The sequence below is a fragment of the Helianthus annuus genome, chromosome 12 (genome assembly GCF_002127325.2).
Source record: "Helianthus annuus cultivar XRQ/B chromosome 12, HanXRQr2.0-SUNRISE, whole genome shotgun sequence".
NCBI lineage: Eukaryota > Viridiplantae > Streptophyta > Magnoliopsida > Asterales > Asteraceae > Helianthus > Helianthus annuus.
In genome coordinates, this window is record NC_035444.2 from 161,608,021 (window position 1) to 161,680,109 (window position 72,089).

The following is a 72,089-nucleotide window of genomic DNA, read 5'->3' on the forward strand; positions in this document are numbered from 1 at the left end:
TATTTTACAGAGTTATATGTTTGTTTACTACTTGTTATTATACAACCACATCTTCCTAACCCACTTTTTCTTGATCAACTGGTATTTCAATAGCGATGCTCCCTTTCGTCGTATTTCCAGGAAATTTGTTCCCCCATTTCCCGGATTCTATTCCCTGTACCTATCAGTTCTTCACCAAACTGACGAAGTTCGGCCAAGTTTTCGTTGCTCATTGGCGGGTTGGGAAGTGGTTCTGGATCAAACTGTGGAAGGAAGGTATAAGGACTATTGATCATGTTTTGAAATTGCCAGTCATTCGTTCACCATTCTTCCATTTCGCCTAAAGGTCGCGTGTGGATTAGAGGGTCCGGAATTGCTGGTTCCAGATTTACTGGAAGTTGGAGTTCAGCCGGATAAGGAAAAGATTGTTGTTGATAGGGCTAATGACATCACAGTTTGCTAGTAGACGGTCTATTTCGTCTTGAAATGTGATTTCTTCAGGTTGTTTAGAGCTCTCTCCTATTTCTATTCCCTTTTGCTTATAATTTTCTCGGATTTCTATCTCAGATGGTTTAGAACTCTCTCCGGTCTCGATTCCTTTTCCTTTGTCTATAGGGTTTTCTACTTTGGGGAGTTTCCTAGTGGCTGGCTTCCTCCTGCGTACTTTCCTCCATCCTACATATCTTCTTCTCTTTTTAGGTTTTGCTTTTTCCAGAGGTGGAGCTTGGAATTCCAGAGGTTCCTCTATGTCAGCAATATAACCAGTAAAGTCGTGGGAGACTTTAATTGGCACTGGGTAGAGGTTGAGATTCTGAAATGCTTCAGATAGCTCACTCATGTTGTGTAGCATATATGCAAAATGCACAAAAATGCTAAGTTAAAACTTTGGAACAAAGTTTTACAAATAAACATTGAAGTTTTATTGCATATTAATTTGTACAAAAGACAACAGAAAAGAGAATACACTAGGATTTATTTATTTAGTTATGGAGTAGTGATTTTCTACTGGATCAGGCTTATTGGTAGTTTAGAGGTTTGCATTCTCTGCTACGGTAGCTAGCATATAAAGATTTGCCCATTTTTCATCTAATTCGTCTTCCCAAGGTGGACTATTGCCTAATTCCTGGATTTCCAGATTAAACCTCACTTTCTTGACTTGGGGTTTCTGGCTTTTCCTAATAATCGAATTCCTTTTCTCTGGAGTAAGAGGATTCTCATATTGTGCTTTTCGGACAAAAATTCCTTCTTCCAGATTTGCTGGGTTTTTGGAGGAAGAGGTTCCTTTTTCTTTGGGTGCAGTATCTAATTTGTAGTAGATGGCAGTAAGCCTTTGTTTACCCATACTGTAACTAACAATAATTAATTAAAATACATAATCACAGAATGGCAATTTAAGTATTCCTCAAATAATTTAATAGACTTAAATCAGTAGTAAGCTTATATCAGTGGCTCTGATACCACCTTTTTCCTGTCACGGCCCTCGGCCCCGGTTTGACCCGGTCCAGAGCCGCGAGGCAGTAAATCCCGTGGTATTTAATTTAGGCGACAGCGGAAGTCTTTTTAATAAAGGATCTTTTGATATTAAAACTGCCCGTTTACATGAATTAGGGATAAAACCCTATAATTTACAATAATGTGATTTCTCTAGGAAATCTTTATTTTTCAAAACATGTTTCTTTTATTGATTTACATTGAGCCACTTTTCTAAGCTTGTAGTGCTCTACGGCACTTTTCTTTGCTCACAACAGATCACTTGAAACATGTTTGAAAAAGGTTTTGTCAGCGAGGAAATACTGAGTGAATCATTCAATTTACTAAAAACAATCCATTTGTTATAATTTACAATATTAAGGGTGATTACAATGTTTCTGATATCAACCAACTACCCACAGTATTTGTCACTCGACTACCCATTGGCTATCTCGTTGTCCAAATGGTGTCTGTGACTGTGGTCAGATCACCCCTTGGCTAACTCGTTGTCCAATGGTGACGGGAAATAAGTAATGTATACAAAACCCCACATACCGGCTGTAATTTGGTGATTACATAGACTTAATCCCTGTAATTATAACTTTGAAAATAATTTGGAGTTTTGTATAACAATTTGATAAAAAGAGAATGACTCACATTGCAGTTTTAACGAGCAGAGTATAAGCCTACCGATTAGCCTTTGATTTAACCTAATTTAAATAACAATGCACATACAAACGGGTTAGTAACTAATACAGCAGTTACGACAATTCACGAGATTAAACCCTCACAACGATTAATAAGGTGCAATACTTAACAATTCAACGGATTCACAACGAATGACAGAGTATAGTCCGAATTCGAACAGCACTCCAACATTCAAGTCGAAATCACGACGAATAACAAAGTATAAACTCAATTTGAGCAGCACTCAAACAATCGTTGGATAGTTATAATCGATCGAACGTTGAATCGTAATAGCGATCGAGTTATTACCCTGATTGTGGCAGTAATTAGTGATCCTTGTGTGTTTTGATGATAAACAGAGTATAACTCCGTGCGTAATTCGACTTTTTACGTCGTTTCAAAGACAGAATTCAAGTCCCAATGTCGGCTATTTATACAAATTTTTGGACCTTGCTTACGGACCGTAAGCCTTGTCCCTTACGGTCCGTAAGGGAAGCAGTCTATTTATAGGGTAGCTGGGTTCGGGACTAGGCTTGCTGACTTGACAGAATTTTATTTTAAAATTTTGACAACGAGTTATTGTGATAATCGTTGGCTAGGTTTTACCCCCCCCCCCCCCCTGAGTTTTAGGGGCCCTGATCCTGATTCCGTTTGTTCTGGAAATTTTAGGGTTTATGCCAAATTACTTGGGTGTCTCAATTAGAGTTTCCTTAATAGACAATTACCATCCTAAGTATTGATTTTAGTGAGAGTTGTTATAGTATCTTACTTATAGGCCTAAGCACAATATCTCTAATTCGAAAGAACTTTCAATCGACTTTGGAATAGTCGACGTTTCTCTACCCGAAACAATCCAATGTTTTATTGAGCCTCTCTTTTATGTATCTCAATTTATATGTGATTTTATACTTGAACATTCGTTCATTTCCAAATGTCGTTTTAATCATTTTGCACGTTATCGCAATCGCGAACGATAATAATTCCTCTCGAACAAACTAAATTTACAATGCTTTCCTTATTCATGTTATGCTATGTGAAACCCATGATTATACTATGTGAGACGTCGTAATCTTTTATGTTATACAACTCGAGTTGAACCTTTTATGCTATATGACATTTTATGCCATGTGAATCAAGTGAACCTTTTATGCTATGTGACCCTTTATGCTATGTGATCAATTTCATTTTCTTAAACAAACATTATGACCAAGTCTCACCTATTCCCTTTTTTGAATCTTAGATGTCTTCTCGTCACTCCAACGCGTCTAAGAAGTCAAAGTCTCGCTCCACAAAGAAGATGATGGCTTTCATGGCCGATCAATTTACGCGTGTCGTCCCAAAGGTCATTTCCGAGATTCGAGCCTCCGAAACTCCTCACTCTTCCGTCGACTCTAAGGTTGAAATATGCAAGCCCGTCTCGTTCAACTTTAAGCACTTTTCGTCGTGCAATCCCAAGCCATTCACTGGCAATGATGGGGTGACCGCCATGCTCGAGTGGTTTGATAGCATAGAGGTCACGTTCATCAACAGTGATTACCCCGATGAGCTCAAAACGCGTAGTGCGACTGGGGTATTCCAAGCCCGAGCTCTTGAGTGGTGGACGAACGAAAGAAACATCTGTTCGAACGAGCTAGCGTATGCACTGACATGGGAGGAAGTCAAAGCCTTGATGATGGACGAGTTTTGTCCTCCGCATGAGCAACGAAAGTTAGAAGAAGAATTTTGGACTTTAAAACAGATTGGCGATGATAACCTAGCTTACAGCACCCGTTTCAAACAACTCAGCTTCATTGTCCCTCACCTTGTTATGACCCCTGAACGCAAGAAAAGCAAATATATCAATGGGTTACCCCCTAGCATGCGTGATACGATCGAGGCAGCCAAACTCGATAGCATCGAAGCCATTTACCGTTTGGCCGCGTCCTTGAACAACAACCGTATACGTGATAAGCAAGCCGCAAACCCTGTGTCTTCCAAGCCAGCCCACCAAATCACCCAACAATCGAATAACAATAGGGGGAAGAAGCGAAAGCAATCCAACCCCGTTTGCAACGCGATTGTGCCGCCTGTTAACCCGAACCCTGTTGCTCCTGTTGATGCCCCCAAGTCGTACACTGGGATTCACCCCAAGTGTGCCACTTGCAATTACCATCATCCCGCCAATGCTAGGTGTCGCCGTTGTGGCAGCTGCCATCGTTATGGGCACGATACCACCTTTTGCCGTATCTATCAGCAAACGCCTCCAGCTCCACCAGCTCCTCAAGCTCAACAAGCTCTGCCTGCCCCTCAGAACGCAAGACCACCTAGGGCATGTTTCAAATGTGGGGATGTTAATCATCTTCGTCCCCAATGCCCTCAATGGATCCAAGAGCAGCAGCAGCCTCCTCGTGGACGCGCCTTCAACTTAAACGCAGATCAAGCGCGCAACGACAATGACGCCGTTAATGGTACGTTTCTTGTTAACCATCTTTATGCTTCGATACTATTTGATACTGGTGCGGACAAAAGCTTTGTGTCCTTAGAATTCGAATCATTGTTAAATTGTGCACGCTCTAAGCTACCTAAGTCGTTTTCCGTTGAAGTCGCCAATGGCAAGTCTATCTTAGTCGATTCCATTTTACTCGATTGTCGTCTTACTCTTAACGAGCATGCTTTCTCTATCGATCTTATACCCATGCAACTGGGTAGTTTCGACATCATCATAGGCATGGATTGGCTCCAAAAGAACCATGCCGAACTCGCTTGTCACGAGAAGTTCGTTCGCTTACCTCTTCCATCCGGTGACGTTTTACACGTTTATGACCTTCAAAGGGACTGAAGTTGATGTCTTGCACACAAGCGAACAAGTACTTACGCAAACAGTACTTTGCCTTTTTAGCCCACGTTGTGGAAGAAAAAGGCAAGGGAAAGAGTTTAAGTGATGTTCCAGTGGTGCGCGACTTCCCTGAAGTCTTTCCTGAAGATCTACCCGGTCCTCCTCCTCCTCGATCTGTTGATTTTCATATTGACCTCGTACCTGGTGCGACTCCTGTTGCCAAAGCTCCTTATCGTCTTGCACCTTCTGAGATGCAAGAATTGTCTACGCAACTTCAAGAACTCCTCGATAAGGGCTTCATTCGTCCAAGTACCTCTCCTTGGGGTGCTCCTGTGCTTTTCGTTAAAAAGAAAGATGGTTCCTTCCGCATGTGCATAGATTATCGTGAGCTCAACAAACTCACCGTTAAAAATCGTTACCCTCTTCCGCGTATCGACGACCTCTTTGACCAACTTCAAGGTGCCACCTATTTTTCCAAAATCGATCTTCTTTCTGGTTATCACCAACTTCGAGTTCTCGAAGAGGATGTCCCCAAAACCGCCTTTCGTACTCGCTATGGACATTACGAGTTCGTGGTTATGCCTTTTGGTTTGACCAACGCACCCGCCGTGTTCATGGATCTCATGAATCCTGTTTGTAAGCCTTACTTGGATCGCTTCGTGATCGTCTTCATTGATGATATTCTCATTTATTCTAAATCTCGAGCCGATCATGAACGTCATCTTCGCCTTATACTTGAACTCTTGCGTGTTGAACGTTTATACGCTAAGTTCTCTAAATGCGAGTTTTGGATCAAAGAAGTTCAGTTCCTTGGACACGTTGTTAGTGAAAAAGGAATCCATGTCGACCCTTCAAAAATCGAAGCCGTGAAGAATTGGACCGCGCCTAAATCTCCTTCTGAAATCCGTTTCTTCTTAGGATTGGCGGGTTATTACCGCCGGTTCATCTCGAACTTTTTAAAGATCGTCGTTCCTCTCACTTCGTTGACTCAAAAAAGAGAAACCTTTTGATTGGTGAATCAATTTGTGCTTGAACGTTATTCTTGGAAACTATGTGCTAAACTTGTAATTAAACTAAACTTATGCATTGAACGTGTTTTGAATGAGGACGATACTTGGTTATGACATCTATACGCTTAATTATACTTTGATTATGATCGTCGTACTTGATTTCACCTTATACTATGCTTTTATGACCAAACAAGTCCCTAAACTCTCAAACTTGCACCTAAGAGGATCAAACAGAAACTACAGGGACCAAAGTGCAACAAAATGAAACTTATCAAAAGTGAGGCGCCGCGTGACGCCAAGGCCCTAGGCGTCACGCTAGGCCCCTGTTTCGGCAGACCTTGTGTTTTCTTTAGCTGTTTGCATGAAATCCCAAGATTTAAACTCCCCCAATCACCTTTAATCCGCCTCTAATCTCCTCCAATCACCTTATAACTCTTCCATTATAAATACCCACCTTCTCCAACCCTTTTGACACTTTCACAACTCCTAAATCTTCACTAAACTACTCTCTAATCAGCTGAGAATCTGAGTTTTGGACAGATTCGTGAAGCTCTACTAAAGTGAGTATAACTTGGTCATTTCTCAACCAAATCACTTGGTTCTTCTTCCTATTGCTTTGTTATGTCCTTGGGTTTGAATCCTTGGTTTTTCCTTGGAAGAATCATGCTTGGATTTGCCCTAAAATGGACTAAAACTTTCTATTTTGTTTATTATTATTCAAAAACTTGTTATTTCTTATCAAACTTGGGTCTAACTCATCTCAAACCTATGTCCTAATGCTTACAACACTTTAGTGGTTGGTTAGGCTTAAAAACAAGGTTGAGACACTTAAAAATCAGAGGATTAAACCTCATAAACTTTCTGTTTTGTTTAGGGTTTTAAACCCACAAGTCATGTCAAGCTTAGACCTTGATGAATGAGTGATTATGGAACAACTTGGGTTGTCCAATATACAATCCTCACATGATTTGATGATTTCTCTTAGCTCAGTTCATTTACATACTTGTATAGACCTTAGTTTGTGACCCTCCTTGGTTGTCTTTACATCAAGTGAAGTGGTGAACATCAAATGGGTGCCTAAATGGAAGCTTAGTCTTCCTACCCCATACATGACATCCTTGTAACTAGAGGTGCCTAAATGGAGATTTAATCTTCTACCTCCTACTTGAAATATCGGACCTAAATAATATGTAATATTTAACCTAAGTATAAGCACATACTCATTCAAACCTTTGATGTTAAACTTATGTTTACATGTTAAAGAAGTAAAATATCATCCAAGACCTAAACCTTAATATGATTCTAATGGGTATACTACCCATGAAAAACATTAAATAACCATATTGGTTACCTAGTGTCATATGATGGTTATAAGGTTTAAAAGGTGATTATATATATATATATATATATATATATATATATATATATATATATTCTTTATGCTAAGTTATTCCATATTCTTAATCCTCCGTAAACGTCAAACTCACACACCTACGTTTCCTCGTGTAGAAGGACTAGGTGCTCCAAGCTAAATCATCCACCAAACTTACTCTCGGATCTTCCAAGTCAAGACTTGTAAACCGTGAGTATATTCGATCCCTTTTTCCCCTTTACACTTTGGGATGCAACATGTATGTCTATTCAAAACAACTTTTATGCTTAAACAAAACATACTCTATCTATGAACGAAACATGAAACTATTGTGAATATTTGCTATGCTTGTATGCTCTATGAACGATTTGGAACGTTATATGCTCATTAACTTTGCTAGCCCACCTTAACAATTATAGCGCTATAGGATTGACGCCCCGCCCGTTATTCTTGTGGGTATTGTTAAGTTAAACTTTACCACCCCGCTAAACTTTTGGGATTAGGCTTGTTATGCGTTGTATTCTTGGGTTTGATCATATGGTACGCCAAAAATTGCATTGCTAGTAATGTACACATTATGTAACATGTTGGATATGAGTTTATTCTATTATGCTATGTAGTCAAACTTGTATACTCGCCTTTGCTTTTGCATTGAACTCTATTTTAATACATGTTGCAGGTTAATTGATGAAGTGATGTTACACGATGAAACAAGATTTAGGGTGGACTAGATACACACCTAGATTAATCTATCTTTTGTTGTTATGTTACAATTTGAAACAATGTTGTTATTTTTGTTTGAATCTTGTATGACAATTAGTCTTGAAATGAAATTCGAATTTAATTAAATATTGTCACATAGTGTTATGAAGCCTCTAGCAATCTATACACACTTCGTCTCATCCCGATGTTTCCGCCATCGGTTGGGGTGTGACACAAGTCGGGTTTCACCATGAAAAGAACCGAGAACCGACCCGACCCTATTTTATATGAAAAATTGGAACCGATCTAAATACCTAGATACTTGGGTTCTGGTCGGGTTGGGTATAATTTCAGGTCGGTTCTCGGTTATTTTCGGTCCGGACCTAAACTTGCCCACCCCTACTTAGGAGGGGGGAATTTTTAATAACCTATAAAATATGTTTAACTTTAGGGTTGTTTAAAATTCAAAGGGTAAATTACTTTTTTAGTCCCTGTGTTTTATGGGTTTTAACTACTTGAGTCCAAAAGCAAAAAGTTAACGCCCTGAGTCCCTATAGCCACTTTTCTTAACCATTTGAGTCCTCTTTAATACAACACCTACAGGCAAACCTCCACCACCACCATCCGCACCATCATCACCAACCACCACACCACTACAAACCACCACCGCCACACCACACCACACCACTACCACCACCGACCGGTGCTTCTGTGTCGCCTGATCTAACGGCGTTTTCACGTCCTTAATATCTCCGAACGGGATGAACGCTGATTGCAGTATCATTTTGTTTACTTCTTCTGCCAATCCACCTGGTTAATTGGCAACAGATTTGATTATAATGTGCAGTTATTGATACAAATTGTGGTGAAATTTGTATGATACTACGTGTATGCAAGTGAATTTGTATGAAATTGAAATTTGGGGGTTAGGGTTTCTTACCGACGTAGAGTGTGTTCTTCCTTCTGCACCTGTAATTCGCACAACTCACATACTCAAACAATCCACCTCTCAGAATCTTATACCCACCCTCGCCGTCCTTCAACCTTAATAACTCCATATCCGATCTCACATTCACCATCATACCACACAAAAAAACCACCAACCCACTACAAAACCGCCACCAAAACCAGTTATCCATATCGTAATCTGCGTATTTGGACACCCATCTAGCCTACAAGTAGGAGTTGAAGAGGTTGTAGACAAAGGTGATAAGTGCGACGGTGGGACCCCAGCCCTTGCAGTGGTGCTTGTCGTCTGGGGTGGTGATGTAGCGACGGTAGATGTAAGTGGGTGGTTCGATTAGGAGGTAGGAGATGACGGAGTAGTGGAAGAAGGCTTCATCGAAACCATCTTGTTGGAAGTGAAGAAAAGGGGATAGTTTTCTAATATATAAATAGATATTCTCAAATAGAAAGAGATATTAGGTAGGGGTAATTTGGTCATTTAACAAAAGTTAACAGAATAAGTCTAACAATGTTAGAAAATTGGACTCAAATGGTTAAAAAAAGTGGTTATAGAGACTTAGAGCGTTAAACTTTTTGCTTTTGGACTTAAGTAGTTAAAACTTATAAAAAACAGGACTCAAAAAATAATTTACCCAAATTCAAATGAAACAAAAAGGTTTACTTTATTGAATTTATAGGGCTAAATATATAAATTCTCATTGTTAATATTAAAATTGGTCAAACAACCCACGTACATATCCCTATACGCCAAATCGCAAACAACTGTTGCAACGTATACGCCGGAGAACTCCATGGAAGTATTTATAGGGCTAAATATATAAATTCTCATTGTTAATATTAAAATTGGTCAAACAACCCACGTACATATCCCTATACGCCAGTTTGTGGAAGGTGCCTTTCTGATATTTGATATTTGCACTATCTCAGACCCCTGAAGAAGCCTTGAATCAATTCATTTCCCTCTAAAAAGTCTAGATGCGGAATTTTAAATCGGCAAAAAAAAGCGGTTGAAACATAAAAACTTTAACAATACGCATATGAAAACCTAAGCACACGCAAGCCTTACTTGTACAAATTTACACACTTATCCCTATCACTACAACCCTCACTTCTTAGACTTCTTCTTCGCCGGCGACTTAATACTCTTAACCTTTTTCGCCGGTACAGCTACTTTTTTTGCTTTAACCGGCGTCTTCGCCTTCCCCTTTGCCTTCACTTGACCACCGGATTTAGCTTTAACCACCTTTTTCGCCGGTGCAGCTACTTTTTTTGCTTTAACCGGCGTCTTCACCTTCACTTGAGCACCAGATTTAGCTTTAACCGCCAGAGGTTTCTTCTGATCGGCCGGTTTCTGAAGCTTGAAGGAGTTTTTAACTTTGGTAAGTTTACCGGCAGCAACAAGTTTCTTCAACTGAAGGAGCAAGAGCTTTTTGAAATTCGCGGGTAAATCTTTTTGGTTATCCTCGATGTGTTTGGCGATTGCGTACTGGCTAGAACCGGTCTTCTCCTTCAACGCCACAATCGCTTCCTTCACCATCTGGAATTTCAAATTATAATTATATGAAAAAACAATAACAATAACCGAAACCAAAACCAAAACGCACGGTTAAAACATGAAATTATTTACCTCAGCATAAGGAGGATGAGATCTTGGTTTCTTTGCAGTGGGAGCCTTTTTAGTAATTGCTGCTTTTGCTGACGCCATTGATGATTGATTGCTTTGTGAGAGATAATTCGAATGATGGGAAATGGGGATATTAATAAATACCCTGAGGATGGGGGGTTGTGATTGGTGGACGGGTATTCACAAGGATTCACTTTTGTTCATTGGATTAAAATAAATCAACGGTTGTGATGAGAGATGGGGTTGGCACACGGATCGTCAGTTGAGGTGAATGATGGAAACCAAAAGGGAGATGAGATGTGTTTTATGTTGGATTTCAATGACTTAATTATCAGGTTATTAACTCGTAATTGTTCGGTTTAAAATTCTGAACAAGTGTAAATTGATCTTTGCTTTAATTTACATTTGGATTTTTTTTTATTCTTTAGAAAATCTCGAAATGCCTTGTGTTTTTATCAGCAACACCATGTTTCCACCTATATGTTTGTAACTTGTGTTTTTTAAAACCTAATTCAAAGTAACTAGGGGGAAATCTGCACGATGAGGCGGTGACGCCAATTTACAACGGGGTACTCGTTTCTATTAGTTTATCAATCATGTCGTAATATATTGTATAATATACTTCTTTAGTTTTCTTATTCGTATTATATTTTACAAAAGTTTATTATATTTATTGTGTTATTTTAAGAGTAAATTACAAAAGCCGTCCCGCACGTTGCGGCGGAGTCGACAAGACGGGGTGGGAACATAAATTTTATATAAGTTGTATATATAGATAAAAGATTTAACCGGTTAAGAGATAATAGACAACCATAATCAACCCAATCATAAAAATTTTCAAAGCGATACTCATTTTCTATTAGTTTACAAATCCTCCCGTAATATATTGTATAAGTTCTTCTGTTATTAGAAAGTACTTGGCATCGGTGTTGTTCGTTAACTATTAAGCGGACGCAATCGAACTGAATTAACTGATAATTAGGATTAGCCAACACTATGTGTTGAGGCCAACGCAAGTAGAAGTTTGTTTCCGAACATAAGAGCGAGATAGTGGTGTGCATGTGTTGGTTAGGGTCTGTCTAAATCTATAACGGTAACCATAACCTAAGTATCAGTTATCCTTATTTTTAGAACCAAAACCACCCGGTTAACAGCGATTCGGTTAATCGGTTATGAAACCATGAAGTGAGTATTCTGTTCTTAAAATTTTAAAACCAAGGTTTTTGGGTTAATAAACAAAAAATGTAGACTAAAAGGTCCACAAATGTTAAGCCAATTAATATAAAAATTAATAAATGTAATCGGACACGTGAAAAGATTTAACTTGTGCTTTTCTTTTATAATCAACCAATACTAAGTATAACTGATTCGGCCAGCGATGTGAAGGTTTCAAGATTTTAACACAACTACCCAAGAATAAATAAATGTCCAGACCTATATCTATAATTGTGGGGGGGGGGGGTTTCACGATTTCAACACAACCACACAAGAAAAGAGAATATCACTCAAGTTCTGAAGTAAGGTTGAGATTTTCTGAGTGACCTCATTAGTAATTTTTACTTTGAGATAAAGAAGGTTAAAATATTATATTAACCCTTCTATACAAAGTATGTATTTATAATGCATATAACCATAAGCAATTTGATTCAAGTATGGAAGCAAAACATACCCAAATACACAGATCACCAAATTTCCCAAATGAAAACCAAACCATATTGCATTTTTTGAAATTCAGTTCAATGGCTTATTTAAATAGATGGCAACTTGGACACATATACTTGAATGGGTCAGCTGGGTTGTGTTGTATCTCAAATGGGTCAAATAAAAAAAAATAAGCAAAAAGGGGGGCATGTTGTATTTGAATGGAGAACCTCTTATATTGACTTTATTAAAAGATTTACATCATTACAGCAATAATATGGTTTGTCAAACTCATCGACTGACAATATATCTTCTCATGAGACTAACTTATCCTTAAATACAAAACCTTCATTAGCTCAGATAAATTTTTAAGCAAAGAAAAGGAGCAACAACCCCTAACCACTTTACTCCTCAGTGTAGTAACATCAAACTCATCGACTGACAACTAATACTGTAATAAGCAAACAAACAAAAAAAAAAAGCAAATGTCTGAAACCAAATCACATGCAAACATACCGGAACAAAAAAAACTAACATGCGGATTCTCATAAAGCGCAAACGTAACGCCAATAGAAAGAAGGCACAGCCCAACGATAAAACCAGACCCTACACTGCAGCTAAAACAAACAACTATAAAAACAGAGCTTAAATTAAGTAACTAAAAAAAGCGTAACTTGTCTCTGCCACAGTTATGTTGTGGCAATTTAATAATTTGCACATAAAAAAAACCACCAATGTTGCCCTCTTGTAACATTCCGCAAGACCAACAAAAAACCCAAAAGGAAACTAAACCTACAAAATCAATAACGTATTTGAAACATGTTTAGCCCAACTTAAAACGGTTCGGGCCAAGTTAGACGTAAGGACATACCTTGGATTCACCCGTTTGTTTTAGCTTGTCTGCATGCTTTGTAACACTTTGCAAGAAAAGCATGTGCTTCATCGTGTGTTCTAGCAAAGCATCGATGCTACACTGTTCATATCGAAAAAAACATAAGAAAAGCTTACTTTTTACATGGTACCTCAAGAGTTGAATAAAACAATATAAGAAGTATCCAAACGTATTTTACCTTGGCACTGTTCGGAACGATTTCTCTTAATTCTTTTACACGATCTTGAATCATCTGGCGATCTTTTGGTCTAGGTCTAGGGTTTTCTCCCGGTTTAAGTCTCTTATGATTATAAATGTGTTTAAAAAAAGAGGATACTCATTTGAATGTGACCTAAAGTTTGAAACATTATATTATAGCTGGAGTTAAATAAAAATCAGAAATAAAATAAGAAAATCAGAAATACTCCAATCCAAATAAAAATTAAAAAATCGATTGACAAACGCATTTCATCAAACAGGCTGCTTGGATGAATATCGATGCTTTAAAGCTCCGGCGTGACACTCCTTGAAGCTTCATGTGGTGAGCATAACATGAAGTTGATGCTTTTTTTTAATATTTCATAAAACACCGTCGAAGAGGTCGAGATGCCCAATTCACTCTACTTGATTTTACATACTTTTTATCAGTATGTTAAGAGAATAGATACATTGAACTTACAGGCCACCAACAGAATCATCGTAAGTCATGTGACTACATAAAAGCGCAATCTGTAACATAACCAGTTTTTTTTAAAAAAAAAATCATTTTTAGCACTCCTTTCTCTCCTTTATACTGTTGTGTAGAAACTATTTCACCCAAAGTGTCCAAAGTATTTGAGAACCAAACAGAACATAAATAAGAAAAAAATAGATTTCCAACTTATATTACAGTCATAAATTCAACCTGCAGTATCCTATAACCCAATATGTTTACACCGAAATTTGACCATTAAATAAATAAAAAAAGGTTATGATATTCCCTTTATTCACATTTATATTCTACAAATTATTTGAGATTATTAAGAGGCTTTATTTTGTTAGAGGATTCGAATTCGACCCATTTACTTATAGATGGGTTAGACCAGTTTGTGTTTCATCTCAAATGGGTCAAAACAAACTAAAAGTGGGAATAAGGTAAAAAAAAAGTTAAAAGTCACCCACGTTTAACGCATAAAATTTACTTATAGTTTATTCAAATATGTTATTGTTATAATATAGAGACGACCCAACCCCTTTCAATCTTTTATCCAACCAACCCAACCCGTTTTGACATGCACAAAAACTGACCTGCTTGAGTGCTGCCCATTTGACCTGCCCATGTATAAAGTATAAATTCTTGGAAATAATCTGTCATGGTTGACTAACCGATTTTTTTTTGTGATTTCCTTATTAACCAGCTTGCCAATTTTAATCCTTTTTCATATAATACAAAAAAGTAATTTTTTTTTTTTTTGCATCAAAGCGCTATTATACTAATTGAAATGTAATGGGTCAAAAGTAGTTTGTGAATTCCATAATAACCAGCTTGCAAATGACCAATTTACCCTTGTCCATTTTCATTACTTTTGTTTGATATCTTATTGAGGAACCAAGACCATAAAATGACCAGAATTAGCCATGTTCTAGTCTTCATGTTAACACTTAGATAAAAAAAATCTTAATGTTGGGGCGAAATGGTAAAAACCCAATAAACAACACCGGTTACCTTTGTTGCATGTAGTATGTATCATGCTCTGATGATCCTTAAGCTAGCATTGGCACCCCAGTCAAGCAGGCTCATTTTAGGTGTCTTCTTTCTTGAACCAAATTGCACAAACCTAAATTTGCCAAAATCAATAGAGTTATAATTAATGTGATAAGGTGGGTGGGTTAGCTAGTGGTTCAAAACGGGCTAGGGTTGAAACAAGCCGTGGTTGGGTTGACCCGGAGACAATTTGTATTCATTATCATTCAAATAAGTAAAAGAGTTGAACTTGTTACCTATGTTTTTATTAATATTTTGAGTACAAAGCAGGTTTACTTTAAAAAAAGAAAAAAGAATATATTAAGAATGTTCTATAGGAGGCAAATTCAACCCATTTACTTATGAATAAGTCGACCTAAACAAGTTAAAAGTTGCCCAACATACATTATGATAGGTACAAAACGGGTTTTGATCCAATGATTCAATTTAATTGTAATAATACAGATTAATAAAAACTCTGAAATAGGAGAGAGTGTTTGCAGCACAGACCGACTCCACCCAGCCCATTTTTAACCAGCACTAAAAATGACCCATTACAGCTGAACCCCATTTTGACCAATTACCCAAACAGCTATCAGCCTATCAAGAAACTGAATGGGACAATTTGGGTGCCTTTTTATATCAAGTAATCCATACGAAGTCAAACATCCGTTCTTGTATTCAAAATAAATACATCAGGTATTAAAAAAGTTGGAAAGAAAAATATATTTTCAGACCATTGCGACCAGTATTGATATTGATCTGTACACAATAAATGACATGGTTTGCCCCCGTTTAACCTGTTACTACTTACTACTTACCAAACCCGACTAACCCACACGTTTTGTCACCTTTTAACTAACCTTTATCAGTCATCGAATTCATCATTTTCATGTATCCTTTTTTATCTTTGCCTGACTTTCTTTTTCACCAGCTTTAGTCATCAACTCTGAACTAATTCCAGGAAGCATTGAGAAAACCTACATGATACACGGAAAATTAAAACATGTAACATAGATAGACCTAAACACTAACTAAAGAAAAAGCAAAGGTGCATGAAAATGCTTTGAGTATGTTTTGAAACTGCTTATACCTAGCGATACTAACAACTGATCTATGAAATTGTATGTGCTTTAATCCAGAGTCAACCAGAAGCTAAACGATATCAAATTAAATATCAATGGTAACCGACCTTCAAGCCTAAATCAAAGTGATTCGAAATTCAACATCATATATAGCAATTAAAAGCCCTAACTACAAAATCGCCATCAATAAACCTAAACTAAAGTCACACAATCGTCAATTAATCCAAAACAGTTGAATAGGAAGAGTAATCGAAATCCAAAGTGGAGTGAGATGAAAACTTTACACAACATTTAGCAAACAATACCATGAAATCTGTTGAAAATTAGAAGTGAAATCGTTTGTTTGGAATCAACAAATCGAATGATTTCAAACTTACAGTCGTGGATTCGGTCTCCCGATTACATCTTCTTTGATTTTGTGCAATGTGTAAACCCTGTTCATACCCATAAATCGCCTGGCAGAGGATAAGAAGGCCGGTGAGTTGGGGATGGGGTGAAAACCCTACCCAATTCCATGATGGATTCGGTGTTAAATAATTGTATGTATGAAACGTATGGGGTAATTGATTTCAGTTGGCGTAATTCATTGAATTCCTTATGGCTGTAGAGATTCAATCATAAAGGTAGAAACGATTCAGGGAATTCAATTGCTGGTATGATGGTGGCTGTCGATTCAGGTGAAGAAATGAAGAAACTGATGATGGTGGCTGTCGATTGTATGGAGAGGAGGATAAAATGGGAAGAAAAATCTAAAAATATAGGTTTTATTTAAGCCTTTTAGTCTGTCCTTTAGTCTGTCATTAGGGCTGTTCAAATCGCTCGTCGCTCGTCGCTCGCTCGACGCTCGTTCGGAAATTACTCGGAAAATGCTCGTTCGATTTGACGCTCGGTTGTAAACGAGCCGCTCTGCTCGGTTCGGTTTGTAAATGAGCCAAGCATGAGCAAAGGTTCGCTCGGCTCGGTTCGGCTCGAATTATTATCTATATCTATATATATATATAACTATATAAAGCATCTCCTATGTCTAAAAAACGTCTTTTTTTTTAAATGGCATACCAAAAGCTAGAACAAATTCCTATATTTTTACACTTTTCTTCCTTTTCTACCCTTGTAACCCTTACAGAAGCCTAATTTTCTTTACCATTTTCTTCGGTTACTACCATTACACAACGCAAGTTCAAAGACACTGAAGGGGTTGTGGAAATTTATGAGCGGTTAATGTCATTATTCAACTCTCTTGAGATTCTTCGTGTTCCTTTCTTTAGGCAACAAGCGTCTTAATATCTCCAACCCTAAAGCACACAACCACACCATCCTCCGATGTTACCTACAAATCCTTCTTAACCTTTCCACCTCCTGCTTCACAATCCTCACAATCGATCTCTGCGAGAGAGAAGAAGTGAAAACCGACAAGGAGAAAAGGAGACACCGGCGATGATTCCGGTCACGGATGCGGGGGTTGTTCTGGTCGAGAGCCTAGGTTTTTCAATCTCTACATCCAATCTTGCTTTAGGTATCTCATTTTTAACATAAACAGTCTTTCTTCTAATTTATGATTTTGACATTTTGAAACAGACTTCAAGTAGCATGATCTCACAAATCATTTTTCACTTCAACTTGTTCACCAAGCCACAGATTTCTCACCTAGGGTTCGCACAAATCCCCAAATTGTGTCCAATTTTCAACGATTTCGTTTCTCTAGCACTACAATTGAATCTGAAATGGTAAGTTTTATGATACGATTACGACACTATCTTGTAATTTGATTGTAATTCATATATATTCATCTTCTAATGGTGATCGAAGAATTAGTAATTTTTCTTATTATTCGTTTCGTATACATTACGATCTAAGAATTACTAATTTTTCTTATTATTCGTTTATTACTTTGATAGTTATTTGATATAAAAGTTAGATTATTTTGGGATTCAAAGTGGCGATGGCAGTTACCCGATGGTTACAGCTCCGACCAATGATGGGATGCGGTAGCTTAATCGGCTCATGGTTCCTGATTGAAGGTAATGATTGCTTTTTAAGTTTCGACAATAATAGTTGAAAGGAACCGGTCATCTAAATTGAATTCTGTTGTTGAAGTTTTTTTTATCATTGGATTCTGTAGGAGAAACCAAGATTCTCAACAAAGTGGAAGATGGTAAGACGAGGGTGATTTACTGATTTCGACAAGACCCTAAATTTAATTACAATTATCTTCTTTATTATAGAGGTTATTTTGGTTATTCATGCTTTGTCGTTATGCAGACACTCACTGATGCACTATGCAAAGAGATCGGACCCCATGAACTTAATCTTCAATCAAAGGTTCTTGAAATGTCCTACAACTGCGATGGTAACGCGGTTGGTAATTGGTCAATATGTTGTGCTCCAGATCAAAACAAACAATTTCAGCAATCTTTCAATGCTGTGATCATGACTGTGAGTACATCCATTGGGTAATCTTTTACTATCCATGGCAGAAATTTGGTTAATCTCTTGCATTCTTGAATCTTGATGAAGATATGTTCCCCAATTAGGCCCCACTTGGCAATGTAAAAGAAATGAAGATTACAAAGATCGGAAGTCCATTTCCGCTTAATTTCATACCAGAGGTATGTTTTTTTACCGAAGCATTAGTTAAGTTATAGTTCCGTCAAATTTGATAGTCAGTAAATTCTACCAAGAGAAAAAACCTTTTAACATCAGTATCCAATTAAAAATTAAAACTTTTTAGTGTCAATTTTTTGCTTTTGGTTTTTGTAGTGTAGGTGAGTTATATGCCAATATCAGTAATAATCTCGACTTTCAAGAAAGAAAACGTGAAGCAGCTCCTCGAGGGTTTTGGAGTTCTTGTTCCAGACAAGGAGCAGAAAAATGGTTTGAGGACACTAGGTGAGGTTAGAACATGATTTTTTTATATTATATATATTGATAGAATTGCATATTTACAAGTCTAAAATTTAAATTAACAACTAAAAATACAAATGTATATTAACCAACTGGGTTGGAAACCGCCTATTAGACAAGTTGAATAAAAAAACCACATGGTTAGTAATGAAGATCTACGAAGTGTAAAACAATATTTTGATACAAGATATGATTAATGATTTTTTAAATTAAGAAATAAAATACGAATGGGTGAACTAAGCGGGAAAAAGAATCTTGGACTCATAGAATTGTGACATGTGGCCCAACCAATTACTTATTTAGCTGGTATAAATTTGTTTATACGATAAAACTTATTTATAACAACATTTTTTAAAACTGAACCTCATGCTTATTTTCTTTTTTATTTCTAAATTTTAGCATAAATTCAAGTTTTAAGTTTTCATATAAAACATAATTCTTTTACAATTATAAAAATAAACCGGTCAACCGATGAACTCGCTAAGTCGACCCGAACACAGCGCTATAGCTAAATATGTTCGCAGGTTCGACCCGAAACTGTTTAGACTAAACGCAAACCTACGAAGTTTATATCAAGTTTGTGTCGTGTTTTCATGTTGAATATGAAGTTCACACTAACAGTATGTGTTGAACTAGAATTGGACTAATCTTGTTCCAGTTATTACTCTCTGCATAAACATGTGGAGTATATGGCTAGAGAAATACAACGGGGAGCCAATTCGGTCGAAGGAGAACACTTTGGCAGGTAGCCGAAACATTGCCTAGCGTCGTACTACAAAAGATGAAGGCTCCACCTAAACCAGACGATGTGCCCCTGATTCGTCCAGAACAACTTGTCGAAGCTGATGGATTCCTGTTCGGGTTTCCTTCTCGTTTTGGTGTTATGGCAGCCCAATGTAAAGCTTTCTTTGATGCAACTAACAGTTTGTGGGAAACTCAAGCACTTGCTGGAAAACCGGCTGGGATCTTCTGGAGCACAGGTTTTCATGGTGGAGGCCAGGAACTGACAACGTAAATTCATGTCGATTTTTGATAAGTTGATTGTGTTTGATTTGACCCGTTGAGATAAAACATAATCCAAATCACAATGACCAGTTGAGATAAAACATTACCGAAATCATATCGACCCCTTGATATAAAACATTACCCCAAATCGTATTGACCCGATGATATAAAACGTTACCAAAATCACATTGACCCATCAAGATAACACATAACCAGGATCATATTGACCCGTTGAAACTAAACATAACCAAGATCATATTGACTTGTCGAAGTTAAACATAAACAAGATCATCTTGACCCGCTGAGATTAAACATAACCAGATCATATTGACCCGTTGAGATAGAAATATAACCCAAATCATATTGACCCGTTGAGATAAAATCATAAACCAAATTATGAGCATGGGTTAGTGGTGGCTGGTGACTTGGACTGAGGGTGTGTATTTGCATGCAGATTAACAGCAATAACGCAACTAGCACATCATGGGACGCTATTTGTACCTCTTGGGTACACATTTGGGAGCGGAATGTTTGAAATAGATGACATAAATCTTATGACATAAATCTTACGGTGCTGGAACGTATGCGGGTGATGCAACTCGAAAGCCGACTGAAATAGAGCTCCAACAAGTATTTTATCAAGGGAAGTATGTTTCTGAAATTACCAAAAAGCTTTCCAAAAACTAAAACTCAGTTCGAGTTATTAAATCCACGTTGTACCTATTTTATTATCATCATTATAATTAAGAAACTGGTTAAGCCATTTGTGTGTGCATATACATACATGTATTACAGTGAGTCAATGAACAGGGTATGATTGTCCCTTTTAAGAAGTGGTAAAATGAGCGGGTCGACCAGTTTGAGGAGCGGCTCCCTGCAATTTTTTTGCTCGGGTGACCCACAAATGAGTACGAAACTATATTATTAAAGTACGAGTAGTAATATTCAGGCGAAAATTAACTAATGGATTAAATGAACAGCCAATACCATTTTTTTAAGTACTCAATCCATGAAACAAAGATAAATGCATAAAACACCAAAAGAAGCGCCTAGAAGTTGGGTAATCTTGTCTTGTCAAATCTCTATAAGTTACTGGAGATTCCATATGATCTTCGAAAGCCATCATCATATATTTATGATATACCTTCTAATTATTTTTTGTTTCTCTTTCTATGCGTTACAACTGCGAAACATGAGTGCTTTTATTTATATATACACACACAACGTATGTATGATTTTTAATGTCTTTAGGTTTGAATTATGTTCTCGGCTCATATTATCGACTCCGCTGCAACGCGCGGGTTCCCGACTAGTGTTAATTAGTATATATATACACATACATCTATAAACATGTATATGCACATATATATACACACAAATATAAATTATACATATATATATATACACACATTTACACATATATATACTTAAATATAAATTAAATTTATAGTTTTATATGTACTAATCCATTAGATTTTGGTCAACTATATACAAATTTTCAATTATATCTATACGTACTAGACCAACCACGCCAATAAAAAATTAAAATCAAAACAACGTAATTGTTCGTGCAATATGATCATCAACTCGCCTCAATGTTTTATGTCGTTACCCTAAGTCGATCGTCTCCTGCTCTCAACGTAATTGTTCGTGCAATATGATCATCGACTCGTCAGCCACAACATTGTTATTCATAAGAAAAATATTATGCCATGAAATGTGCATGTTTTTAAAGACATAAAAACTTGAGACCCAACATTGTTACTATATCTCTCAGCAAATTTAAATTGGGCGACACGGTTGCCAAATCGCTCGAACTTTGCTCGACGCTCGCTCGGAATTTTTGCTGCTCGAAAAATGCTCGCTTGATTTGATGCTCGGTTTTAAATGAGCCGCTCCGCTCGGTTCGGTTTGTAAACGAGCCAAGCACGAGCAAAGGTCCGCTCGGTTCGGCTCGGCTCGTGAAGAGCCCTATCTGTCATCTTAAAAATTAGGGGTTAAATTACTTTTGTGTCCATTGGAAATCTCTATATATATATAAATGAGATGTGATTTGGGCTATGTGACATTGAATTTGGGACAATTTTGCTGATGTGGCAACAGTGTTTTGTGAGTTTAGGAGGGAAACCATTCTCAAATTCACAATTCACAAACTTTAATCCACGCGGGATCCGAAAACAATTGGGTCGGACTTTGGGTCACGTAACGATCCAAACGGATCCTTTATATCCTTTTTACTCATTCTTCTTTCTCACGCTTTGACCTTCTCCACAAACCCTAGAAACCAAAGTTGTTCATGTGCCATCTTCTTCTTCCCCTGAATCGATCCCTCACCACCTCACCTCCTGCTTACCTTAATCTTTCGTTGTCATCTATACAATCCGATACCACCATCTGCTAATTACCTTTTTTTTACTTTACATGTTACCTTCTGATCATATTTATTTCAAATCAAGAATTAGGTTTGCTCTTATTTCAATTCTTTATGATTCATACACGCTAATCATCTTTAAGTTTCCAATCCAGGTATTTTTCATTTACTCCATCTCATTGCTTTACTTTTAATCAGGGTTCTTAATTTAATCAATGTTTTCATTTGAATTAGGCCGCTTATTTCAAAATTTCTAATGTTTATGAGTTTCGATTGAGGTCTTATTGAATTGTTGAATTTCTCTTGTTACGTATATTATGGATTTAGTTGTGTAATCGATTCAAGTTCATTTTGTGTTGTTATTGTGAATCTGCCAGTTCATTTTGTGGTGTTATTGTTAATCTGGTTTGCTGATATTGTTGCTTTCACTATTTTTATTTTTTATGATTTGTTAGGTTTTCTATGAATGATCTTAACTCTGTTTTTTGGCCATTTAGACCGTTCAGATTTTACATTATAATCTACTATGTTTTAGGCTGTAAGTTTTAGGTCAAATTTTGCAAGTGTGCCTTGGCGTATTATCTTTTATGTTTATCTACAAAATGTACATAAGGTGACCCAAGTTTCATTATTATACCCTGTGAAAGTTGTGACTGAACCCACATTTGAGGAACAAGTTTAATCCATCTCCAACAATAGGTAATGATGATTATAAGTTAGACCCAAAATCCCAAATTTGCTTCTTTCGTTCTTCACTGATTCATCAGTGATAATTGTAGGTATGTTGTTTCGTTCATTCCTTCTATGTTGTTTATTGTTAATCGAATCAAACGTTGTTAATCGTATACCAAATCATGTTGATATTGTTCACGTATAATAGATTTGTTATTTGTTTTTTTATGTTATAATTGTAATCGTATTTTGTTGATTGTTTTCTGACTTTTAATCTTATATATGTTAATTATATCTGTTGAAGGAATCCGTACCTCTGGCCACCCAATCGACGGTTGCACAATCGAGTAATCGACACCGCCATAGAGATCCAAAAACCCAAGTTTTTCGTTGACCAAAGTGGCTGAAAGATCGGAAGAACAGCCATAAAAAATGAAGAAGGTAAACTCTTGGTTGTCAGTGATTACATGTTAGTCAGGTTTGTCATTTTGATATTTGTTTGGGAAGTCTTTAAAAAAAAAAAAACCTTTTGTCACATATTGAAGTTGTGATTTATATGTTATTGAATGAATGAATATTCCCTAACAGTGGAAACAATAAAATTAGGATTTACAGGTTAGACACACATCAATGATGCAACAGATTGCTATGGAATATGGATGTCAGTTGTGTTGATCCAGCAGATCACTATGGAAGTAAACATTGTGTTTATTCAGTAAGCCATGCTCTTCAGGTAAAAAAATCAGGTATATACATGAAGCGTGATTTGTTGGCTATTGAAATATTTCAAACTGTCTACATACATTTGTTAAAGACTCTACTAAACAAGTAATGGGGCTAAGGAGTATATTCCATTTAAAGTTTTGGGATTAGCACTGATACAAGTGAGTTTAAGTAATTGCGTATTATATTTAATTATTTATTAATTTTTTATATATAAAGAAATTGCCTTTCAGGTTATGCTTTTTGGTTTAGGCTTTTGAATTAGATTTTAAGGATTGTCAATGTTGGTTATGTCATTTATAGTTGTGTCCCCTTGCCTTTGCAGGTATCGTGCGTTTTGCTTATTGTTAGGATTGTCAATGACTTTGTTTACGAGGTTAGTTTGATTGTTTTTATTTAGATTTATATTGTTTTAGATAGTCTGGCGTGTACACTATCTCTACAAAATGATTGAAGAATGAAGAGTCCATAATCTCAAAGATGTGGCTAAGACATGGAAATTTTGGAGTTCTGACCCACTGCTTTAATGTCGCTTACATACTATATTGACCGAACATGGTTTTAACGATGAAAAGCGTTACATGTGGGACGACACTCTCATTTGACGATCAAGAGCTATATATGGTGTTAATTGTTCAAATATTAGATCGAGTTATTCTATAAATTGGTTCAAATGGAGAAGAAGAAGCATCCAGTCGGAGCAGAGCACTATGTGCTATATGAAGAGGTAGGGCAAGGTGTTCGTACATCAGTATATCGCGCCATGTGTACTCTAATCAATGAGATCATTGCGAATAAGATTATTGATTTTTAACACGACAATAGTGATCTGGTAAATTCTATTCGTTCATAGTCTTATACCGTGCTTTGATAATTCCTGGATTGATTTGATTTAGTTTTTGTAGATTTCTTATTATATTTGGTTCATTGATTTTAAAATTGTTTTACTTAATAATACCTCTTAAGAATACTTGGATAAGATTGGGATTTATAGGTTAGGTTTATAAGTTTATTTTTTATAGGTCTATATATTTATATTGATTTTGAAAAATACTTTTATGTATAGGGGCTGAGCCTGAACATAAACTTATCAGGCAGTGTGTTGATATGTGCTAACGTGTGTAACGGCGTTAGCGCGTTATCTTATGTGTTATTGAATACTCGCTCTAAAGGGAAATATATTGCTTTTATGTTTTATGTTTGGCCCCAAATATTGATCCTTCCAAATATTATAGAAAATATAGTGCTTTACTCCAGGTTAAATCTTTCCTTTTATGCAGAACTATCTGGTTGCAATCATGGCAGGGGTTTTGGTGCTATCTACCAGCTTTCATTCTATAGTTTCTTATGGAATCAAAGTCCGTTCTATTAAAGTGATATGGTAGTTACAAGATCAACCCATGTGGGTGAGGATTTTTTGTTGTTTGTGGGAAGCAAACGCTATAGACAACTTGGACCAAAGAGGCCAGGATTTCCACTCAAAAGTTGCAGCTACCACCACAGTTTAAAAACTAAAGCCTTCAAGAATTGTCCCAAAGGCCGTGTTTGAACGCTTCACTGTTAAGTGATTGTAAGATAGTCAATGTGACTGAAACGACACACAAAACACCAATGAAGCATAAGGTGTTTTACCCATCTTTTTTTCTCCATTGTTGCGTATGTTCTTCCTTTTTACAGCCTTTGTTCGTTCAACAGATAATATGGGTTGACAATTTTGCTTTTGCCTCTGACATTTTGGCTCTTTTGTGGCTGGTGAAGGTTAGCTTTCTTAATTGTTGTTATTTGGAAATTGCCTAATGTTTATCTCTATGGTTATTGTTGCTCTTATTTTGGGACTTTTTTCTAAGTTTGTAACGATGGTTTTTGCGATTTCGGATAAGCTCCAGGTAAACATAAATATAATTAAATAATTCATTTTGTTAACCTTTTGAAGTGTTCACACATATCAGATATACATGTTCCAAAAAGTTTGCAAATATATGAACTCATAGAGCACTTTGAGATGAACTAATTATTTGACTTCTAAAAGGTAGACTAGGGGTTTGTCAAATTGGTTTTGGTTATTTCAAAATTAGGTATTTTTATGTATAAGAATCGGGTCGAGTGACTGATTGTAATAGGTTCGAATGAAACATGGATTATGTTCGAAGTGGCTTGGGTTGAAAGAGTTGGGTAGGGTCAAGTAACAGGTCATAACTGGTTTGGGTCAAATTAGTTTCTGCCCGAAATGGATTTGGGTTGAATTTGAAGTGTGAGGTAGCTAATCATAATGGGTTCGAGTTGAAATGGTTTGTTTTAGAAAAAGTATATATATATATAGCGAAACTGCAAGCATGATAGTCTCAAACTTATTTAGTTCATACTTGAATGTGATAAAGTTGAATTAAGGGCCTGCTACAAATTTATTATTCTTAAAATTTTACTGTTATTTTGTTTGTGCTTTGATAGGTAGAGGACCCACTTTTTATTTGATGTTGTTTTTAATTAGTTTACCTTCAATTCATGCAATTTGCCATTAATACCAATTGGAGATATGTGTCATTTTAGGTCTACTTATTTAAGATATATTACCATGTATGTGATCTTCATAACTACTGTATGCTAATATTGTTTTCTTGGTTGTAGCATGCAATGGAATGGGTCAAGAAAAAAAAACTCTAATGCAATTTTTTCTCATGTAAGTATTACATTGTTGGAACCTATATCATTTGGTTTGTACAGTAGTCATACAAAATTTCCATTGTTGTGTAAGTGAACACAACTAACCTATAATTCATCATTGTTAAAATAATCTAATTTCGTGACTATAAATCATTTGTTATCTAGTCTGTTGTGTAAATGCAGACATGGTGCCGATATAACACCCCCCCCCCCCAATTACTTGCTACATCCCCCTTTGAGAGAAAGATGGTGGGTCCCACATCCAAGTTTGTGAGAAGGGGATATAATAAGAAGCAAATAAGGGGTGTATTTAGTATCACCCTCTTTGTATATGAATTTGGTGGGTGAAGTATGGTGTGTAATATGTTTGTTATATATCTACTTTATGTTTGATACGTTTTATTTTATTTTAATATTTTGTTAAACAAATTTAAGAAATATGGATTTGACTTTATATTTTCTTTCACTGTTTATCATAAGTTTCTAAGTTATAAAAATCATTAAAAGTTAGTAATAAATGTCTCTTTTTAAGATTGATTAATATGTTTCATAATTTCGACAAACAAGAAATAACAAACGCATTTACATATTCGTATATTTTAAATAAATTTTTATATTTGTTGTTTACAAACGCATTTAATATATTTTTTAGTGTTTATCATAACAATAAACAAGTTGTCATACCATATTTTTAATAATTAATAATTCTTTTTATTGTTGAGTTTTTGTTTTATATAATTTTGGGTCGATTATTCGAAAATCAATCACCTAAGAAAGTATAAACTTTTAGGAAAAAACTATTAGTTGATTTTCTTTGTTCATTTAGAAAGTGTATACCTTATTGCTTATGGAACTAAAAAAATATACGAGTAAGGTTTAACAATACTTCTCACATGTGAACTAATTCTATGAACTCTGCATACAGGATCAAGTTCCTTCATTTCAATCAGATTTGTGCATGAAAAATCATATATAGACGAGCAGATACGGAAAACATAAGCTTTGGAAAGCAGTGGGTCTTCAGAAGTTAAAAGAGTTGGTAAGAAGTAAAACTCCGGTCATGAGGTTTTTGTTGTTTCATGTTTAGGTGAATATGTAGGTCTTTAGTTGGGTTTTTAGTCATACCTACTAATTGTGTTAGAGGTTCGACATATTCATTTGTTAACTATATATTTTGTTAGAGGCCAGAATGAAGGAGGTTATTGGTTGAAAATATGTTGATGGAGCTTTAAGGAGAGATAATCAAGCGAGTGGAAGTTAGCGATAACATTGGCCGCTCCGGCGAAATGTCATGGTTTGTGGATGTGTGTGTAAACGGTTGAGAGGTTAGTAGAGAGACCGTTAAGCTTTTGACGGCGGCAAAATTGCGTTATTTTTTGTCCAGTTTTTGTTGATTTATATTGATCTCTTTGTTTTTTATTTGAAGTTTCAGATCCAAATTTGTTAGTTGGATTTTTACGAAAGGGTTCGAGTTCGTTTAACAAGGTTGGGGCTGCTAAATTTACTGAAGAAACTGGTGCCTTTGGAATTATTTATGAGGCTATCTTTGGTAGTGACTTGGTTTTATTATTGATTTCTGGTTCAACTCGGGTTTGTTGGTTTGGCATGTTTTGACCAATGTATAGTCTCTTTAAGTATATGATCATTGAGCTGATGTGATTTTGTAGTTAATGCAAGCGGATAACTACGAGAAAATCTTTTCACACATGAAGCCAAACAACATACTTGGGTTATCCCATGGGTTCTTTCTTGGTCATCTGCAATAAGTTCTTGATTTCCCCAAGAACACAAGTGTGGTTGTTGTGCGTCCCAAAGGAATGGGTCCATCTGTTAGGAGGCTTTATGTTCAAGGAAAAGAAATAAATGGAGCTGGAATCAATGCAAGTTTTGTTGTTCAACCGGTTGCTTTTCTTCTTTATTCTGTACATATCTTGTGAGATATTTAGATGAAGAAAAATTGTACGTGTGTGCAGGATGTTGATGGAAGAGCCACCGAGGTGAGCCTTTTAACTGTATTTTCACTGCCAATAAGTAATCTATGTAAGATGTCACTTTGTTTGTATTTATACACTTTGTGATAATGTACATTAAATTTTCCGACCCGCGAAGTTCGCGGGTGATAACCTAGTGTATTATATAGTTAATAGTGGGTAGCTCGCGCGTTGCGACGGAGTCGATAATACGGGTTGGAACATAATTCATACCTTAAAATGATTAAAAACATATATAAGTTGTGTGTGTGTATATATATATATATATATATATAGTAGACGGCTAGTGCGTTGCGGTGGGAACCACAACACTTCACTTGGTGATTTTAAGAGTGTGCACTCAGTTATACACTTCCCACTCGTAAAGCCTTCAACAGATCATCTTCCTTTTTCTGCGACCTACATCCGATTGAAACAAGGGTCGCATTCGCTTTTCGGTTATTGCTCGTATCTCGGACCAAGGTAACAAGTTTGATTATTTGTTCAATTCATTAGAAGCGAACTTTGAACAACTGTAATTGGAAACCCATATGAAATCTATGGGTAAAAAAGATACATTAGTAAAATATAGTCGGTAACACTCCCCTCTTTTTCTAGCGCCTGGTGTTGTTTAATGGTGCTCTATTGGAAGTGGTCGTTCTTCTAGGATTATCGTAATGGCTTTCCGCATAGGGCCTGTTTTGTGTAATTAGCGTCTTGCTGGACTGATTCGATGTAGCTGTTGTAGTATATGAAAGTTTCTCTAGGCTGTTAAAAAATATATATATAAAACATGACGAGTCAGTACTCAGTACTCTTCATCTGCGTTTTATGCTGACACAAAGATTCAAGGCTAATTATTATTTCTACTATTTTTCTTCTTCATTTCGTTCTTGCATTTTAGTCTTTTATGGTTTCAACACTAAACTACACTCCAGAAGACCTTAGATCATTTTGTTTCCGCAGGTTTTTTTTTTTTTTTTTTTTGACGTACATCGCATGCAAGGTTCACAATGAGCAATTAAGTATCCTACAAGTATTTCGGTTTTCTGTTTTATAGCATGACCACTACAAAAATAATACATTAAATATAGTGGAAAACAGTTCTTGCAAAACTATTAAATACAATGTGCAAAAACGATGATAAGATAGATAGCTAAACTTAAAGTTCAATTACCATTAAAAACAATGTGCAAAACGGTGATAAGATAGAGATATAAACATAATGTTCAGCCAATGACGGCCAGCCCAGCTGGTCGGAGGTGGGAGGGTTTACCACGCTTGCGTGGGTTCCCGCCCGGATGGTTCCGAGTTCAATCCACAGGGTATGCAAAACATGCGAAATGATTGAGAGAAACGAAGGGCATAACATCCTGACAGATGCTTTGTCATATGTGCTGTGTCCTACGCCAATAGCAATATCAGGTTGTCCCAAAATAATTTTACAAGTAACCAAATGAATCAGTTTGAGATCAAAAAATGGACCCAAAGTAAACACATAATATCAGCTACATACATTTTGTGTGTAACCTGGCATGTAAAACTCCTCAAATACTGTTGATTTTTGCACATATAAGCAGAAAGTCAGCCATGAAAATAACATTAGAACAAGTAAATCCTGTGAACATAGGTCACTGATAATATTTCGTCAATGTCGATTTTAAGGCTCCCACTTAGAGTATCAACAAGCTGAAAATCCGAGATTCATCAGCAGTAAACTAATGTGATAATCGGTTTCAAATTTCAATGTGAATAAGTGTGAATTAACCATTCTATGGGCTTCAGAGATGTTTCTGTCTCATGCATTAGGAAGCCACATCATAGTGTGAGTTTGTAACACCCCGAAAACGGGTTTGGTAATCAAACCCCGTTAATACTAAAAGACGGGTAAAATACCGTTAGTGGTAAAAATTAACCCGGTAAATATTAAGACTCTAATAAATAAACCTAATATTAATTAAAAAAAGGGGGCAAATACTTTGAGAAAACAAAGTATATAAAAAGGCCAAATTAACGGGACTTAAAACATAACGGGTTATAACTTCCCGAACCCGTTAAAGTAACTAGGAGTAACTAACCTAGTTAGTAGCATGTGATTAAGTAACTAATGGTGAGATATAGCTTTATTTGATCAAAATAAAGCATGAGGGACTAAAATGGACAAGTGGGAAACTTGTTTTATTAAAAACAAAAAAAAAATACACACACACATTGTGTGCGTGTTTTGATCGACCAGGAGGGTGCTCCAAGGAGCAAAACCCTAGTTCACACCAAATGACCAAATTGAAGCTCGAATCAAGACTTAAATCAATGCATGAACACAAATTCGTAATCACCTAAGTGTGGGGATCGAAAGGTATGTTGAATTTTTCTATTTGATGATACTTCAAAATTATGATTAACATTCAAGAATGAAATTCTGGCATGAATAATGGGTGTTGTAGTACAATTGATATGAGCACAAGTCTAGGAACGAGCCCTAGATGTAAACTCGTTAATTTAGCACCATAAATTAGTGTTTCGGTTAACTAGTTTTGTAAGTGCTAAATGGGTTTTGTGGGAGATGATGAACACTAGATTCATGATCATCAATTTGGTGTAATTCGATTTCCATGAAGTAAATCTAGGTATTGATATGCATGCTAGACATAAGAACTATTGAATGATGTTAAAACTTGGGCAAATAACTAGTTATGAAAATTGATTGTTGATTTTATAGAATATGCTCACAAGGTGTTCGTTGAAATGCCTAAGTGAATATTTATATGATGAAATTACGAATGAAACGCGTAATTGCCTGGTTTGACTAATTACATGAAATATGGGTTAAGATGGGTTCTAATTTTAATGTTGATTTAACTAAATTGCGCCCATTGTATGATTAAAGGTAGTTGACTTTTAGAAGTCAAACTAACCAATGACAAAGTCGAATAGTAGATTCGACATAGAAAATACGTAAGGTGGAATAGTCGTGAATTGAAATGACTAATCTAACCACCTTGTGAATGATGATAGTTTGTCGCCTAACGAGCTAGGTGGAGGCTTGAGAAAGAAGCGGTCAAACGAATCAAGCACGAGAAGAAAAAGCGTATTCGGATGCGAGGTAAGTATAGCTTACACTAGTCTTAGATTGTGTAATATTCTCTTAGCGTATAAATAACGAATGAGATAACTAAACAATTGAAATACGATGTTCCGTCGTGTAGGCGTACGGAACTAGATAATCAAAGATGAAAGAAACCATAATAATGGTAAAAAAGGAAGTAAATCGATAATTCGGTCATATTATGACGAAAGTGGTAATAAACGGTTTATAAGTAAAATGATCGTACGGTGTTAAACGGAGCGGGTCATGTAGATGAGATGATAATAAATATCATCTCGCAAAGATAAACGGTCAATTCGGCCAAACGGGTCAAAAGGTGTAGACATCACCTTTTGACAATATTGACTAATGATCTTTTGTCGAGTTATATGCTTACAGGAATAGAAATCCAATGGATACTCGCATCGCTCTTATTTAGCGATTATAAAGCAAGGTATTAAAACCGGGTTAATAAATTGATCCGAGCCAGGTATGTATAATAGATCAACTCATCATTTAGAACTTGAAGTTCTATGAGAGTTAGGCAAAGTAAAAGGGACATTCGGTTATCTTAAAAGGTAAACCGAAGGATTTAGATTATAGACAGAGTGTTTTGAAAACAAGATTTGGTAAAAAAATGAGATTTTGGGCATGCATGACTTACGCAAGCCCTTCGTTGTAAAAGAAGGGTTAAAAACGACCAAAACGCCCTCGTAAGCGAAATTAAGCAAACAACCCTTAGAAGTCGCTTGAAAACGAGTTTTATAATCAAGTTAATACTTAGAATAAGTATAAAAGTGAAAGATGTAAATTCTTGGTCAAAAGACTCTATATGAGTCTTTGTCGTAAAATAATAATCCGAGGGGTAAAACTCGGATTATATAGATCGCCACATTTAATCCATCACAAATATAGTTGTGATGGAAGATCATTGATAAATAATGTGGAAATAAGATGCTAGGAATAATCGAGTGTGAATTATGCGTAAAAGTGCTTAAATGCCCTTAACGGGTCAATTAAACATCTAAGTAAAAACGGGTTTAAGAATGTATATAAACCCGTGATTTGAATCTAATATGATAACAACATGGAAATGATGAGAATTTAGAATCAAACAACATGTTTGTTTGATAAAATCACGAACGGGTCAAAGTTTGGTAAAAAAGGTATTAAGCCGAAAACTTAAAAGACTTAGATTTTGTTAATCCGGATGTTGGATTTTAACCCCATATGATGGAGAATCAAATTACAAACACGTAGGAAGAAACGGTAGGCCAAACGGAAAAGCGGATTAAAAGTTATAAAGGTTTCCGTTTTAGAAAACGGCAAACTTGGAAAATCCCGCAGAGGCCACCGTAAGTTACGGTAGCTACTGTAACTTACGGTAGCCTATATATCTTTACGCCATGAACTCCCTGTTTTACGGTGGAAGAATCAACATTCAGGGGCTACCGTAAATTACGGTAGCCACCGTAATTTACGGTGGACCCTGAACAAAAATGTATTTTAATTAAGTTTTGTTTCTCGGACTAGTTTTAGATACGTTTTAAACCTCGTATGACTAAAGCATTTCATGTTTATGAAATATAGGTACATTTTGGATGCTGGAAGACGATCAAGCTCATCGAAGAACCGAACACGATAAAGATACATGCTTCCGCACATTGCCTCGTCGTAAATTTTAAACGACAAATTCGACCACTTATGTTGAATAACTTATGATTTGTAAAAGTTTTAATAAACTCGTATTTTTATAGTATGTGTAGTCTTAATTACACATCTAATTGTTGGTATTTACATATAAAACCGTTAAATAGTAACTAGGGTGTTACAGAGTTGGATAAACTTGATGCAAATTCTGGAGAATCAATTTAATATATAACGTATTGATACACATCTAAATCAACACCTCCAAGGGAAAGATAGTGAGTTCTAGTTATTTATCTTTAAAGAAAACACAAAATGGCATGTTGATGTTGTCAAAGATCTTTCAATAACAACCACCGAGCCCGAGCTTAAGAAATCCGCTCCTAAATGTTACCTTAAAAATAACCACAAATCAGAATCAGATGTTTTAAAAGACATGATTTTGTTTGAAGAAAAAAAGAAGTAAAGAACCTACAAGAGATGAATGCCACGTGACATAAAAGAATCCTCTTGTCCAAGTGCTTGACCTTCAAATATTACAACTTCAAGCATCTATAACAACCAAGCGCTTAGATATATGCACTTTTTATATAAAATAAACATGGGAATATAGTGTTTCAACTACCTCTTCATGTTCAATTGTATGGCCAAAAGGCATGATAATTGGCTGCCCGTAAACCGTGTAGGCCTCATTCCTGGATGTGTGTAGTATCGGTTGGCTTTAACTGATGCAGCAACAGCTAGAGACATTTTTAAACCATAAATGTCATACACAACCAAACCAAACATCCAAGCGAATAAAGCCAAGAAATTTCTAACTCGCTTACAAAACAGTAAATAAATCCAGAACAAAAGTAGAAAACATAACAAATTGATCCCAATCAGGTCATAAATATGATAACAATAGAACATACATATCAAAAGGCAAAACAAAATGGCTCCACTCCAGAATCATCAAACCTGTTAAACAATCCAATTAACATACATATCAAATTTCAACTTTCATTTAAGCACTGATAACTATTATTATCTTTATTTGCACGAATCTATCACGAAGTGCATCAGCCTGAAACAAATCAAAGCATAATAATTAAATTTAAAAATGAAGATGTACACAACTAAGAAGATCAGACAGCCCAATTGAGAGTGTCTTTGAAGGCACGATTATAATCCTGCACGAATGATTTCGAACATTAGGGGTTTTGATTCTCGAACCCTAAACGACTGACGATGATCCTAAAATTCCCCAAATGATGTCGAACCCTAACATGATAAAATTCCCCAAGTAATGGGTTGACCATTGGTTTCAACTGGATTCAACCAGGCCTCAATTGAAAGGGGCATATTAAACTTACAATAAAAGAATAGAATCTTGTCTTTATTGTGTATTTTGAATTGAAGAAGCAAAACAACCACCATCATCACCTCCCTTGCAGACCACCGAGACCTGGTCGTTCACCTGCTTAACCTTGCCTCCTGCAACAAACAAAACAACCTAGATCGAGTTTATAGTATCTGGGGAGCATGAAAGGAAAATGAAAACTCAAGAGGCTGGAACACAACTTAACAGGGGTGGGATGGAATCGGCACTTGACTGACGTTTTGAGAAGAGAAAAATAATGAGGAAGATCTTTGGAATTCCTTATTGAATGTGGCAATATAATTAGAGGAGGTTTGATTATGAGGACGTCTGTTCTGTTGGTTTTTTTATTTTTTTTGTGGGGGCAGGTAAGGAAATGATTAGGGGCAAAAAAGGATGAAAAGTGTAAAAATATAGTAATTTGTTCTATCTTTTGGTATGCCATCTTAAAAATATGATAGTAAATTACATTTGTAGACGTAGGAGATGCTTTATATAGATATATAGATATAGATTATATTTTACAAAAGTTTATTATATTTATTGTATTATTTTAAGAGTAAATTACAAAAGCCGTCCTTTATGTTGATACTATATTGCAAAGAGTAAATTACGATTTTGGCCCCTGTGGTTATATCACTTTTACCTTTTTAGCCCAAAAAAGATTTTTTTAACATCTGAGCCCCTAACGTCTTTTTTTCTAACCCTTTTGGCCCCTAACGTTTTTTTTTTCTAACCCTTTTGGCCCATAACATTTAATGGATGGGGTTAGTGTTAGGGGCCAAAAGGGTTAGAAAAAAAGACGTTGGGGGCTCAGATGTTAAAAAAATCTTTTTTGGGCTAAAAAGGTTAAAGTGATATAACCATGGGGGCCAAAATCGTAATTTACTATATTGCAAACTATGTCCTTTACCTTCAAAAGTACAAAAAAACATACTCGATGTTTGCAAACATTTGCACGTTACGTCCTTTAGCCTTAACTCAGTTAGTTTTCTTTGTTAAATTGGACCAACACATGAGGGTATTTTGATCATTTTACCCAAAATACTAAATTAAATAAAACTCACCCACCCCACTTACCATTTCTCTCTCTAAAGACTATGGGGTTGTTGATTTACCTCTCTAATGAGGGTTTTAATGGTTCAGACCTCTTACTGGTTCAGTATTTAATGATTCAGACCTCTTACTTCCCTTGCTCCAAAGGGATGAGACAAGGGGATCCGTTGTCCCCGTTTCTTTTTCTGGTTGTCATGGAGGCGCTCTCCGTTTTAATGGAGAAAGCGGTAGGGAAAGGAGTTTTTAAGGGGATCTCCCTTCCTAACGGTGGGCCTTGCGTCTCTCATCTCTTTTACGCTGATGATGCGATTATCATGGGCGAGTGGTCGGTTGATAATGCGATTAACGTAATTCAGGCCTTGAGATGCTTCCATATTTGTTCAGGTTTAAAGATGAACATCAAAAGTCTAACATATTTGGTATAGGGGTGGACCGGAGTGATGTGGACCTCGTGGCTAATTCTCTTGGGTGTTTAGCTGATGACTTTTCATTCAAATATTTAGGAATTACTGTGGGAGCGAACATGAACAGGATTTGTAACTGGAGGCCGGTGTACGAAGTTTTAGAGTTAAGGTTATCCCTCTGGAAGGCGTCAGTGCTTTCTTTAGGGGGAGAGTTACGTTAATTAAGGCGGTTCTGGAAAGTCTCCCGAACTATTTCTTCTCACTTTATAAGACGCCGGTGCGAGTGATAAAGGATTTAGAGAAGTTAATTAGAAGGTTTTTGTGGGGAGGTTCCAGCGAAGGTGCTAAGTTACATTGGGTTGCATGGGATCGTGTTGCTTTGCCGGTTTGGGCCGGGGAGCTCAACCTTTGCAGTCTTGGGAATATTAATAAAGGTCTTCTAAGTGGGGGTAGAGATTCAAAAATGAGAGTAGCAGTTTTTGGGTTAAAGTGATCAACGCGATTCATCGTCATAGCTTGTGCTGGGATGTTTTGCCTATTAGGTCTTCTCTCAGTGGGGTTTGGAGTAATATAGTTAAGGTTTGCTCGAATCAAGTTGGGGACAATTTATCTCTTAGAAGTTTTATGCGTGGTGTTTTAGGCAGTGGGAGTGTAACACCCCGGAAATGTAAAACTTTATATTAAAATTTATAAAGTTTAGATAAACAAGAATTTATTTAACTAGGAAATTATAACCTAGTTAACTAGAAGTCTAGAAATAACCCGAAATAAGGTTAGAATTACCAAACTATATGTTAAACATTAGTAGAGGGGCTTATGTTGTCAAAAGTTTAAAATTGTAATATCCATTTTAATTAAAAACAAACCCAAACACTCCATTTGGGATGTCTGGTCGATCAGGAGCAAGAGAAGGGCGACCCCCATTCTCCAAAACCCTAGCATTCCTCAAATTCACAAAATTGAAGCCCTCAATCTACTCTAAATCAAGTTCTAAACACGAATTGTGATCACCTCGTTGCAGGGATCGAAAGGCAAGGAGTCCGGGTCGTCAAGGGGACAAGCCGGAGGGAATACGCGTGAGAAAGGTGTGCTCTAAAGGTACGGAATTTACCGTTTCGTTACATTAAGTTTATTAGTTAATCTTATGTCGTCACTTTGAAACATGGTAAACAAGATAGACCAATATGTCACGGAAGTGACTAAGTGTCTTAAACAAGCAAACGGGTCAAAACAAGTGATAAAGATGGATTTTGAAATATCCCGAAGGGTGCTTTAATTTCAGCACCCGAACGGGTCAAAACGCGTCGTGTATTAAACCTTGAAGCTAGATACCATTACTTGATGTATGGTTATAAACATTGCGTAATCCGTGTAGCAGACACGCTGAATTAGTTGAGAAACTCAACCCCTAACACAGGAGTTAAAGTTCTCAATTTTAAGCATGTCAAGTAGTATAAAAAGGGAAGCTCGATACTTGAAAACAAGAAATGAATTATGGCGTAAACAATCCCTTGAGAGGAAGCGAATGTCATAGTTGGTAAAGATATAGACATGAGTAATTAGCCTTGGTTATGTGATAAACGTGTTCGAAATTAAATTATAGCGATGTAGGAATTGAATGGCAAAAGTAACAAAACAAGAAAGCATGTACAGCAGCTACCGTAAGTTACGGTGGATACCGTAACTTACGGTAGCAAACAAATTGTTACGGTGGGATCTTACTGCCTTACGGCAGACCATAAATTCCCAGGGGTCACCGTAACTTACGGTGGCTACCGTAAGTTACGGTAGCACCCAGTTGCAAAAGCTGAATTTTATTATTTTTGGTTACATGAAATTGTTTTTAAACACAGTTTCGATTATGTTATTGTCCAAAGACTTTAATACTAACATTTGTCTATAATTTCAGTTTCTAGGCATTACAAGTAAGAGGATGATGATCAAGCAAAAAGCAATTGAACCGAACACACAAAAACCAGCGCTTCCGCACTTGATCTGTTTTGTTTTAAGGATATGTAAACACTTTTAGTTGTGTCATGGATATTGTTTAGTAGGATTATACGTGAATGCTATGTTTAGGTATGGTCTTTAAATCTCGAAAGTTTTTGTAAACTCTAAATTTTGGTACCAAATGCAAGGTTTTATATCATTAATCTAGTATTTTAAGCTGGGTCTTATAGGGAGGGAGATTATGTTGTGGTTGGATCCTTGGTTGCTTTCGAACCCTTTGAAAGACGAGATGCCTAGCTTGTTCCGGTTGGAAGCTCATAAGCTTTGTAAGGTTAAGGATCGGCTGGTGTGTGACAACCGTCAAAAATCCAGGTATCCATACAATTAATTAATATTGATTAGTGCTTAATAACTGTGCTGAATTACAACTGATGACTTAAACTGCTTTCTGATTACTGTATCATACTTACATGTGCATCACATTTCATACTGCCACATCATTTTACATACAAACTTTAGTGACATAAACGATGCACAAAGCACAGCTAGCATAGTTAGCGGATAACTCAGAAAAATGCTGACGATGTCAGTACATAGACAAACGGTATTTTGAGACCCCGTATGGGCCAGAGACAAGGTACTACACTAGTATGGTGTGTAGGGAAGTAAGGATAACAAAACTGCTTCACTAGGTGATAGTTTAAGTGCCGGGAAGAGCCTAAAACCCACTTAAAGTGCTGAATTCAGCATATTTCAGCAAAATTCAGCAATTTAACAAACTAGTAACATGCAATTATATGGCAAAATGGTCCTGAATGTTTTCCTAAGTGTCGGGAATTAAAAGTGTCACAAAAGGGTACTTAAAGATCACTAAACGGAATAGAAGCACCAAAATTATACTAGAAGCATTGTTTTATTAATTCTGAGCTAGTTATGATCCTCGAACACCTTAACACGCTATATAACAAATCATACACTTAAACACTAACCAATACATTTGAAATCTAACTTAATCATCCAACTTACCATTCAAACCCAACTAATACCCCCCCCCCCTTCACATTTACGGTCACCAAGGGAGTGGCCCCACCCCAAATCTTCTCTTGATCCCCTTAATCTTCCCTAGATATGATCAAGATCTTGTAATGTACTCAGGGAACACTTAAACCAATGGGTAATACTCAAAATTGAGATTATAAGAGAACATGGAGGATCATAAGCATCCACACTTCTCAACACCACAACTCTCCTCCTCTCTCCCTCCCTCTCGGCCGTGAACCCCCACCACCACCATCGTCACTTCTGTTGGACCCAGTATGGCCTTAACAACTTCTTTTTACGTAATATGGCAAGTGATTTCAGTATATGTGAAAAAGATGTGCGAAAATGGAAATCAGACTTTCAAGAAACAGGACCTACAGAATTATCAAGTTTATATCACTTTGAAACAAATTAGTTTAACAAGGTGATTGTAAGATTATTATCTAATACAAATGAATCTTGATTTCTGTGGGTGAGAAGAGCAGTTAGAGTTTGAGTGTTTGTATGTGAATGCTAAGCTTCAAACTCAAGTATCTTCTGCCTCTCGAGCCTTCTATTTATAGACAGCTATGGACATGAATAAACAATTGTTTATTCATGCAATAAGTCCTGCATAAAGTAGCAATTTGACATATTCATTGAATCCATCGTTCAAGTTGTATTTGTAATCATGAAAACCAATAATGTCATGCTTCGGTCATGGGTGGCAGGATAGAGTTGTGATTTTAGACAAGTGGGTCTGTCATCAGAATTTCTGATAAGCCACTTGATCAGAAATTCTGGTGAACAAATCATCAGAAAGTTTGATGATCAGAATTTGTCAGAAACTGATGATATTTCATTAGAAATATCATCAGATCCATCAGAAACGACCTTCTCTGATAATCCAAATCAACTCTTTATCAACTTGAGATTCTTTGTAGTAGATACTTTGCTTTTCTGTTGTCCCAACTATTTTTCTTCATCTTGCTGTGTTCTTCAGGACTGTTATCTTCTTCAGAGATCCAGTTGATTGAGATTTTCTTCAATACTTACAAATAAAGTTTCCTAACAGTTTCCCCCTAAGTATTGTAAGAAAATGAACTATCTCATGAATATAAAATTTCCAAACAGTGGAAACTTAATACTTGCAAAATTTAAACCAGTTACTAAAGTTTTTGAAAAACAAATTACATAAAAGATAAAAATAAACAATTTTTAATTCAGCTTCACTCACTTATGCATATCTCCTTTCTTTATCTTCTTTTTGTAGGAGATGTATTTGTTGCAGCTGTCATACATGTCTTTGTACCATTCCCTTGCTTGAATCCATTCTTCAATTATTTGCTCAATTTCTTTCCTGCTTCCTTCCAAGTTCTTTTCTATCTTCTAAAGATGTTCCTGTCTTCTGTTCATGGTTCTTAAGATATACCTCAGGGTTTGATTTGAGTACTTACAGATGTCAACACTTCTGAACAGAGCTTTGTTATTGTCTTGATCTCTGAAGATTACACCATATTCTTGTTCTCCATCTTTGCTTGTCTGCATAATGATGTCTCCAGATCTTGCATCATCCAGTATTTCTGAGGGAACTTTTGTCTTAGGTGATCTAAAGTACACCTTTTTGTTGTGCACATGCTCATAATTGATGCATAGATCAAAGTCTGAAAAAGCCATTCTTTCAAACATCAACATTCCAGCCTTTGATATGCCATTTAATGCCCTTCTGACCTCTTGGTTATTTTTCTTTTCCTTTTCATAGTTATCCTTCATGAACAAAATGTCCAAAGGATGCAACTGGTCAGCTAGTTCTTCATCAGTCACCTTCTGTTCATCCCCCTTTTCTCTTTGAAGTGAGTATCTGTTTTGTACGTAAGTTCCTCCTATATCATCAGTTGCAACTTTCACTTCATCCACCTTTAAAATTCTCCTTACTGGATTCTCATTGTGTTTGTGAATGCTGTATGGCCCTCTTTTCATTCTTTCTTCTCTTAACCCCAGTCTGGTAGGAGATAGTGATCTTGGTATTTCATCTTCTTTTGTCAAGTAGTAGCTTACCAGATTGTATTCGGGAAACACCATTACATCTCTGGCAATTTCTTTGACCATGATAGACTTGGATTCTGAGATTTTTCTCTTAACAATCTTTGATTTTGCTTCTGACTCGCCTTCTTGTTCCCATTCCTTCATAGTTTGTATATTCATATATTTGCTTATTGCTGAGTCATCAGATATTGTTGGATTTGGAACAGCAGCCAGCATCTTTAAATTTGTAATGACATGAGGTTTTGCAGTTGCTAATCTTTTCAGCATTTCTTCTTTTGGAATATTTGGAGGTGGTCCCATCACTGTGGTATCAGCTTTGGTGATTGGTGTGGTTGTTGATTGTTGAGGAGTTGACTTTGAAGCCTTCTGATGTGAGCTTGAATCAGGAATTTGCTTCATGAGTTGTTGAGGATCCACTTTGGCTAAGCTTGCAACATTGAATTGCATTCTCTCCACTAGTTGTTGTGTTTCTCTCACCAGTTTTGAGTTATTGGCCATGTTCTTCTGAGCTTGGTTGAATTCAGCTTGAGCTTTCTTCTGATTTTCAACCCATTCTTTTGAAAGCTTCTCAAGGGCATCTGTGATACTGTTATTACTTGCCCTTAGAATGGCAATTTCTTCTTCCAAAACTTTATTTCTGCTGCTTGACTGTCTTGATTCCATCACATTCTCAACTTGTGTTTTGATCTTTTCTATTTCTGTGAGAATCGTTTGAATTTCTGATGCAGAAATGTTTAGTTCTGGTGCCTTTTCTTTCATCTTCTGAAAGGACTTTAGTGCTTCAGTGTTATCATCAGTCTTTTTCTTTATTGCTTCCACTGATTTTGATAATATCTTCATTTCAGCCCTTTGATCTTGTATTTCTGACAGCAACATATCAAATTTTTCTTCCACTGGATTTCTTTTGCAGATTTTGTAACCTTTTTCCAACATTGTTTCCGGATTTTCTTGATTCATGGGTTTTTCAGGGACATTTGGAACAACAGATGTTCCTGCTAACATACCAGCTGCAAACACATTTGCTGCTGTTTTGGAAATGATAGGATCACTTTTTGCTTTACCAGAATTTGGTGCAGCTTTAAGTTTACCAGTACTATCTCCACCAGTGGTGAGTGACATACTCTCATCCTGGATTTCCTTATGTCCTTGAATCACATCAAGATGTGATTCTCCATAAGTTTTTAAGGTCAACATATTACCTTTTTCCAGATTTCCTTGATCAGTTTCCTGATCTCTATCTGTTGAGACCTCATACTCCTCCTCATTTTCTGATTCAGAGTTGAGATTAAAAGCACTAGTAACCTCTTTGTCAATTTCAGTTTCTTTATGTTCTAAGTTGTAAGAAACATTTACTGAACTTTCTGAATTAGTTTATTTTGAGTAAGCATCAACTAAAACAGTTCTTGAGAAAGATGTACCTGTGATACGAGATTCCTCATGATGTATTACTTCCGTTGTTTCAATTTCAGCTCCACCAAATTGAACTTCTTCATGAATTCTTCCAGCAATTTGTGATTCTGCATGATGTTCTAGTGCTGTCTCTTGTAGTATATCAAAATCTGGATGAATTCTTCCTTCATGAATTTGATCATTTTCAGCATCATTTGATGTGTTGGTAATCATCAGAATTCTCTCTCCTTCTGCTTCTTTTGATGATTTTGACTTTTGTTCTTCATCTCCTTCCAGTGATGAAGAGCATTTGAAAACTTCTCTGCTGGCTCTTTCTGATGTGGAGTCTGACTTGTTTAGAAGAGTCTCATGCTGTCTTCTGAACTGTGAATCTTGTGAAATGAAACATAGCATGCTTTTTGCTAATATAGGAATATCTTTGTCAGATTCCCATCCATGATTAGAACTCCAGGCTTTCATTGTGTTTGATCTCCACAGATTTTCCAAAATTGGAATTTCCATTTCTCTTGCAGCAAATGTTTCAGAAATAAAAATAGAAATTAATCTCGGATATGGAAAATGTGAGATTATTTTTCCATTTTTGGTGATGATTGATCGTTTGATCAGGTTAAAAATTTCTAATCCATAATCAATTCTGAACCCAGTTATGAGTCCATACATGATTGTTAGAATAGCTTGATTAATCTGATCAGTTCCTCCAATTTTTGAAGTGAGACATTTGTTTAATACTCCCATCACCACTTGCCATATTGCTGGTAGTTCATTTCTTCTGACCGAACCAATTTTGTTGATCTTCTTGTTCTTGTAACCAAGCTCCACAATAAAACTTAATACTTCTTTCCTGCTTGGTGCTTCAACATAGTTATCAAGAATGGGTAGTTCAAGCCATTCTCTTACCCTTGCAGGAATTAATGTTACAGAAACATTTTCCCATACATGGGCAGAGAGTTGGTTTTCTTCAACTTCATTAAAGGTGTGAACAAATTGTTGCAGCAGTTTTTCTTGTACTTCTTTCTCTTTTGTTAGAGCTCCTGTAATTGGACAGTTCATGAGATATTCTATCAGAAGTTGACATCTCACATCATATTCTGAGTGCTCTGTATTCATCAGCAAATTGTTTTCCTTCATTGGCAGAAATTCATCATTGTCAATGAAAGGTACATCATGTTGAACAATTGGGATGTTGAGGTTTACTTCGGCCATTTTGAATTAGGGTTTGAAATTTAGGGATTTTTGAGTGAGGTATAAAGTTTTGCTTTGGTTTGAGACTTGTGAGGTAGGTATGATCCTTTTGAATTTTCTGCTAAGGGCTATATATAGTGAAGATTTTTAGCAGAGTGTTTGTGGGTTTATGGAGTTGAGAGTATATGGATCGTGTCATGTAGTGGCGGTTAAAGGATCATTAATTGTCTTTTATATCATTTGATCATGGGATGTCGGTTTTTGATTCATGATATAACCGTTAGATCGTGGGTATCAAGGCTTTAATGATGATTAATCGTGTAATCGTGGTTGTGCCCTTTCAACTTGTTCTTTTTGTAGTTTCACTAAAGTGCTTCATCTGAATTTAAAAAAACATTATCGGTTGTATGACACCTTTCCTTCTTTGTGGACCCTACTCTTTTGAGGAGGTCCGATTAGCTTTCTTCATCTTCATTTCTTTGATCGTCTTCCACTCTTTCGATCAAAATAAAGTCAACAGAAGTCAACAGAATTTGATGTGTTTTCCCCCTCAATTTGTCACCCCTTTTTTTAATGAGTTGTATAAAAAATTTTCAGTTTTATCTGATGAATTTGAATCAAATTCTGATGATTTGATGAAGTTTCTGATAAATTTTATCAGATTCTGATGATTTACCAAATCCTATCAGATTTTATTTGATTCTTACCAGATTTTTCTTGAAAAAAAAGTTTTACTTATGTAGCAAGATTTAAAGCAAAACATGTAGCATTTTATATAAACATGCATACCATCTACACATATAAGACCTACTTATGAAAGGTTTTAATCAATATCTATTCCATCTCCATATTCAATCTCAAGTAGTACCCATTGTTCGGTTACTAAACCAAATTTTTTATTTGTTGGTCTAAGTAAAGCTATGCTTGTATTTTGCTGAAGAATTAGCTCTGCTCTTTGATAACCAGCAGGAATTCCACCCAAGTCCAGCTGACTTGTGATTATCTTCATTAGAAAGCGTGGATACATCAAAAATGGTCTGCTTGACCACATGTTGCTTGCAAAGTCTCTCATTAGATAATAAGAGAAGTTGTAAGGAACTTTCAATGTGACAGCTCGACAAATTTCTAACAACTTGTTAGATGCTTCATGATGATTTATGGTTTTCCTCGAGAAGCATGCACCCAGTTGAGTGATTAGAAACTGCCATGGTTTGATGAAGCCATTTTTGTTGATTGCTCTGGGATCATTTTCAGGATTGTACCCCATGTGCTCCAAAGTTTCTTCAATCTCATCTTCTGAGAACATCAGAACATTGTTGTCATCATTGAGTTGAAGAGCTGTTCTGATGGTATTTTCAGTTATTCTGATCGTTTGATTGAGAACTTTACTTTCAACATATATCCACCCTCTATCTTGACTTTCTGACAGTTTTGCATTTTGCCAGAATGTTTGAAGGATTTCAGGGAATATTGTTATGTTGGCAGTTAGAGCATTTCCTAAGTTACTTGCCATAAGCATGTTTACCACAGCTTGGCATCCATCCCAGAGAGGACCCTCAAAACTGGTTCTGAGTCTGAGGTTGTGGTATGGATGTCAAAGAAGTGGGAAACGATCAGCTTGTATGGCAAGCATTTTTTTTCAAATGAAGATCTTTATCTGTGAAGAGGAAAATGAAGAGATTTTCTGAATTTTTTTTTAGATGAAGGTGATTGTCTTTGCTTAATGGGGTTGACATATATAGTAAATTTTAAGAACTGCCATAAATGTTATCTACCCACTGAATCTTGTCTACCACAATCTTGGTTATTTTATTGTTTTATCAGGTGATCTTAAAAATAACCCAGATTGAACCCTTCTTCATTAAATGATTTAGGCGGCTATTTTTCAGTTTTCTATCATGATTGCCTACTGTTGTCATTTTAGTGTATTTAATGAAGAAAGAAAAGAAAAAAAAATCTCTACACCTATTGATAATTTTCAGAAAATCTTCTGTCATGTGACGTTTGCCAAAGAGAACAAAATAAACAACAAACAAAAAAAAACAACAAAAAAAATTATGAATTTGTCAGTTTTGAGTTATGAATAAAGGTGATGAAATGTATGAACTTGTTCAAATAATCATTTGACAGTTTTGGTTTAAGAAGCTTTCTGATTTGTTACCAGAAATTCTAATAATTTGTTAGATTTTTCTGATGATGTATCAGATTCTCTTAAATTTTATCAGATCTTCTGGTGTTTTATCAGAAATGTAAAAAAAAAAAAATTTATTCAAACAAGTTACAAATCACAGAGAACTTTATCACAATTTTGACCATGATTTAGCAGATGTACCTTAAGCCTCTGTAGGCTACTTTCTTCAATGGTCAGATGTTCCTTTTGTTCATTTCATTTTTTTTTAAATTCACAATTTTACCTAGCTTTGAAACAAAGTTGCTGAGTAAGCTCCTATCTCCAGTCATGTGCTTGGAGCTTCCTGAGTCGCAGTACCAGATCTGCTACACATGATGGTCCTAAAATGAAATTATTAGAGGGATTTAGGTACCCAGGCATGCTTTGGTACACTTTCTGATGATATTCTGGTTCTATTAATTCTTCTAGATGACCTTTCATCAGAATTTCTGTTGGATGCTGAGCCATTAACAGAATTTTTGTTTTTCTTTTGGAGATGGTGTTGAACAAGCTTCAGTATTTCAACACACATACAGGAATCATCAGAAATTTCTGATTTTCCTTCTTGTGATGGAATGTAGGGATAGTTTTGAAAAGATGAGTGACATGCTTCTGGAGTTGTTACAAACTCTTGACTGCATTCACTTCTTTTTGGTTCAAAACTTGGCTTGTCAAAGGAGTATTTAGAACATGTTAATTTGCAAGTTTCAGAATCAGATTCTGATAAGTTTTTATCAGAATTCTGTTGAGTAGCTTTTACAAAGACAGTAGGTTTGTTATTGTTTGTTCTTACATAACTCCCCTTCTCCTTTGTTCTTTGGAGTGGACTCTATGAAATTTATAAATTCTTTTGCTTCTTGAAAACCTCTTACATTAATTTCTTTATCATTGATTTTCTTGTAAAGATCTCTTCTTTCTTTTTCATAGAACTCAATTTTAGCTCTTTGATCTAAACTTTGTTCTATCAGTAATTGGTTTTCAAGAATGATTTTATTCAAAGTCCTCTGCAACTCATCAGATTTTTTACCATCTGATTGATGTTTAACTTGCAGGTTTAAAAAATCTGACATGAGCTCATTTAGCTTGTGTTCAAGATCAAGATTGTCTAGTCTTACCTGTTGTCCTGAAGTCTCTGGTATGCCATCAGAAAGTGCCATGAGACAGAAGTTGACCATTTCTTCTTCTTCTTCATCAGAAGAGTCATCAGATAACCATGTATATGTTCCAGCAATTAAGCTGACTTGCTGTTGTTGCTTCTTAGCTTCCTCAAGCTTCTTTTCATAGTAAGCAACATCTTTCAGCTTCTTGGTCTTACACTCAGATGCATAATGACCTCTTTGCTTGCACTTGTAACACACCACCTCAGCCTTTCCTTTATCCTTAGATCTAACATCTTCTTTAGATCTATCATCCATCCTCCTTCTATCACTCCTCTGGTACCTCTGGCCTCCTCCCCTCAACCTTTGCTCAAATGTTTTGGTGAGCAGTGCTACTGCATCAGCAAAGGCTGAAAAATCTGATGATGAATCAGAAGTTTCAAAGACTTGGCTGGTTGATGGTTGTGGATCATTGGAAGTTGTTTGTCTTTGTGAGTTAGAGATAAGAGCTAAAGATCCCCCTCTTTGAATGGTTTCTTCAAATATTTCTTCCTCTCTGGGGATCAAGATGCTATATAAGTCGTGAAGACTCATGTTTCCTAGTTCTAAGGTTGAGGACAAAGTCATTGTTAGACTTCTCCATTCTCTAGGCAAAGCATCAAGAAATTTAATGTTTCTTTCATCATTTGATTTAGTTATTCCAAATTTCTTTAGCTCGTTTAAAAGTTTTGTGAACCTTTGATATGTGTCCTTTAACTTTTCATTAGGTAAACTTTTAAACCTTTCATAGGATGAGACGTTGTTTGTTCTCTTGTTTCTTTTCATCCTTTCTCCTCCTTCACAAAGATTTTCCAACTGATCCCATATTTCCTTGGTTGATGCACAAGCATCAACTTGTGAAAATATGTCATTAGGGATGACCATTATTAAGAGTGATTTTGCTCTTTCATCCTTAACCACCAGATCCTTGTCTTCCGGGCTCCAATTTATTTCACTTTTGGGAGCACGAGAGGCAGGGATTCCTGGTGTTTGGTCAGTTGCTGGAATTGCTGGTATTTCAGTCATTGGTATATGTGGACCCCTTTCAATGGATTGAAACAGAGCTCGGTCATGACCATTAAGGAAATTGACCATCCTGATTTTCCATTGGGGGTATTCCTCTCTGACCAGAGTCGGAGGTTTGGACATAGAACCAACGTTAAAAGCATTATTCCAGGTTTGGAAGCTGGCCATATTTAGAAAAAAGGAGAAGAGCGATTGATCGTTTGAAAATAACTTTTTCAATCTGCTCTGATACCAATTGTTGGACCCAGTATGGCCTTAACAACTTCTTTTTACGTAATATGGCAAGTGATTTCAGTATATGTGAAAAAGATGTGCGGAAATGGAAATCAGACTTTCAAGAAACAAGACCTACAGAATTATTAAGTTTATATCACTTTGAAACAAATTAGTTTAACAAGGTGATGGTAAGATTATTATTTAATACAAATGAATCTTGATTTTTGTGGGTGAGAAGAGCAGTTGGAGTTTGAGTGTTTGTATGTGAATGCTAAGCTTCAAACTCAAGTATCTTCTGCCTCTCGAGCCTTCTATTTATAGATGGCTGTGGACATGAATAAACAATTGTTTATTCATGCAATAAGTCCTGCATAAAGTAGTAATTTGACATATTCATTGAATCCATCGTTCAAGTTGTATTTGTAATCATGAAAACCAATAATGTCATGCTTCGGTCATGGGTGGCAGGATAGAGTTGTGATTTTAGACAAGTAGGTCTGTCATCAGAATTTCTGATAAGCCACTTCATCAGAAATTTTGGTGAATAAATCATCAGAAAGTTTGATGATCAGAATTTGTCAGAAACTGATGATATTTCATCAGAAATATCATCAGATCCATCAGAAACGACCTTCTCTGATAATCCAAATCAACTCTTTATCAACTTGAGATTCTTTGTAGTAGATACGTTGCTTTTCTGTTGTCCCAACTATTTTTCTTCATCTTGCTGTGTTCTTCAGGACTGTTATCTTCTTCAGAGATCCAGTTGATTGAGATTTTCTTCAATACTTACAAATAAAGTTTCCTAACAACTTCCATTTCATTTCCAACCATTCCAAGATCATTCTAAGGTGTAAGGAGCCATACAAAGGAGCTTGGTGCTTGTAGATCTTGAAGGACCACTCCCGATTGCTTTTATCCTCCACTTTTGTCATCACCATCTCTTGTGTTCACCCCTAGCCTTTGTGCTAGTTGTAAGACTCTCATGATCCTTATTTACTTCATATGTAGTTGGTTAAAAGATGTAGTATGTTGTTAATCACAAGAACACCAAAGAACATAAACATGAATCATGAACATAAGCTTGATATATGATGAAACTATGTTGTTTAGTGCATGTATGATGTTTGATTGTTATTTACTTGAGATTATGATGTTGATCATCATAAGGAGCTTGCTAGATTGTGATTAAACACATGATCTAGCAAGTAAGCGGATGATTATGTGATAACACAAGATGATCATCCTCATATATAAGCATGAACTTGAAGAATAAAGTGATTTCTTGAAAAATAATAATCAAAGTGAGCTAATAATCTTATGGATCTAAGATTCATGGGTGGTTTTCCAAAAGAACCAAGTTCAAAATATGATTTTTAGAAGATCTTGGTTCTTACTTAAACAAACACTATTTTTAGTGGTAAAACAAGTATAAGAACACATTGTCTACAAGAAAAATTCAAAAGAATGATTTTTGAAAAAAATCATCTAACAAGTTGTAAACACTCAAATCTTTCAAGAATGAGATTTTTAAGGAAATAAACACACTTTAAAGGGTAACTAAGTCTACTAAACACACTACCAAGTTACTACAAGTTTTTATGAAAACTCAAGTTCATGATCATTATGTAGATAGCTTTGTTCTAGCACTTGGTAAGTGTAGATTGATTGTTGAATTGTTTGTGATGATTTTTGAAAAGAAAATGATATGCTTTAATAGCATGGACACCTCCATTTTTAGGTGTAACACCTCGTAAAATCACATCCAATAATGTATTGACACGTGTAATAAACCCTAATAAAGCCAAACTTGGGATTTAAGGGACTAATTTTTTGAAAAATCGAAAACTTTGATTATGAAAGGACTAGAGTGTTATCATACCTAAAATAAGTTCCTAAATAACCTCTTACGATGTTTATATTCACAAATGAGCCACTTGTTGATCGAGTGTAGCCGTTTGCGTAATTAATTGAAAGTTTGCGAAATGAAGGGTTAAAAGCGTCAACATGTAAATTCTTACCTCTGAGTGACCTTTTAACAAACCGGAAGCTTCATGATATTTGATTATAGTCTCGGGAATGCTAAACATTGGCCGTCTAAGGTCTTTATGCCTATAAGTAAAGTTACGCGTAACTTTGCAAGTTAGAGGGACTAAAAGTGTCAATATGTTTAATTATACATCTGAATGACCTTTTAGCGAACCCGAAGCATCGTGATGTTTTATAATACTCCCAAGAATGCCTAACGTGGATTAGATAAGGCTTCGATGCTATTAAACGATGATATGCGCAAGTTTGCGCATTAGAGGGACCTAAAGCGTCAACTTTTGAATCTACGCCTTTTGGTGACCATTTAAGCAATCGAGAGCGTAGCAATAATTAAACTCATGCTTGGGAATGACCATTATGGGCCATGGAAGGCTTGGATACCATTAAACGACATTTCGCGCTACTTTGTGCGATTAAAGGGCTATTTGCGTCAAACTGCAAAAGTATGTCGATTCGTATGGTATCGAACCTTCCGGAATATGATCATAAGTTAAACATACCCTAAATATCCCTTACCTAGCTTAGAAATAGGCTTAGAGGTGTTTTGTGAGCAAAAATAAACTTTTAAGTCATGCAGGGACTAAAAGTGTCAAAAAGTGCACAAGTTTGCATTTTCGCGCATATCTTACATTCTGAATATATCCGGACATCCAAAAATTTATGTAAGCACTAAAATATTTTATTTTAGTGTTTGGCTTGATAAAATTCCATTCGTCGTGTAGTTTGAATCGTTTTTCGCGTCCGTTCGTGTTTCGTCGTAATTAGTCGAACAACATGACTGTACAACCAAACGAACCGACATCCGACATGTTTGCAAGAATTTTTCATGTCCCCTATGTTTGTGCATCATAGTAGAGCCTTGAAACGAGGTTAACGGGCTTCAAATGAGTCGGAAATGACCTTTAAGCAAGTTCAGGGACTGAAACTGCAATTCTGAAACTTAGTTGCTGATCTGTGAAAGCTAGGCGAGCTGCGTAAGAATGGGGACTCAGCCTACGCCGGCCGGGAGAGTCCCCAGGACTGCTGAAACCCAGTTTTCCAGCTGCAGCTGCTGTTTTCATGTGTTGCACATGGTTTCTTCATTACTATGGGCTTGTTTTAAGCACCCATAGTATTGAAAAACAGTGGGTATGATGTGTGTGGTCCAAATTTAATCACGTTTATCAAGGAACGATCCTAACGGTCCTCTAAATCCTATAAATACCCCATTGATTTTGGTTTTCATTTGCACCTCATTCCGTTTCTGATTGCTCTCTGAATTCTTGGAGGATCTTGAGCTTCTTGAGAACCTCCTTCTGTCCTTTGGACCCTTTGTAAGTGTTCATTCGTGCTTAGTTTAATTGTTTAGCGATTAAAAACAGAAAAGTCAAGCGTTTGCAATAAACGCTTTGACTTTCAAACGGTTGAGCCATTGTTCGCAACGAACATGGCTACGTGACCGTAATTAGGTAGGTGTTAAACCCTCAAAAGGGCACCTCCTAATTACCACGTTTACTTAGTTAAATTGTCGGGTCAAATAAAAGTCAAACGAGTTAGTTTTAAATAAAATTCATAACTATTAATATAGAATCCATAAAATCAGTTTCCTCACTTTAATAACTTGGTAAATATTAGTTGAACATGTCTAAGCATGTTCGTTTAGGCTCGGTTCGGAACCAAAAGTCGCAAAAGTTGACTTTTGCTTTGACTTTCAGTTCTGACCTGATTTAGCTTAGTTTAGATATGCCTTAGGATTCCCTTAGGACCATGTTGTAGGTTAGTGTAACCCTCTGAGGTTATACAACTTGGTTCCTTAGTTATCCGATTCATATGCATGTTTCCGTTAAATGCCTAAATGTTGACTATTATGCCCTTTTGACCTTAAAACGAGATTTTTGAAAATATGAGAGGATAGAAACCTTTATTATTGATTTATAAACTTGCCCTAAAAATTTGACATCAGTTTGAGGTCTAGGTTAGGAGTTATGCTCATTAGCGTAAATGAAAAGCTTTTTATTAATTAAACGGCATAATTAGCGTATAGCCTATTTAAACCCAAATTTTGATACCAATCTTTTTACCCACTGATGTAAAATAATATTTTGGGATTTTTAAAGATTTTTATTTATATTTAGGCTGAGCATAACATAGGGTTCTAGCTTTGATTCGGTAATTGTCGGTTTTGCCCTTTTGGCCTATAAAATGAGTTTTGCATAATATTTTGATACCAAACTTTTTGCTACTGATTTTATATGATAAATAAAACATTTTAAGCTTTCTGGAATGATAAAAATATCAGCTTTTCTTATAAAACCCGGAAATCGATTAAAATCGCCTTTTTACGCATTTTTAACGCATAGTATAAGTTAAAACTATTTTTAATATATAAGGTTTGATCCCTACTGATGTTTTAAGTAAATTTTCATAATTAAACAGTAGGCAAAAGTTTTTAAACTCAGAATTCTAATTTTGACCTTTAAAGCTTATGTGAAATTATCAAAATGCCCATTCGGTGCATAGTTTGGTTATAATTAATAAATTTCACATATATGCAATACCATACTGATATAACTTATTAAAGTAAGTATTTTTACTAATTATATCAGACCTGAAACTCAGATTTATATTTAAACTCTTTTAAAGCTTTAAAATGACCAAAATACCCCTACGGGGCATAATTTGAGTTTAAATTCGTTTTGGGCATAATAGAAGATATCTTACTGATGTCACAACATATTTAAGGCATATTAAGTTAGGAAACATGTTCATGACTCATTTGGTTACCCGTTACGCACTTTTCACGTTCGGATCGGTTTATGTAACTAGTTGGCATAAGTTAGCCGAAACGAGTCAAACCTTATCATTTTTGTCTCAAAATCCATAATGTGTTTAGTTGACCCATATTAAACAAGTATGCAAACTTTTCGGGTCTAAACCACATTTCAATCCGGTCTTCGCTTAATCTTGCGTTTGAACCGTATATCCTCCTTTAAAACTAGCCGGTCTAAGCATAGGCTTAATTAAGACCCGTCACGAATCTAATAGGTTATTAAAAACCTTCGTTCCAGATTAGGAGCCCAGTAAAAGCTATCTGCATTTGCTGATTGAATACGGTTGAGATAAATTGAATAATTTGCTCAGGTAAATACTTTTAACTTATTTTCCCTTATACGGGCTTGGGGTACGGTATATAAAATACCGCTTGGTCGGGCATTGAGTTTTTAATCGTGTGAAGGTTACTTAATTGAAATGACCCGTTTAAATTGTTTTGTTTGCTTAAAGCCTTTGGGGGGTTAATGACCATGTCCCTGATATCCTTGGCATCATTTATAGAAATGACCACGACCTAAGCACGGGGTGTAGGCATACACCCGCCAGTGCATATATAAATAAAAAGGTATAACCGTCGGTTTCGAGAATAACTCGCCGCGAGACTATATCATGTGGTGTGTCAATTAATCTTTAACCCGGTATTCAACCCGGGCTACTGAACGTATAACGAACATGTAATTCTTTTACAAGTTTATATATAAATAATTATCCCAAGTTATAAAATATTTTGTGCCTTGTGCATTCAAATCAATTTTCCAAAAACAGTTTCAAAATGAGTCAGTTAATTGTATTTACCAGTGTAAACTGATGTATTTTCTAAAAAGGTTAAGTGCAGGTACTAGACGGAATAGGCTGGCTACTCCTAGCATCAATAAAGAGTCTTGCAAGCTTAGATGTTAAAATCTGTTGAACAATTATTTTTTATTTGATCCGCCTGTGGATTCTTTACATTCCGTTTGTAATACTTTGATATTAGTTTATATCGGTTTGTAATATTTTATCTTTTGCGTCCGCTGTGCATTAAATTGTGTTGTTTGACTATGACGATATCAACTACGTCACGATACTCCCCACCGGGCCCACCGGTAATACGTGGAAATATCGGGGTGTGACATTAGGGGAAACTATGGCAAAATTTTCTAAAAATGCAAACATTTAGAAAAATATTTTCTAAACAAGTATTTACAAGTGAGTTTTAACCATAGTTTTCAATATAAACTTTGCCATAGATTTTGTTACAAAAATACAAGTATTGGAGGTTGGTTTTTCTAAATAAAAATGGATAAATATGTATTTAGAATATATTTACACATTGTGTGATTATTTGTGTGCTTGGTGTATTAGTTATAGGATATAAAGTAATATAACTAACAAAATACCAAGAATTTACAATCCAAAATAACACCAAAAATCACAACGAATAAATATATAAGTTACACACTTAATATTGTGAAACCGAACACAAGAACGTAACTTACAAGATATTCCAGAAAATATCGTTACAAACATTTTTGGTAAATATTATTTGGACATAAGAACATGAAAATATGATTTTTGTAAATATTACAAAGTTGTATCTATTTTTGACAAGGAGAAAACATATTATTTTTGGAAGTTAAAATATATATTTTCTTAGCATATTTAGAAGATATATGATATTTGGGAAAAATATATATATTCTTGAAATACATTATTTTGACAAAATAAGTTTATATATATTTTCTAAAGTGAGACTTGAAAATATATTGTTTTGGAATTTCAAATACAAGAATACGAAGATACATGTATAAGATACCCCCCATCCTTGGGAAGGAACTACGACAATAAATACTTGAGAAGTATTATTACAAAATATTGTTTAAACAATTATTGCAAAATTAAATATAATTTAAAGTTAAAATAATTATTATTTTAACAATTAATTATAACTCGGAATAATATTAGAGACATAAAAGAAACGTAACTCAAACACGTAAATACTAAGGCAAGGCACGACCCGTTCGCCTAATAGACGTTAGTACATTGTAGGTAGTCGGGTTTGCTGAAGAAATTTGGGTTACGATTCTGAAGACGCAATACTGTGAGTTCATGTCCCCCTTTCTTTTAACTGTTTTTAGTTTTATAACTTCGGGGGTGAAATACATGTTACAATTGTTTACAAACATTTAATGGTATGATTTAGCTAAGGAGGGTTACTGCTTGATCATGTGAAAGGTGGGTATAACACTTAAGGCCATTAATCCTCGTCGTAAGACCGAGGGACATGAGTGATAGATCTATTTGGGTGTAGCGAGCCCACACCCATGAGGACCAGGGTGGCCCATGTGGTGACTATGTCCACATACTAATGCCGTTGCAAAATTCCGCTAGGTTTGAGTTTTCCTGCACCATTTCACACATGCCTTTGGCCGTGCAAACCATTGGTGATCTGTTTTTCCTTATTGCTACATACCAGTGACATACATACATACAGACATACTTTAAAGGTTTACTCATACACATACACATGAACTCGCTCAACTTTTGTTGATCTTTTTCAAATTACATGTATTTCAGGGAACTAAGCGGATCTGGCAGGTGTGTGCATATTGTCAAGCTGCGTCATGAATAAAGGATGTCATCTGTGGTCGTAGAGTTTAGGAGATGTATCCTATTCCTGGATGGGATACATGTTTCTAAACTTGGTTTTAGTTAACGTCTTTTGCTGAGTCTTTGTGAACTCATTTAAACAAGTCATGGTTGTAACTTAAATTTGGTGTCAACGTTTCAAACAATTATGTTGTGTTATTTTCAAACTTAAATTTATGGATGAACATATACCGTTTTTTTTATATAGCGTTGTTATGATTGAATGCTATGGTATTAAGAAAGTCACACCAATAATCACGCTTCCGCAAAAGTCAGGGTGTGACAGCTTGGTATCAGAGCTTCGATCGTAGCGAACTAGGATTCCTTCTCGGGTCTAGACTACGATCATTAGGGCTCTAACGAAAATGTTTTCAAACATGTTTATAGTGCATACACAAAATGTCCAGATCTAGGGAACAAACAATTTTACAAACAAAAGGCACAAAAACACATTTCAAGGTTATGCTTATGGTTCAGTCTTAGAGACTGGGGAAGTTTAGTCTTAGATAGTGGGGAAGTTTAGTCTGAGAGACTGGGTAGTTCAGTTTGGGACACTGGGGAGGTTTAGTCTGAGAGGCTAGGTAGTTCAGTCTGAGAGGCTGGGTGGGATAGTCTGGGAAGACTAGGATGATTACATGCTTACGTTGTTACTGCTTACATGCTTATTTGATGATTGTTGATGTATGTGCATATGTTGTGATTGATTTGTTACAGACACCATGTCCTCCTCTGAGAGTGGAGTATCCGATACAATAGACCCTATGGCCATAGTTTCGGATGATGAGATAGCCACAGACCCTGAGGTTTTTACATTTGACACTACGAGTGATGACGATGATGATTTCCAGCCGTTTGCTTTACCAGATTTTGGCAATGATATACCGCTAGCTGATGGTCTTCCTGGCGAGGATCTACTTCTTGTTTAGATCCCTGCTCCTTTTCCTCTTGCTGCATTTCCTCTAGAGGATCTGCCTCTTGATGCAATGTTTGACGATGACATCGATCTTTTTATTGAGGGTCCCCCTGAGGGTGCCCAGGATGATGGAGCTCCAGTCGCCGATGTCATTGTTGTTCCTCTTATCGAGATCCCGATCGTCGAGATTTCATCTGACCATTCTGGTCTTGATTCATTTGAGTCTGTGTCATCTACTACTTTGCACGCACTGGGATTGCAGCGTTATCCCACTGATTCTTACTCTGACACAGCTATGTCTGCCGCACCTGTTCCTCCACAGGACTTCGAGTTTGATCCTGTCTTTCCACACGACTTTGATCCTGAGTACGAGATTGAGTTTGTCCCCGATGATCAGCCTTTTGAGGCACCTGTCGATCCTGACATGATACCCGCTGATCCTGAGCTTGCACCAGCTGACCCTGAGCCTATGCTTGCACCCGAGCCTATACCTGCTCATGATCCTCTGCCTGATCATGACCCTGTACCTGTTTATATACCAGTTGTTGCACCACCTTTACCTGACCCGGTCCCTGTTGACCATGCTCCTTTTGCAGCCCAGATTGATCCCAGATATGCATTCACCCGCAATGGGTGGATCGAGGACGATGATGACTTGCCACCTTTTGTTAGACCTGTTACTCCCCCTCCTGCACTCACACATGCACCCATTGCTATCGCCCAGTTTCACCCACATGTGTCTGACACACACCTCACAGACTTGCCGATCACATTCCTTCAGGATATCCCTCCACCCCGTCCAGAGGAAGGACCATCGAGTCAGCAGCCCAGTCATATTCCTCCTGTGTCAGCAGCCGATCTTTTCATGCCACAGTTTACACACACCGCTCCTTTTGCTTCTGCATCATCGGGCGAGCCACTTATTTGGTTTCCGCCCAACACGATGCCTGTTTCTGATCCATATCATCCTTCACATTACACTGGTTACACCAGGGATGATCTGCTTTTGTCATTACAGCTCCAGCAGGAGCTATTATGCCGTAGAGTCATGGAGTTAGAGAGGATTCCGCGTCCTCCGCCTTGTCCTTGTCAGTCACCATTCGCGACTCCGCCCGCTCCTCTCCTGCCATACCCAGATTTTGACGTTCGTTTTCTTACTATGGAGCAGAAGATTAGTTACCTGCTGCGTACCATTTATCCTCTTGAGGAGGAGTTAGTGCATTTGCGGAGTTTGCTATTCGTTCCTCCACCTCCTCCTCCTCCACCATCAGCGTATCAGTTTTTGGTTTTACGCAGGTAGCATACTTTTGGTGAGAGGGTAGCTATTGAGCCCAGATTGCACAGCCTTTTGAAGACCACTTTTGACTTATTGACTTTTGACTGTTATAGTTTGTTAGACGATTTGGACAAGGGTGATGTAACCCTATAGTCCCTTTTGATGTATGGTACATTATAGAACTTGAAAAACTATATTGTGGTCGTTGATATATGAAAGCTCAATCGCAACATTCTCATTACATACATTGTTGAATTACTTGTTTACATTATGATTGGGATGTTATGTGTTCACTTGCGTTGATGGGAATTATTATGTGTGCATGCCATGTACTTACTATACTTATTATGACCTGACCAATGCGATCTTCTTATAGAAGATGCCTCCACGAAGAGAAACTCGATTGCCTACAACAGAGGCCGAGTTACAAGCACAGATTTCATGAGCGATAGCATAGCACGAGGCCCTGCGTTCTGAACATAGTAGGGGTACCTCTGGAAACAACCCACCTCATGGTAATGTTTAAGTCTCTAAAGACACATTACGTTACATTTAGATATTCCATGTGCGATCGCTAATGCTTACTGTGAATGATGTTACTTGTACAGGCTGTACCTATAAGCAGTTCTTAGACTGTAAGCCTCTGAATTTCGACGGCACCGGGGGTGCTGTTACCTTTGTCAGATGGATGGAGAAGACTGATTCAGTGATAAGAATGAGCAAATGTGCTCCTGAGCACCAGGTCACCTACATCTCAGGACTCTTTCTTGACAGAACGTTATCCTGGTGGAATCTCCAAGTTCAGACCTTGGGAGAAGAAGCTGCTTACGCCATGACATGGGACGAAATGAAGGAACTCATGCGAAAGAAGTACTGCTCAAGGGCCGAAATTCATAAGTTGGAGACTGAATTTTGGAACCTCAAGATGGATGGCCCAAAGATCGCTGAATATGTGCAGAGATTTCACGACTTGTCTCGCGTCGTCCCGTATGTGGTTGATCCATAATTCAAGCGCATTGAGCGTTATATTTGGGGATTGGCACCCCAAATCATGAGTATGGTAACAACATCCAAGCCTCCTACAATCACTGAGGCTATTGATCTAAGTGTGGCGTTAACTGAAGAGGCAATCAGGTTGAACAAGTTCTCGAACTCTGACCAGAAGAAGAAAGAGACTCACGTTGAGTCATCTGGTGAGAACAAAAGGAAGTTCTCGAACTTTAAAAAGGGTACCAACAGCGCCAACAAGAAGAAGGATGTGAACCCACCAGTGTAACACGTCGGAAATTTACGTCCAATAATGCATTGACACGTGGCATAGGCTTTGAATATGTGAAAACATACTTTAGAAGGACTAAAGTTGACAAACAGTGAAACTATGGAATTATAAGGGTCCAAAGTGTCAACAATTGAAAGATAGGCTCTAAAATAGCCCTACATAATGTTTATAGTCTCAAACGGTTAAATCATGGATCATACAAAGCGAAAAATGTAAGAAAGTGAGGAATTACAAACTACAGGGGCTAAACGTGTCAACATGTTGAATTTATACCTCTGAGTGATCTTTTGGCAAACCCGAAGCTTTGTAATGATAAAATATACTCACGAGAATATATGATAAAAATTTCATGAAGTTTCGTTATCGTATGAGAAAGTTATGATCAAAACCGTGCACGAAGGGTTAAAAGCGTCAACGTCGAATTTCGTGACTTTTCGGGTAAGCACAAAGTTAACCAAGGACTTTACCATGTTTGTAAATGTCCCAAGGTCCTTAAAAATCATATTTGAAGGTCTAATGTGCAAGATAAATAGCCAAAACCACGTAACAAAGGACCAAGGACCAAAACGCAACATTTAAAAAGGTTTTGGGGGATCAGAAGGCCCAGGCGGCCCGCCTGGGAACCCTTAAGCGGGCCCGTGACCTGCCCAGCGACAGAAAACAGCCAACTGCCAGTTCCAGGTCTGTTTTGCGAGTGGAAACCAGCTGTAGTCACCTCCTAAACTCACCAATCGACTTACATGCAATTGAGGACACTTGTAAAGGTCTCACAACACCTGTATCAACTTAAAATCAGATCAAAATCTTCATAAAAAGGGACTTGAAGTTGTAACCAAGAACACTTGCATTTTCAAAATTCACAAGATCAACTCCTGGAGCTTTCTGGACGACAAGACACCTTCCTAGTGATCTCTAAGCTTTATTAGGACTCTTGTAAGTGTTCATACCCTTCTGTAATTCGTTCTAGCTTAGTTATTCAACCGAAAGTCAATCCGTCGTAAATCTAGTTTGACTTTACAATTAAACGAAAATGGCTCAGTCATTTCTCAAATTGAAAGTACCTATAAGTTGGTATTTATGTGGGAAACAAACCCTCAAAAGGGTATTTTCTGATTTCCACTCTAAGCATGATGATTGTCGAGTCAAAGCTTTTCTTAAAAAGTCAACAGAATGTGTTTTTGCAAAATCTAGCATAAATAGCAATGTAGATCACATGCAACCTGTTTGATCATCAAAATAACGTTATAATTAATGTAAGAACATGTTTCATCATGATCAACTCGACAATTTTCAGTTAAACCCGGATCGGAACCGAAAGTCTCATAAAATGACTTTTTCTTTGACTCTCGATTAGGATCCGTGCATGCATGTTTGAGATCTGCCTTAGAGCTTATTTTGGACCATTTTTACATATGTACAACTCTCTGAGATTTTACAACTTAGCTCAACACTTGCCCGATTCATATGCATGTTACCGGTTTATGCTTAAATATGACTATTTTGCCCTTTTTGCTATAAAACGCGATTTTGAAAAAGTGAAAGAGTAGAAACGTTTGCTACTGATTTATAAACTTGCACCAAGAATTTGAGATCAGTTTGAGGTCCAGATTTAGAGTTATGCTCAATATCGTAATTTGAAAGCTTTATGTTAAGTAAACGGCGTAATTAGCGTATAGCCTATTTAAACCCACTTTTTGATATAAAACTTTTTACCCACTGATGTTATATAATATTTTGGGATTTTTGATGATTTTTATTTAATTTTTGGCTAAGCATAACATAGGTCTCTAAGTTTAATTCGGTAAATACCGAATTTACCCTTTTAAGCCATAAAATGAGTTTTATAAATCTTTTTGACCCCAAACCTTTTTCCACTGATTTCATTTGTTAAATAAATTATTTTGAGCATTCTGGAAATATAAAAATATCAGCCTTCTTTTGAAAATCCGGAAACGGCTCTAAATCGCCTATTTAAGCGTTTTTAACGCCTAGTATGCACTATAACCATATTAAACATATAAGGTTGATACCTACTGATATTCTTAGTATATTTTTATAAAATAACAGTAAGTACAAGTTTTTGAACTCAGTTTCCAGTTTTGACCGTTTAAGCCCTTGTGAAATTACCAAAATACCCCTAAGGTGCATAGTTTGATTTTAAATGATAAGTTTCATATACGGGTCATACCCTACTGTTATAATATGTTAAATTAAGTATTTTTACTGTATGAATCAGACCTACAACTCAGATTACAAATTTAACTCTTTTATAATCTTTTAAATGACCAAAATGCCCTTATAAGGCATAAGTTGAGTTTAAATTCATTCGGGGCATAATAGAACATAACTTACTGATATTTGGCATATTTAGAGCATATTATCTCAGGGAACTTGCATATGACTCTTATGGATACCCGTAATGCTCTTTTAGCGTTCGGTTCGGTTTATGTAACTAGTTTGCATAAATTGACCGAAACGGGTCAAACATTATCATTTTGTCTCAAAAATCCAGAATGTATTTAGCATACCCAAATTATACAAGTATTCAAAATTGTCGGGTCTAAATCACGTTCTATCCGGTCTTCGCTTAATCGTGCGTTTGAACCGTATCGTCCTTAAGGCTAACCGGTCTAATCTTAGGCTTAAATAAAGACCCGTTAGAAGTCTAATAGGTTATTATAAACCTTTGTTCCAGAATAGAAGAACCAGTAAAAGCTACCTTCACTTGCTAGTTGTGATTTATACTTACCAAGGTAAATACTTTTAACTTATTTTCCCTATACGGGCTTGGGATACGGTATATAAAATACCGCTTGGTCCGGCATCGAATTCTTTAATCGAATAGAGGTTAAATTTATTGAGATGCCTTGTTTTGAATGTGTTTTATTGCTTAAAGCCTTTGGGGGGTTAATGACCATGTCCCGGATATCCTCGGTATTATCTTACGAGATAGCCACGACCTGAGCACGGGGTGTAGGCGTACACCTGTCAAGTGTATAACTCAATTTTTGTGGTGTGTCAATTGATCTTTAACCCGGCACGAACCGGGCTACTGAACGCATAAGTAACATGTAAATCCCTTACAAGATTATATTGCATAATTATTCCAAGTTATAAAATGTTTTATGCCATGTGCATTTAAATCAATTTTCAATCATTTTCAAAATGAGTCAGTTAAATTGTATTTACCAGTGTAAATTGACGTATTTTCCCAAAAGGTTAAGTGCAGGTACTACACGAAATAGGCTGGCTGTCTTCTAGAGCGTCCACAATAAGTCTCGCAAGCTTGGATGACAATAAAACTGTTGAACAATATCTTATTTTATTTTGATCCGCCTGTGGATCCGTTTCAACTATTAGTGATATTTGATATTACACTTTATTAAGGTTGAAATGAATCTATCTTTGCTTCCGCTGTGCATTTATATATTGTGTTGTTTGTCTATGATGATGCCAACTACGTCACTATACTCCCCACCGGGCCCACCGGTGACACGTGGAAATTAGGGGTGTGACAGGTTGGTATCAGAGCTAACTCTGAGTGAATTAAACACTAGTCTTTTGTGTTTAATCTCAGTTACACAATTGCACATTCCTCGGTTCTCGAGTCTAGACAAAGAACTTAGGAAATATCCAAAATTTGTTTTATTTTCTAACTTTGTCTTATATATATTTTGTTGTGTCACTTGTTTGATTTTTGGCAGGTTCACAAAATGCCGCCACGTATGAGAGGAAGAGGAAGGGGACAAGGAGCATATGCAGCCCCAAACGACCATGAAGCCGGACCTTCGCACAGGCGAACACCTTCAGGCTCCCATAACACAGATGCTCAAAATCTGTGGAGGTCTTTTACTGAACCCGCAAGGCACTCGGTTTCACTGAGTACCTCACCTTCTATCCCACACTCCTTTGGGCCTCAATCAGAAAATGAGCCCTACAACTCTCACCAGTCCTATATTCCTCTCCAAGGACACCAATCACCCTTTGACCAACCATCACCTGTTTTTCAAGGCCTGTTCAACCCTGCTGACTACCTTGATGTGCCTATGGGTTTTAACCCACTTGGACCAGAAGACTATTTCCCTGGCGACAATGCGATGGAGGTCGATGAAGATACCGATCCCTCAATGCCACCATCTGGAACTCCGAACCACCCTATCGAGATTTCTGATGGGTCACCTTTTGTGGGATCACCATACAATGGTCCCGACAGCTTTGAGGTGAGATTTAGGCAGCATGACTGGGTATTTACCCCTAGTTACCATAACTCTCCCCTGCACCAGCCACAACACAGCTCTCCCTTGCACTCCCAGCAACAGCAGCCACAGCAGCAGCAAAATCCTTCTGAGGATTTCCGGCGTGATATAGTCACTCCACCGCCGCCACCACCTCCGGTTTTGCCTCCTCCGCCTCCGAGGCGAAGAGGAAGGAACGCACGGATGTCCACACGAGGGGGAATACGCATCGGCACCCCTCCACATTCAAGTAGCAGCCGATACTCGCCACTTCATGAAGAACCAGAGATGGGAGAATCTTCACACCCCGTCTCAGAAGTAACATCTGCGCCAATCACGCCACCACCACCACAGGATTTCGGAAACCCAATCCCTGCTTATACTAGCGCGGCAGCATATAATCCCTTCGAGCAGACTTTTCCCCCAGGTTATAACTTTACAGAGGATCCCTACTGGGTAGCTCCGAACTACAACTCTCTCAATCCGGAAGGTACTTTTGGAGGTCCCTGGACTACGGGACAACCGACCTATGGATACCCATCATATGGATATCAGCAGCCGCAGCCTCCTCAACCACCGCATTATCCGCTACCACCGCCGGCACCGATGATGTCGCCGCCATAAGTTCAAGAAATCCTTCAAGGGATAAATGATGTGCGACGTGAGATGCGGCATGAGTTACGGGAAGAGCGTCGGTATAATCGTGGGATGTTTAAGAAGATGGTGGATTTAATCAAGGGAAAAAGCAAGAAGGACTACTAAATCCTTTGTTTGCTAGTTATTTAATCATGTCCCTGCGAGGACATTTATTTCTGTACTCTGCCCCTGCGTGGGTATATTTTTCCTTTCTATTCTACCCCTGCGTGGGCATGTTGTTTTCTGTTTGACCCCTGCGTGGGTTTGTTTGTTTCTGTTTGACCCTTGCGTGGGTTTGTTTGTTAGTTTAGCCCCTGCGTGGGTATGTTATTTGTGTAAAAGTCCCGTTTAGGGCAAACTCGTGTTAGTTAACTTTATTTGAAATGGTTAATTTAAGTTCTTCATTTTTAAATTATATGCATAAATATAATATACGAATAAATGAAAAAATAGCAATTATTATTTTACCATTTTAATAATAAGAATCTTAGGAAGGTAAAACCTAGCTTGAATGTCATATTAAAGACCTGGCCAATATGGTAGAACCTGTTTAAAAAGATTCAATCTCTGTTAACATCTGTAAACATGTTAGCATTCTTGGCTAGTGTGATCCGTAAAATCACACATGTCACCCTTTTTAATAAATTATCCAATTTATATTCTATATATATATATCTAATTGTGACATAATACCTATGGGTTATAACTAATGTTATATAAAACAAAAAGGCGGCCGTGGTTTATAGACCCCCTGCCAAGAAAAGGATTGATTGTTTTAAGTATTCAAATTTTAATCCTATAGAATCTAAATTTAAATTTGGAAATTTGTCCAAGTGACTAGGCCTGTTGTGCCAACATATATTTCATTCTAGGGTAAAGTAACTAATAAAAAGTCCTGAATGAAACTAATTAACTAATATGGCTCTTATTTACCATGGTTAATAAATCGTCAAGAACGATAATATTGTTTAGGCTTCTAAATAGACCTTGTCCTTACTTTTATGTAGCACCTAAAGCCACATGGCTAAGTCTGAAGAAGTAAACAGTCACTCAGAGGAAGACCCAGATGTCACGACCCCCGACCCACCCTGGACGGAATCGGGTGCCGTGAGCAGTCCCGTGGTACCGGTGATTATTTTTGAAAAACATTGCAGCGGAATTTTCATCAGGACCGTGAGTTAGGAAAAAAATATCAGAGTTTAGAAAACACCGGATTTGATTTAAATAGATGGGATAACTCCCTATTTTAAAATGATAAGTTTTATTTTATAAAACAATATTTCTTTAATAAGCCATTTCTTGATGCCTTTCAATGCCGTATCCAGCCTTATGATAATTACCTGAAACATGTTTGAAAAAGGTTTTGTCAGCGGGAATGCTGAGTGAATTCATTCCATTTTTATACAAATATATTGTTATACCTTACAGTATTAAGGTTTTATATTTATTTGCATTTACCTTACTCAATCAGTATTTTGTCACATAATAGCAATTCCAATATAACAGCAATAATATCACTCATTGGTTTACTTTCATCCAATAGTGAATTAATCAAATAACTATACTTTACTGTTATTCAATTTATCTATCATTAGGCAATTCCTATGACTGGGTCATATCACTGTTGATCATTCTTTCAACTAGTGACTCTGACCATATCACTTGTTCATAACACTGTTGATCATTCTTTCAACTAGTGTTCCTGGACATTATCACTGTTGATCATTCTTTCAACTAGTGATTCTACTCATGGCACTGTTGATCATTCTTTCAACTAGTGACTCTGACCATATCACTTGTTCATAACACTGTTGATCATTCTTTCAACTAGTGTTCCTGGACATTATCACTGTTGATCATTCTTTCAACTAGTGATTCTACTCATGGCACTGTTGATCATTCTTTCAACTAGTGCTTCTGGTCATTATCACTGTTGATCATTCTTTCAACTAGTGATTTTTAATTATAACACTGTTGATCATTCTTTCAACTAGTGTCTTTGGACAGATCACTGCTGATCATTCTTTCAGCTAGTGACTTTGGACATAATGATGTCTTATTACTTTGTCAAATATATTACCTCTAGCACTAATTCATGCAATTCAGAATAATGACATGTTATGTCAAATATTATAACTTATCAAAATATATTAATTCACTAAGTGTAATATCAGTGTATAGTAACCTGACTAAAAGTATTATATTTGACTATGCACCATTTAGATTTATACATAATAATTTAATGTTAAGAATAATATTAGTTGTGGTCATGCTAACCTTCTGGGTAGTAGTAACGAGAATCAAATAATGTATAATACCTCCCATACCAGTAAAATATAATAACTTAATCACTGTAAGTATAACTGGTAACCATTTAGGATTTCAGAAAGCATTTTGTAATATAATTGTTTCACAAAAAGTGATAAAACTGTGATAAAAGAGTATGGACTCACAAACGGTGAGAAAAGAGAAATGAACTCACATTGCAGATTTCTACGGGCAAAGTTTAGTCTACAGATAAGCCTTGATATACTGCTGATTCAATTTGGGCAGAGTCTAGTCTACTGATTAGCCTAATTCACACAAACGGGGTTGTAACTAATACAGCAATTACGACAATTCACGAGATTAAACCTTCACAACGATTAATCAGTGCAATACTCGATAATTCAATCGGATTCACAACGAATAACAGAGCATAGTCCGAATTCGAACAGCACTCTAATATTCAAGTCGAAATCACGACGAATAATCAAAGTACAAGCTCAATTGAGCAGCACCTGGACTATCGTTGGATAGTTATAATCGATCGGACGTTGAATCGTAATAGCGATCGAGTTATTACCCTGATTGCGGCAGCGTTTCGAGGTTTGTGTGTGTTAATTGTGGTAAACAGAGCATAACTCCGTGTATAATTCGACTTTTAACATCGATTTTGTGCCAGAATTCAAGTCCCAACCTCTACTATTTATACCCGAAATTTGACCCTGTCGCGTAGCGCGAGGGGTACACCCCATGGGCGTCGCGCTACGCGAGGGGTAACCTAGTTTCTATAGGTAGCCACGTCCCTAACTAGGCTTGCTGAGTTGATGAAATTGTGAAATTCAAAACGGCCAACAAGTTATTTAGATAATCGTAACTAGGGTTTTGCCCCCCCTGAGTTTTAGGGGCCCTGATCCTGATTCTGATTGTTCTGGAAATTTTAGGGTTAGTGTAGAATTACTTGGGTTTCTCAATTAGGGTTTCCTTAATAGCTAATTACCATCCTAATTATGGATTTTTAGTGACAGTTGTTACATTCTCCCCACCTTAATAAAAATCTCGTCCTCGAGTTTTGGGTTATGATATTTCTGTTAGATTTATGTCATAATTTAGTCAATGAAACTAGATTCTTAAGGTAAATGACACAGAGTCAAATTTTGTGAATACTAGTTGTATAAGTAGGGTTCAAAAAGTTCAACTGAAATAGTTCAAGAAATCGATGACAACTGAATGAGATAGAATGATATAGTTTCGAATGGGACTAGGTTCAAGTCAACAGATATATGATCAAATAGATATCTGTTTACAGTTAGTGAAATGACTTTTTAGAATAAAATTCATGATCAAAAGAAAACTTACTTTGATTGGCAATTGGGGAAGACTCAGAATCAATAAGGTCAGAAATAATGGCACGAAGATCATTGTTATTTATCGAATCATATCAAGAGAAAAATCAGTGTATTGACATTGCAAGGATACACTGGAATGCAATAGAGTTTAGTGTATCTTTGTCTTAATACACAATTATATCAAGATTACTTTCATATGATGAGTCAAACGAAAGACATACGTGGTTTTGAATGGTTCGTATGATTAGGATTAGCCCAAGCTACAAGTTTGTAACGACTCCGCAAGGTGTCGTAATGATTGGAATAATTTCAATAGTTACGGTGTTCGAACAATTTCACCGTATAATCAACTGAAAGTTTAAATGAAGAAAACTTGGATACTCATTTCAAATAGGAGTTTCAATTGATGATGAAAAAGACAAAATAAAATATTATAAAATTTTCGATGATAGAAGAAACGTTTAAGAAGTACACCGGAATATGATACGAATTTGTGTACTTTTATCTTAACACATAGTTGTATTAAGATTGGTTAAGAGTATGAACCAAAAATTAAAATTCGTATATTAGGAGTGAAATTGAAAATAGTTCAAGCTATAAATTTATTATGACGCCACAAGGTGTCATAGTAGTGGTGAATGAAACGAGTTTCACCATGATGTAAATCAAATGAAGTAAATCCGAATGTTTCAAATAAATACATTAGGATTTTGGATTGAAATTGAAATGATCAAAGATGATAAAGCAATAAAGATTGCGAAGCGCTCGATAGATACACGGAAATATGAAATGAATTTGTGTATCATTATCTTAGCACACGATTGTGTTAAGATTGTTTTGATAGAATAAATCAAAGTGATTCAATATGAATGAATAATTAAACCTGTATGTAAGAGGTGCAACGAGATTAGCACAAGCTTCAAATTTGTGAAAACGTCACCACAAGGTGATCGTGACTAAATAAATGATTCAACGAAAGTGAAAACCAAACAAGTTTGGTATGGATCTGAAATAGAGGAAATATTTGACGGAATGTATTTATTTATGAACTTTTATTTGTACTAGGGTCAAATAATAACTTAACTTAGATATATATCAGTGACTACGTCTGGAATCATCTCTACTTCTTGTGTAGTAAGTACGTATGCTCGCGCGTTCGTCTTAGCTCCGTCTGTTGTTCTAGCCTTGGTGTTAGATGTTTTGGTTAGTTTCTGGCAATATGGTTTGATGTGTCCGGTTTCCCCGCAATTGTAACAGATGTTAGTTTTCCTTCTACATTCTTCCTCTGTGTGCCCGGTCATCTTGCAGAAGTCACAGTAGGGTGTGTTCCTAAAACGACATCGTCCTGAATGCGTTTTGTTACTATTTCTGCAGATAGGTTGCTCTAATGACGGTTCAGTTTCTTTCTTCTTGAATTCTTGGAAAATTTTCTGGGCTAACTCTTTCTTCTTGTTTTCTTCTCTTGTGCGGATTAGTCCATCTGTCAGCATGTTAGCTAGTTCAACTGCTTCCTCAATAGTCTGTGGTCTAACGGCCTTAACTATGTCTCGGATTTCGCTAACTAATTCCCAAATATAACGAGAAATTAGTACAGGTTCTGGCGAAGCCAGAGTTGGTACCATTCTTGCATATTCGAAGAATATTGTCGTATATTCACGACAATTCACATCTGTCATTTTATGATTTAGGAACTTGTTAGTTATTCGTTCCTTTTTATAAGGAGGACAAAATTTTCTTTCTACTACTTCCTTGAATTCTTCCCAGTTTATGGCATAAGCCATGGTCCTTCCTTTTGCCTGAAGAATAGTATTCCCCCATTCTAAGGCTTCTTCCTTGAAGAGATTAGATGCATACATCACCTTATCTTCTTCAGCACATTTACTAGATCGTAAGAACAGCCTCTGTCTTTTCCAACCATCGCAGAGCAGCCGTGGCACCTTCACTGCCCGCGAACTCGGTTGGTTTACAGGCTAGAAATTCTTTGTAGGTACACCCGAGAGTCATTGCCTTCTTTTTCTTAGGAAATGGGGTTTTGATAATATCATTATTATCACTATTGACACTATGGTTAAAACTATCGTCACGGGTATGCTTACTGCTCATAGCTTTGGTGGGTTCTATGGGATTTTTAACAGCTTTAATTATTAAAGGTAAAGCATTAGCTATTCCTTGAGCTATTAGATTTTCTATAGCATTTTTATCCAAAGGATTTTTATTATTAGCATGAACTTCTGGATTATGTGATACTTCATTCGACATCTGGATTGCAAATATTTTCACTTATTAATATCACATAATAATTAAAAATAATATCTCCAGGATATTATATGTGCATATTGACATATACATATTCATGTACAACACATAAGTTAATTTGTATTAGTTTCTTAACTTTAGGTATTAAAGAACACCTAATTAGCTTAAACAAGTGGCTTAACTTATACCAAGGCATCTTTTCTTATTCAACTTTTGAATGTTATCAGATGTGCTACCAGTTAATAGCAATTTCCTAACTCTTTTAAGTTTAAATATTATTATCACAACACTTATAGGCTCAAAGTAGTGGCTTAGCTCTGATACCACCTTCTGTCACGACCCCCGACCCACCCTGGACGGAATCGGGTGCCGTGAGCAGTCCCGTGGTACCGGTGATTATTTTTGAAAAACATTGCAGCGGAATTTTCATCAGGACCGTGAGTTAGGAAAAAAAATATCAGAGTTTAGAAAACACCGGATTTGATTTAAATAGATGGGATAACTCCCTATTTTAAAATGATAAGTTTTATTTTATAAAACAATATTTCTTTAATAAGCCATTTCTTGATGCCTTTCAGTGCCGTATCCAGCCTTATGATAATTACCTGAAACATGTTTGAAAAAGGTTTTGTCAGCGGGAATGCTGAGTGAATTCATTCCATTTTTATACAAATATATTGTTATACCTTACAGTATTAAGGTTTTATATTTATTTGCATTTACCTTACTCAATCAGTATTTTGTCACATAATAGCAATTCCAATATAACAGCAATAATATCACTCATTGGTTTACTTTCATCCAATAGTGAATTAATCAAATAACTATACTTTACTGTTATTCAATTTATCTATCATTAGGCAATTCCTATGACTGGGTCATATCACTGTTGATCATTCTTTCAACTAGTGACTCTGACCATATCACTTGTTCATAACACTGTTGATCATTCTTTCAACTAGTGTTCCTGGACATTATCACTGTTGATCATTCTTTCAACTAGTGATTCTACTCATGGCACTGTTGATCATTCTTTCAACTAGTGACTCTGACCATATCACTTGTTCATAACACTGTTGATCATTCTTTCAACTAGTGTTCCTGGACATTATCACTGTTGATCATTCTTTCAACTAGTGATTCTACTCATGGCACTGTTGATCATTCTTTCAACTAGTGCTTCTGGTCATTATCACTGTTGATCATTCTTTCAACTAGTGATTTTTAATTATAACACTGTTGATCATTCTTTCAACTAGTGTCTTTGGACAGATCACTGCTGATCATTCTTTCAGCTAGTGACTTTGGACATAATGATGTCTTATTACTTTGTCAAATATATTACCTCTAGCACTAATTCATGCAATTCAGAATAATGACATGTTATGTCAAATATTATAACTTATCAAAATATATTAATTCACTAAGTGTAATATCAGTGTATAGTAACCTGACTAAAAGTATTATATTTGACTATGCACCATTTAGATTTATACATAATAATTTAATGTTAAGAATAATATTAGTTGTGGTCATGCTAACCTTCTGGGTAGTAGTAACGAGAATCAAATAATGTATAATACCTCCCATACCAGTAAAATATAATAACTTAATCACTGTAAGTATAACTGGTAACCATTTAGGATTTCAGAAAGCATTTTGTAATATAATTGTTTCACAAAAAGTGATAAAACTGTGATAAAAGAGTATGGACTCACAAACGGTGAGAAAAGAGAAATGAACTCACATTGCAGATTTCTACGGGCAAAGTTTAGTCTACAGATAAGCCTTGATATACTGCTGATTCAATTTGGGCAGAGTCTAGTCTACTGATTAGCCTAATTCACACAAACGGGGTTGTAACTAATACAGCAATTACGACAATTCACGAGATTAAACCTTCACAACGATTAATCAGTGCAATGCTCGATAATTCAATCGGATTCACAACGAATAACAGAGCATAGTCCGAATTCGAACAGCACTCTAATATTCAAGTCGAAATCACGACGAATAATCAAAGTACAAGCTCAATTGAGCAGCACCTGGACTATCGTTGGATAGTTACAATCGATCGGACGTTGAATCGTAATAGCGATCGAGTTATTACCCTGATTGCGGCAGCGTTTCGAGGTTTGTGTGTGTTAATTGTGGTAAACAGAGCATAACTCCGTGTATAATTCGACTTTTAACATCGATTTTGTGCCAGAATTCAAGTCCCAACCTCTACTATTTATACCCGAAATTTGACCCTGTCGCGTAGCGCGAGGGGTACACCCCATGGGCGTCGCGCTACGCGAGGGGTAACCTAGTTTCTATAGGTAGCCACGTCCCTAACTAGGCTTGCTGAGTTGATGAAATTGTGAAATTCAAAACGGCCAACAAGTTATTTAGATAATCGTAACTAGGGTTTTGCCCCCCCTGAGTTTTAGGGGCCCT

General features: G+C 36.5%; 3 protein-coding genes and 4 long non-coding RNA genes across 41 annotated transcripts; 4 read left to right on the top strand and 3 right to left on the bottom strand.

Annotated features, from left to right (window-relative positions):
* Window positions 1-9,984: 9,984 nt before the first annotated feature.
* Window positions 9,985-10,783, bottom strand: LOC110896187 (histone H1). The gene is made up of 2 exons (XM_022143645.2): window positions 10,629-10,783; window positions 9,985-10,538 (listed from the first exon to the last, which is right to left on the bottom strand). The coding sequence occupies exons 1-2, from the start codon at window positions 10,704-10,706 to the stop codon at window positions 10,107-10,109; spliced, it is 510 nt and encodes a 169-aa protein (XP_021999337.1). The 5' UTR covers window positions 10,707-10,783; the 3' UTR covers window positions 9,985-10,106.
* Window positions 10,784-17,067: 6,284 nt separating this feature from the next.
* LOC110896188 (protoporphyrinogen oxidase, mitochondrial) lies at window positions 17,068-20,614 on the top strand. Of its 7 annotated transcripts, none has more exons than XM_022143647.2 (8): window positions 17,068-17,458; window positions 17,521-17,669; window positions 17,841-17,963; window positions 18,065-18,097; window positions 18,205-18,378; window positions 18,477-18,551; window positions 18,708-18,831; window positions 19,505-20,299. In XM_022143647.2, the coding sequence occupies exons 4-8, from the start codon at window positions 18,095-18,097 to the stop codon at window positions 19,609-19,611; spliced, it is 483 nt and encodes a 160-aa protein (XP_021999339.1). In that variant the 5' UTR covers window positions 17,068-17,458; window positions 17,521-17,669; window positions 17,841-17,963; window positions 18,065-18,094; the 3' UTR covers window positions 19,612-20,299. The 7 variants fall into 7 exon arrangements, 5 of the variants coding, with proteins under 5 accessions (XP_021999339.1, XP_021999341.1, XP_021999342.1 ...); XM_022143649.2 differs by lacking the exon at window positions 19,505-20,299 and adding an exon at window positions 20,306-20,614 and having other exon boundaries at window positions 17,071-17,425; window positions 18,708-18,836; XM_022143650.2 differs by having other exon boundaries at window positions 17,071-17,425; window positions 18,708-18,836.
* Window positions 20,615-22,086: 1,472 nt separating this feature from the next.
* LOC110896185 lies at window positions 22,087-28,401 on the top strand. 23 transcript variants are annotated; one of them, XR_004874058.1, is made up of 11 exons: window positions 22,089-22,377; window positions 23,199-23,335; window positions 23,501-23,640; window positions 23,943-24,449; window positions 24,898-25,240; window positions 25,313-25,375; window positions 26,243-26,294; window positions 26,462-26,618; window positions 27,204-27,317; window positions 27,460-27,603; window positions 27,711-28,401. It is a non-coding gene; the product is annotated as an uncharacterized LOC110896185 (long non-coding RNA). The 23 variants fall into 23 exon arrangements; XR_004874065.1 differs by lacking the exon at window positions 26,462-26,618 and having other exon boundaries at window positions 22,090-22,377; window positions 23,501-23,778; window positions 23,943-23,993; window positions 27,711-27,827; window positions 27,946-28,401; XR_004874055.1 differs by lacking the exon at window positions 26,462-26,618 and having other exon boundaries at window positions 22,090-22,377; window positions 27,711-27,827; window positions 27,946-28,401.
* A 977-nt stretch (window positions 28,402-29,378) lies between these two features.
* Window positions 29,379-30,080, bottom strand: LOC110896186. The gene is made up of 2 exons (XR_002567756.2): window positions 29,765-30,080; window positions 29,379-29,652 (listed from the first exon to the last, which is right to left on the bottom strand). It is a non-coding gene; the product is annotated as an uncharacterized LOC110896186 (long non-coding RNA).
* A 199-nt stretch (window positions 30,081-30,279) lies between these two features.
* On the top strand, window positions 30,280-33,092 carry LOC118484695. Its single transcript, XR_004874070.1, has 2 exons — window positions 30,280-30,604; window positions 31,264-33,092. It is a non-coding gene; the product is annotated as an uncharacterized LOC118484695 (long non-coding RNA).
* Window positions 33,093-33,179: 87 nt separating this feature from the next.
* LOC110896184 lies at window positions 33,180-34,699 on the bottom strand. 7 transcript variants are annotated; one of them, XR_004874067.1, is made up of 6 exons: window positions 34,544-34,699; window positions 34,336-34,456; window positions 33,895-33,940; window positions 33,606-33,720; window positions 33,456-33,532; window positions 33,180-33,374 (listed from the first exon to the last, which is right to left on the bottom strand). It is a non-coding gene; the product is annotated as an uncharacterized LOC110896184 (long non-coding RNA). The 7 variants fall into 7 exon arrangements; XR_004874068.1 differs by having other exon boundaries at window positions 34,336-34,475; window positions 34,544-34,696; XR_004874069.1 differs by having other exon boundaries at window positions 34,549-34,695.
* An 810-nt stretch (window positions 34,700-35,509) lies between these two features.
* Window positions 35,510-36,021, top strand: LOC110893655. The gene is made up of 2 exons (XM_022140738.1): window positions 35,510-35,780; window positions 35,822-36,021. The coding sequence occupies exons 1-2, from the start codon at window positions 35,510-35,512 to the stop codon at window positions 36,019-36,021; spliced, it is 471 nt and encodes a 156-aa protein (XP_021996430.1).
* Window positions 36,022-72,089: the final 36,068 nt, after the last annotated feature.

Excerpts from the sequence above, each read along its gene's own strand:
- LOC110896188 (XM_022143647.2), top strand. Across the intron at positions 18,552-18,707 it reads CGCTTAATTTCATACCAGAG|GTGAGTTATATGCCAATATC; the intron begins GTATGTTTTTTT and ends TTTGTAGTGTAG. Across the intron at positions 18,832-19,504 it reads AAATGGTTTGAGGACACTAG|TTATTACTCTCTGCATAAAC; the intron begins GTGAGGTTAGAA and ends ATCTTGTTCCAG.
- LOC110893655 (XM_022140738.1), top strand. The coding sequence starts at position 35,510 with ATGATTCAGACCTCTTACTTCCCTTGCTCCAAAGGGATGAGACAAGGG. Across the intron at positions 35,781-35,821 it reads ATGCTTCCATATTTGTTCAG|GGGTGGACCGGAGTGATGTG; the intron begins GTTTAAAGATGA and ends TATTTGGTATAG.
- LOC110896187 (XM_022143645.2), bottom strand. The coding sequence starts at position 10,706 with ATGGCGTCAGCAAAAGCAGCAATTACTAAAAAGGCTCCCACTGCAAAG. Across the intron at positions 10,539-10,628 it reads CTCATCCTCCTTATGCTGAG|ATGGTGAAGGAAGCGATTGT; the intron begins GTAAATAATTTC and ends TTGAAATTCCAG.